This window comes from Eurytemora carolleeae, unplaced genomic scaffold (assembly GCF_000591075.1).
Source record: "Eurytemora carolleeae unplaced genomic scaffold, Eaff_2.0 scaffold1616, whole genome shotgun sequence".
Classification (NCBI taxonomy): domain Eukaryota; kingdom Metazoa; phylum Arthropoda; class Copepoda; order Calanoida; family Temoridae; genus Eurytemora; species Eurytemora carolleeae.
Window position 1 is genome coordinate 1 of NW_019397506.1, and position 60405 is coordinate 60405.

General features: G+C 30.2%; 3 protein-coding genes and 1 long non-coding RNA gene across 10 annotated transcripts; 2 read left to right on the forward strand and 2 right to left on the reverse strand.

The window, feature by feature from the left end:
- The first annotated feature begins 524 nt into the window (after positions 1 to 524).
- Positions 525 to 2358, forward strand: LOC111714642 (uncharacterized). Of its 2 annotated transcripts, XR_002768023.1 has the most exons (3): positions 525 to 595; positions 1126 to 1213; positions 2172 to 2358. It is a non-coding gene; the product is annotated as an uncharacterized LOC111714642 (long non-coding RNA). The 2 variants fall into 2 exon arrangements; XR_002768022.1 differs by lacking the exon at positions 2172 to 2358 and having other exon boundaries at positions 1126 to 1271.
- Positions 2359 to 19743: 17385 nt separating this feature from the next.
- LOC111714639 (myc box-dependent-interacting protein 1) lies at positions 19744 to 34675 on the forward strand. Of its 6 annotated transcripts, XM_023489787.1 has the most exons (15): positions 19744 to 19824; positions 21501 to 21555; positions 22661 to 22749; positions 23650 to 23751; positions 26057 to 26149; positions 26441 to 26494; positions 27018 to 27140; positions 28512 to 28553; positions 28745 to 28839; positions 29160 to 29176; positions 29508 to 29804; positions 31053 to 31093; positions 32745 to 32846; positions 33508 to 33612; positions 33714 to 34675. In XM_023489787.1, exons 1-14 carry the CDS (start codon positions 19747 to 19749, stop codon positions 33589 to 33591), a joined length of 1272 nt encoding a protein of 423 aa, XP_023345555.1. In that variant the 5' UTR covers positions 19744 to 19746; the 3' UTR covers positions 33592 to 33612; positions 33714 to 34675. The 6 variants fall into 6 exon arrangements, with proteins under 6 accessions (XP_023345555.1, XP_023345554.1, XP_023345556.1 ...); XM_023489786.1 differs by having other exon boundaries at positions 33508 to 34675; XM_023489788.1 differs by having other exon boundaries at positions 33511 to 34675.
- A 497-nt stretch (positions 34676 to 35172) lies between these two features.
- On the reverse strand, positions 35173 to 41944 carry LOC111714641 (uncharacterized). The gene is made up of 12 exons (XM_023489792.1): positions 41904 to 41944; positions 41627 to 41663; positions 40683 to 40786; positions 40333 to 40410; positions 39924 to 39998; positions 39418 to 39553; positions 38823 to 38927; positions 37789 to 37824; positions 37434 to 37490; positions 37313 to 37371; positions 35933 to 36019; positions 35173 to 35327 (listed from the first exon to the last, which is right to left on the reverse strand). The coding sequence occupies exons 1-12, from the start codon at positions 41937 to 41939 to the stop codon at positions 35316 to 35318; spliced, it is 822 nt and encodes a 273-aa protein (XP_023345560.1). The 5' UTR covers positions 41940 to 41944; the 3' UTR covers positions 35173 to 35315.
- A 2561-nt stretch (positions 41945 to 44505) lies between these two features.
- LOC111714638 (uncharacterized) lies at positions 44506 to 58594 on the reverse strand (the record flags this gene model as incomplete). The annotated part of the gene is made up of 13 exons (XM_023489785.1): positions 44506 to 46527; positions 46742 to 46800; positions 47042 to 47113; positions 47756 to 47865; positions 48246 to 48391; positions 53744 to 53844; positions 54435 to 54480; positions 55429 to 55568; positions 56254 to 56323; positions 56844 to 56977; positions 57553 to 57624; positions 57826 to 57863; positions 58480 to 58594. Coding segments are annotated over 12 exons (1065 nt in total), but the record flags the coding sequence as incomplete, so codon positions are not given.
- Positions 58595 to 60405: the final 1811 nt, after the last annotated feature.

Below are 60405 nucleotides of genomic sequence, written 5' to 3' on the forward strand. Positions count from 1 at the left end.
AAGGGGGCATGATTCCCCTTGGTAGCTATGATCTCAGCGATCCAAAAAATCCTTGAATTGCTGATAGTAAAAGATCAACAAAACTCGCCCACTGTTACAGTACTGCAGACTAGTTGTTTGTTACATTGTTAATGTACTGCAGATTAGTTGTTTGTTTACTATGTATTTGTAATGCAACCTAGTTTTTTGTTTACAATTTTTATGTACTGCAGACTAGCTTTTTTTTACTATATTCAATGTACTAAAGACTAGTTTGTTTAGTATATTTTTGTACTGCAGACTAGTTGTTTGTTTACTATATTAATGTACTTTAGACTAGTTGTTTGATTACTATATTAATGTACTGCAGACTATTGTTGTTTGTTTACAATATTTGATGTGCTAAAGACTAGTATTTAGTATATTTATGTAAAGCAGTCTTGCAGACTAGTTGTTTGTTTACAATATTTAACGTTCTAAAGACTAGTATTTGTTTACTATATTTATGTACTGCAGACTTGTTGTTTGTTTACTATATTAATGTACTGCAGACTAGTTGTGCCTTCTGGTTGCCTGCTCAAGTACTCAACTTTAAGTTTGTACCTCCTGCTTACAGGTAAAAATTAATTATAAGAATATTTGCCCAGCCTGCTTCTTATAACTACTCAATTTTTAATCTTGATTTCCCAGTTTTTTTTTTTTCAAATTGGAATTTAAAAATCAGCAAATTGGAAAACTTAAACTTATAAAAAAATCTGTAAGTTAAATCCAGCTTAAACAATGTTAATTTTCCAAAAGTTAAAAGTCAAACTAACCTTTTATGTTATTCATTAATCTAATATCTAAAATTATAAGAAAATAAATTCAAGCATATTTGAAAAGGTTAGAAATCGTAACTGAATTCCCATGTTTATTGGGACACCCTGTAGTAAAATAAACAATGTACATATGGTTTAAAAGTTAATATTTATCAATAAGTTAATAAACATAAAATATTTCTAGGAATTAAAAAAAAATAACATATTTTTATATTTTCAGAATAGCATATAACGGAGCATGTGGATTTATTATATTATATTTTTATATTTTCAGAATAGCGTATAACGGAGCATGTGGATTTATTATATTATATTTTTATATTTTCAGAATAGTGTATAACGGAGCATGTGGATTTATCTGGGCAAATATACTCTGTTTGTTGAAAAGACAGGGAGAAGGGAAATCAGATTAAAATGTAAATAATAATCGATAAATGTAGTTTTTCATAACTAATACATTTTTGAAAAAAGAAAGTTAATCATTTAACTTTTTTAATGTTCTGTACCTTGTTGCTTGTCATTACATTTCTACAATGAATATGTCACTTCACACTAGACAGAAGGAGACTCTATTATATGTACGACTTTGTGACCTTGTAGTTCCACTAGTTTTAATATTTTACAATATACACATGAATATGAGAGGAGCAAATTTATTTAAATCAAATTTTGAAGAAAAAAAATTTATTTTGAAAAATAAAAGTTTAGATATAAAAAAAAACATATTTCAAAAAAAAAAAATATTTTTTTGCCTATGTTACTGAAGGGTTTCCTAGATAGATATATACTAGGATTCTAAAAAAAATTTGTTCAACTCAAGCTAGCTCTTCAATAAAAGGAATTATAATTAAAAAGATATAAGATTAAATGTTACTTAAAATATAATCTAGTTCACCTGATTGTATATGCGTGTACATATATACATATTGATGAGATAGATTGATATTTTCAAGATGTTTAGTATTTATGTGAAGTAAGGACATTTTTACATCGATACATGACTAAGTTGACTATTGTAAATAATAGCGTAAAAGAGGCTTTGATAAATTAATGGTGTATTAATTTTTATATGAAATGATCCGCACATCATGCGTGCAAAAAAAACGTGTCATAGAGTGCAGAGCGGCAGAACGTGACGCTTATAACGTCCTGACAGTAACCATATTTTCTATATATGTGAATATAGACTTCAAATATGCGTATATCTTAAAATATTAATGTTAGTGGGCCAGATGTTTGATCTTTTCCGTAACTATTGTATTAAATTGGTTTAAATCATTCAGTGTGCCGACAACATTTAGTCCTAGATCAATTATTACTATTTGTAGATAACATTAAGAGACCTCTAGCGGTAGACTTACAAAATTAATTTAGATCTTTATCTACAGCTGCAGAGAGCAGAGCAGTGCAGCCTGCCCAGTTTATTGTATGCTAATGCTAAACTATATAATGTAAACAGTTCTCAATTTAAATACAATTCACACATGTTTCTAAGTGAATACATTAAATCATTGAAGGATGTGAGATAAAACAAATAAAAAATATAGTTTTAAAGATTTAATTTGCATTGAAAAATTATGCATTTCTTTAAATGTTATATGTTGCACCTCGTACCCCACCCTATGTTTCATTAGATTAAAAATAAGTGCTTTATCTAATAAATTACAAGGCTTTTTAGGCGCTTCGCGCCCATCTTTTTTTTCAAATTTTAATTCTTTCAGTGTTTTCTCTTAGATAATTGTTCATCAAAAATTGTTTAAAAAAAACAATAAACGTGAGAATTAAAAATTTACTAGATACAAATATTTTTTTTATAGTCACCAATATGGGTGGTTGCAGAAATATATGTATGTATTCATCCATATTTATTTAAAGAAATCCATATTTAAAAAAAACCTTTTAGAAAAAATCTAAAGACAATTTTTAATTGGTACTGTCTAAATGAATTAAATCTAAAGTCAATTGTTTAATTGGTATTGTCTAAATAAATTAAATCTAAAGTAAATTGTTTAATTGGTACTGTCTAAATAAATTAATCTAAAGTCAATTTTCAATTGGTACTGTCTAAATGAATTAAATCTAAAGTGAATTGTTTAATTGGTACTGTCTAAATAAATTAATCTAAAGTCAATTTTCAATTGGTATTGTCTAAATAAATTAAATCTAAAGTCAATTGTTTTATTGGTACTGTCTAAATAAATTAATCTAAAGTCAATTTTCAATTGGCATTGTCTAAATGAATTAAATCTAAAGTAAATTGTTTAATTGGTACTGTCTAAATAAATTAATCTAAAGTCAATTTTCAATTGGTATTGTCTAAATGAATTAAATCTAAAGTCAATTGTTTAATTGGTACTGTCTTAATAAATTAAATCTAAAGTCAATTGTTTAATTGGTACTGTCTAATAAATTAATCTAAAGCCAATTGTTTAATTGGTATTGTCTAAATAAATTAATCTAAAGTCAATTGTTTAATTGGTATTGTCTATATAAATTAAATCTAAGTTAATTGTTCAATTGGTACTGTCTAAATAAATTAAATCTAAAGTAAATTTTCGATTGGTATTGTCTAAATAAATTAAATATAAAGTAAATTTTTAATTGGTATTGTCTAAATAAAAATAAATACAAAGAAAATTTTCAATTGGGTTGTCTAAATAAATTAAATATGAAGTAAATTTTCCCCAAGTAACAATTTTGCGGAAAATCCACGGAAATTCCCAGGAATCTTTCCTGGGAATCGGCTGAAATTCACAGGAATCTTTCACAGGAAAATCCGGTGAAAATGTTGACAGCTTTTCCCAGGAATTTCTCGTAACCCTGTCCGAAGAACCAGGTCTGAGGAATTTCTTGTAACCCATTCTGAGGAATTTCTTGTAACTCATTCTTAGGAAATTCTCGTAACTCTATCCAAGGAATTTCATGTAACCAATTCTAGGGAATTTCTTGTTACCAATTTTTCAGAAAAACCAGAGAAAATTTGTAGCGAAAAGGTCTTCAGAACCAATTCCTGGAAATTTCACTAGAACTATTGCCAAGATTTTCTCAAGAGTTCCTCAGGAATATCTTGAAATATTCACTAACAAAAGTAGTGAATAACTTAACAACTATATTGCCCCTCCAACAACCATCTTCTTAAGTCAGAATGTTATAGTCGTTTTTGATCTTACTGAAGTTGTCATGTATTTTGTTTATTCAGACAAGTGAATTGTCAAGAAAAAATAAAAAAAATGTTTTAAAATTTACAAATATTTTTTTAAAAGATGGTTCTTAAGTAAATTATCATTTTTTATCAATAAGGATGCAAAGAAAAAAAGATTTAGTTTGAGCAGTGCATAAAAGAAGAGAACCTCAGAGTTACCTATTGGTGAAAAACGGAACTTGAAAATTCTTAGGAATTTCTTGAGAAAAATTACTGAGATATTCTCAGAAATTTCTCGAAACTTATTCTTTTCCCTAATTCCCGAAAAATCCGTAAACTTGGTGACCAGTTTTAAGAATTTCTCAGGAATTTCCGGAGAAGCATTCTGGAGAATTTCTCAGGAATTTCTTGGTGTGAAATTCCAGAGAAATTCCCAGGAATTTCTCGAAACTAATTCTTTTATTAAATTCCCCTTAAAATCCCTAAATATGGTGACCAAGTCCTAAGAATTTCTCAGGAATTTCCGGAGAAGTAGTCAGGAGAATTTCTCAGGAATTTCTTGGGGTGAAATTCCGGAGAAATTCCAAGGAATTTCTTGAAACTAATCCTCTTAATAAATTCCCCGAAAAATCCGTAAACATGGTGACAAAGTCCTAAGAATTTCTCAGGAATTTCCAGAGAATATTTCTGGAGAAATTCTGTGGAATTTTGTGGGGGAAAATTCCGGAGAATTTCTCAGGAATTTCTCGAAACTGAGTCTCAAAACTGTGATCCCACAAAAATCTCTCATCTTGGGGACCAATTCTAGGGAATTTCTCGATAATTTCCGAGGAATCAGTTACTGTCTAAATAAATTAAATTTGAAGTAAATTTTCAATCGGTGCTGTCTAAATAAATTAATCAAAAGTAAATTTTCAATTGATACTGTCTAAATAAATTAAATCTAAGTTAATTGTTCAATTGATACTGTCTAAATAAATTAAATCTAAAGTCAATTGTTTAATTGGTACTGTCAAAATAAATTAAATCTAAGTTAATGTTCAATTGATACTGTCTAAATGAATTAAGTTTGAAGTGAATTTTCAATTGGTGTTGTCTAAATAAATTAATCAGAAGTAGATTTTCAATTGGTGCTGTCTAAATAAATTAATCAAAAGTAAATTTTTTAATTGGTATTGTCTAAATAAATTAAATCTAAAGTCAATTGTTTAATTGGTACTGTCTAAATTAATTAAATCTAAAGTCAATTGTTTAATTGGTATTGTCTAAACAAATTAAATCTAAAGTCAATTTTCAATTGGTACTGTTTAAATAAATTAAATCTAAAGTCAATTGTTTAATTGGTATTGTGTAAACAAATTAAATCTAAAGTCAATTTTCAATTGGTCTGTTTAAATAAATTAAATATAAAGTCAATTGTTTAATTGGTATTGTCTAAAGAAATTAAATCTAAAGTAAATTGTTTAATTGGTATTGTCTAAATAAATTATATCTAAAGTCAATTGTTTAATTGGTATTGTCTAAAGAAATTAAATCTAAAGTAAATTGTTTAATTGGTATTGTCTAAATAAATTATATCTAAAGTCAATTGTTTAATTGGTATTGTCTAAATAAATTAAATCTAAAGTCTATTGTTCAATAGGTACTGTCTAAATAAATTAAATCTAAGTTAATTGTTCAATTGGTACTGTCTAAATGAATTAAATCTAAAGTCAATTGTTTAATTGGTATTGCCTATATAAATTAAATCTAAAGTAAATTGTTTAATTGGTACTGTCTAAATTAATTAAATCTAAAGTCAATTTTCAATTGGTATTGTCTAAATAAATTATGCTTAAATGTAAATAAAGCAAAGTTTATGGTCTTTGATCTCTGAATGACCAAAAGATTAAAAACTTTCCAACTTTTTTATTTAAGTGAAATTGAACTAAAAAAAGTACCAAACATTCGAATTAATAAAACAGGTTTTTACCTTTTTTGGCTCTACATATATTTGGAAAAAATGATGTCGTTATGAATTGATGGAGCCAAAGTCGTAAATAATCTGGAATATATTTCATAAAGATTTTGTTTTGATCGACTAAAATATATCTTTTTTATAAATTCTAAAGATTGTTAGTATTAACAAACTTAACTCTTCAAAGGGGGGGGGGGCAGATTTGCCACCCACCCTGTAGTTTACCTATAAATTGGGCTTTTATAAATTCTTTAATTCTTGAAATTGAAACTTATTGACCTGTAAAAATTGAAAGGAAAAGTGAAGATTTTTTTTGCAAATATATTTCTGTTTAATTGCACTGAATGTTTAGATTTTTAACGTACTTTTGAATCTAACTGAATGGTATTTTCATCCAAGCATTTAATGATCTAACCATAAAAATCTTAAATTTTTGAATTTTAATAATTAGCTGGATTGATGAAAAAAATGTGAAAAAATATGGGCTGTATAAAAAGTTGCACGAACTAGCAATTAAATATTTTTTTCGTAAAGTAGGGGGGGGGCAAGAAGGCCCTTTTCCCCTTTCCTGATACAACCCTCCACCTTAGCTTTTTTTCGAGTTTAAAATGTCATTTTTTAGAGTATTTTCATCCCGATCTGTTTTCTGAACTCAGTTCCCCGGCGCGGTCAGCAAGTTTTTCTAACTCTGGTAGAGCGGAGAGGAGGTGGAGGGGTGTACTCGGGCCAGAACTTGGATTGTTGTGATTTAAAGTTTAGTCTGGACCCAGCTACCTGCGTGTGAACAGCGTGAATATTGTTATCCAGGATCAACATGACAGATAACAGAGGGGCTAACTTGTCCAGGCTCGTTCTTAAACAGGCGGGCAGGGCTAAAGAAAAGGTAGTTATGTACACTGTACAGGCCTGACATTGTCTGGTTGTACAACTGTACATGTGTAGCCTTGATGTTGCTATATATGGAACTAAAGTGGGTAACACCTGTTGCGTAATTTTAACCTCAGGATAAAAACAATTTTACATTGTGACCTTTTCAAACAAAACATCAAAACCTATTTATTTGTATTTTTCATCACAATTTACTAAAAATACATATAAAGTGTTTAAATAACCCCCCTCCCCCTCCAACCCATATACGGGTTTTCTTAATTTATAACATGTATATACACAATCAAATTACGGTAAATTTCAGCCATTACAAATTCTTTTTAAAGAATCAGGCAACAGAGGATGTTTAATTCTCAAAATGTTTTTGATTTCTGACATTTTATAGATAAAGCATTTCACATCCTCCTTTTTTTTACATTACAATTTTAAAATAGTCCACTTTTTTATCTTAATTCAGCCTTTTTCTCCTTCTTTCATGCTCTTTCCATCCTCTTATCAAATTTGTCTTGACAAGATCTCAAAAACTCAAATAACTTGGTACGATCTGCATTAGTTCACATTTTCATTTTTTTTTTACTTCGCCATTGATATTTGGAGGGAGCTACGTCAAAAATTTTATTTTTGCTATTCGTTTAGAACCTTTGCTCGGTCAAAATAATATCCAAATATCTTATACTTATCCGCTGCTCTGTTTTCTAAAAACTGAACCATTCTGTACAGTATTCATAAGTTTCAAAACCGGTTTTCTTCACTACGTGCAATATTGGTAAAATGAACACATATATTAAAGGGACTGTAAGCGCAATTTCAAGTGGTCTTCAATTCAAATATGGCAATGCCCGATTCACAACGATACCATTGACACCGTTACCTGATCAATAATGTGGAAGATGTTGTTGTTTTTCCTTTATGTTTTCATGCAGTAGAAATACGCAAGGCACTTTTGTAGAGAAACCACAAATGAAAATCATTAATTTTCAAAATTATGAACATTGAGATATAATATGTTTATCAGACAAAACTTTTAAGAGTATCGTTGTGAATCGGGCATTCAAGAGTATCGGGCATTGTCATCTTTGGATGAAGTTTTACTTAAAATTACGCTTACAGTCCCTTTATAATGATTAAAATTGCAATTTTACACATTTAAATTAAACCCTCCAAAAATATTTCTGTATGATGCATTTATTCTCAAAATATATATTTTTAAAATTCTCAATTAAGGTTGCGAAAACTGTATTGCATATTATGTATTGTAATAACTAATAATCTATGTTAATTTTTTATCATTAACAAAAATATGCATATTACTAGAAAGTAAGGCTTCTTTGAAAAAATATATCATAAATAAATAATAATGTTAAAATTGTTAAAAAATATTTTTGAAAAACTGTTGTTAAGAGGGAGGTCTACTGTTTAAGAAAACAATTAGAAAAACGGGCACACCCATATTTTCCACTCATATTTCATTAGTTAAATATTGATTTTTCTGGATTCCGTCAATAATTCCAGTTTCAATGATTCATGCTTCAAACCAGTGATTAAATATATTTAAATCATGCCATTTCTGAATTTAAGTTCTTGATTCGTTTTCTTAGAAAATAAAATTCTTAAACTTTACGTATGGTAAAATCTGAAGAGAATTTGTTTGAACTGTTGTTGGGGTGAAGATGAAAAGTGAAGATGTTTCAAGGTCGCAAAGTCGTGTTAGTAATTTCTAATATTGAGTTTGGATTGGCTAGTTAAATCTGTTTAAGGCGTGTTTTTTATTTGTTTGAACTCTGCATATGACATTGAAATAGCCCATTCCCCTACCCCCCTTCCCTTCCCATCCCCTCCCCTTCCCTTCCCCCCCTTCTCTTCCCCCTCCCCTTCACTTCCCCTTCCCCTCCCAGCTGCACCACTAAACCACTAGCTTAACCTATATATTATATAAACCACTTTTATTCAAATAGGAAGAAAGCAGAGATATTAAGTTTGAACAATAGTAATGTAATCATTAGGGGGGAAAATGACGCAAAACTCGAATAAGTTTGCGTATTTTACGCACTAAGGGACCACAAAAGATTAAAGTTTATTCGTAGTTCAACTTTTTGTCGTATTTTGAGTGTACAGCCACCTACCCCCCCCCCTCTGTAAAACTTAAAACGCTTTTAATTGTTTAAAAAGAACTTAAAAATTAAACTATTTGAACTATTTATTCTGTCCTTCACTGTAAGAACTTGTTTATTTGCAAAGAGTTCTATGCAAAAATATATCTGCCGGATAAATCATTATAATGGCCTCGCCAAATCTGGCAAAATGAGCAGTGTTATAAGAAGATTGTTGCTTTCAACTGATATATATATATATATATATATATATATATATATATATATATATATATATATATATATAAATATGGTTTTTAAATTGCTTCTACACTTTTGCAGGGTGGCTTTTATTGCATACAAAATGGTAAAAAACTAGCTTATTGGTGTCAGTACCTCACCTTGTTAAAAAAGTTAAATAAATTTTAAAATAAAATCGTTTCTGATAAAATTAAATAAATTGCTTGTGGTTAAATTTAATGAATAGTTATGGTTGCATATTTTAATTGTATTTTGTAATCTTATTCAGTTTATTCAACCATCTTCTTCCGTATTTTCATTGTTTAAAAATTGATATAAATCTACTAAATAAACTTGTCCAAATCAAATAGATCAAGAAGCGCCAAATGATTCATTTCTTTTAAAAATCTAATTTCAAGGTTTAAAAGTGCAGACGTCAGGGAATAAGGTGTTCACCTACCTAAATAAATATTACTAATTCTAAATACCTGACCCACTTCATGGGAAGGGAATTTTCCAATAAAATATATTTAAAGTCAGTGAACAAGTCGCTCGAAAAACTCTAAAGGGACTGAAAGCGTAATTTCAGGTGACTCTCCTTGCAAAAATTTCAAATGCCCGATTTACAACGATACCCTTGACACCTTAAACTGATTAGAAATGTTCAATGTGGAAGATACCGTCGTTTTTCTTATTCAAGTAATGTTTGTTTCTGTAATTTTCTTATTTATTTCTTATAAACAAGAAATGCGAAAGTCGTTTTTGCGAAGATACGCAAATTAAAATTTATACGGTTTAAAGGCACATACACATTGAAATATAATTCATACGTGATCAGACGTTGTAAATCGGGCATTGACATCTTTGCAAGCAAGGTCACTTGGCATATCGCTTAAACAGTCCTTTTAATGGGACAGACCGGCTATGTATTGCAGTTAAGCTGAGTATGCAGTGTTTTGGACAAATTCTTGGATTCATTTGAGACATATAAAACGTTTTCACGATGTATAATTACTGATTTTGAGTGCATAGTTGATGTTCAAAATCATGAATTTATGTGGGTACGCTTTCAGAATCGTTTTTTTAAATTATTAAATAACTACGATGAAAATAAAGTAAAAATCATACAGTAAACTAATTAGATGTTTAGGAACATATTTCTAAAAAGAAATTTGTCAATAAATCAATGTTAATCAATTATTTCGTTTCATAATTATATTGAATTTCTTATTTTCTATAAATTTGTTCGCAGGTTTGTACAAATTCTTTAAATGTCATCTTTTCAATAAAAATTCCAGAAAATCTGCAGAAAATATTTTCGAATAATGAGAGAGTATAGAAACTAACAATTGAATAATATTACTTATTTGCGATATTTGTCGTAAAAAAAAATTCTGAAAATGTATCGAAGTTCAGGAGATACAGATCTTTAAGACGTTTTATATGTCTCAAATGAATCCTAAAGAATTTGTCCACACTGCATACTCAGTTCAACTACCTTACATAGCCGGTCTGTCCCTTTAATGTATGACCCATACAACTGACGAATAGGAAGACTACTGTTAACCCCAGGTATAATTTTAAGCCATCCAATGAACATGCAAGAAAGATATTGAGCAGCGAACACTTACCCTTTTAACATGTTAAGCTACTGGTAAAACATGTTAAGCAACTGGTAAAACATGTTAAGCTACTGGTAAAACATGTTAAGCTACTGGTAAAACATGTTAAGCTACTGGTAAAACATGTTAAGCTACTGGTAAAACATGTTAAGCTACTGGTAAAACATGTTAAGCTACTGGTAAAACATGTTAAGCTACTGGTAAAAGTAAAACATGTTAAGCTACTGGTAAAACATGTTAAGCTACTGGTAAAACATGCTAAGCTACTGGTAAACATGCTAAGCTACAGGTAAACATGTTAAGCTACTGGTAAAACATGTTAAGCTACTGGTAAAACTTGCTAAGCTACTGGTAAAACATGCTAAGCTACTGGTAAACATGCTAAGCTACTGGTAAACATGTTAAGCTACTGGTAAAACATGTTAAGCTACTGGTAAAACTATTTGCTTTATTATAACATCAATTACACATGAAATTGATAATATATCGTCTTTCTATCCCACAGTTTTATTGGGTCGGGTTGTAGGAAATTAAAAAATGTTTTGGTATTAGAAAAATATATATGCATTGACAATTCTTTCCTTTAATAAGAAAAATATAACAGTGCTAAAGCTAAAGGGAAGTGGGAAGAAGAGACCTAAGAATTTTAAGTTAGGAATGTGTGGAGTGAATATATAAAATTCCACCTATCTATCTATCCACAAATCGATTTAACTATCTTTAAATCTTTTTAGCTATTAACTTTATCCTATTCCTATATGTATATTTCATAGTTCAGATGATATATACCCAATATATTAATAATTATTAATATGTATGATTAAAATCTGTCTCGTCATACTCCTGATGAAAAATTATGTAAAATGTACATGTTTAAAATACTTAATGAAACAGATTTTAGATGGTTTTCTGAAATATTTTCAACCTTCTCACTTAAAGAATTTGCAAATTTCATAAAAGTTGAAATTGACTCAATTATGTTTAGCAATCAAGCGATGGTTCTAAAACTTCATTTTACGCAAAGCCTTAAAAATTAATAAAAAAAGCATCACTGGGTTTATTTGTCAAAAATAATTGAGCCTTTTAAAATGATATAATCTTAGAACTATAGATAGATAGAAAGATTAACAAAACCGACCCATAATGTTGTTTAAACTTTTTTACGTTTTATTATCATAATAAGATTCTAATGTTGTAAACAACGCTGTAAATGATAAACCTCTCTCTGAGTCTCTAATGGGGAACTGAGATATAATTTCAAATGACTCTCTTTTTATAGTTTTATAGAGTGGCATGTCTGATTTCAAACAGTACCCTTCAAAGCTTTGTCTGATCAAGGAGGTTTAATTTTTTCTTTGAATATTGATTTTTTAATTTATCGTTTTTTTCAAAACAGTTCTGCTCTAGAAATAAGATTTACTTTTAAAAACCCATAGCTTTAAATATGTTTGGTACAAAAATTAATTTTTTAAAATTTTGAATTCAATCTTATGTCAAGATTTTCCCCTCATAACTTTATTGAGTAATATAAATTTTCTTTTAATGAATTGTTCATACAAAGGAATTGAGTCTTCGCCACAAACTCTTATTTTGTAATCCCTATATCTTGGGAATCCAATGTCGTAAACCTTTGATGTTTTAAACTTACATTATTTGATCTAACAGAATTCATAGTTTAAAATATATAAGGTTTACGACATTGGAATCCGAAAATATAGGATTTAGAAAAGTAGAGTTTGTGGCAAAGACTCAATTCATTTGTTATAATTTCTGTGTTTTTTTTTCCTTAATCCACCTTTATATTCAGACAATAACTTTTTCAGCAGCACGTGAAACTAAAATTAAATACACTTAATAATGAAATTTTTAATGTTTTTTTATTATAACTTCTCTTTTTGAAGAACTATTGTGAATTCAAAAATAATTTGAATTTATAATATGTTACCAAATAAATTTGTTTTTCTTGTAATGGTGCCTTAAATTAGATCCAGAGGAGCAACAAGTTCAGCAAATCTGGCAGTATCATTATTATTATTAGTGTCAGTATTCCTTAATTACACAGTAAATCGTGGCTAGTTTGCAGTGGCAGTATCATTATTATTATTAGTAGTATTCCTTAATTACACAGTAAATCGTGGCTAGTTTGCAGTGGCAGTATCATTATTATTATTAGTATCAGTATTCCTTACTTACACAGTAAATCGTGGCTAGTTTGCAGTGGCAGTATCATTATTATTATTAGTGTCAGTATTCCTTAATTACGCAGTAAATCGTGGCTAGTTTGCAGTGGCAGTGTCATTATTATTATTAGTGTCAGTATTCCTTAATTACACAGTAAATCGTGGCTAGTTTGCAGTGGCAGTATTATTATTATTATTAGTATCAGTATTCCTTACTTACTCAGTAAATCGTGGCTAGTTTGCAGTGGCAGTATCATTATTATTATTAGTATCAGTATTCCATACTTACACAGTAAATCATGGCTAGTTGGCAGTATCATTATTATTATTAGTATCAGTATTCCATACTTACACAGTAAATCATGGCTAGTTTGCAGTGGCAGTATCATTATTATTATTAGTATAAGTATTCCTTAATTACACAGTAAATTCGAAGTTTTTGTTCAAGATGTTTTCACCCTGTAAAACATGGTGGTAAATTGTTGGGTGTTGTTCTTCAACTTATCAAGCCATAGTTTATTCACTAGGGCTTGTAAAGAGGCATGTTTATATTAGGAAGTACCACACCCCCTCACACAACGAGAATATACGCCCCCTAAGATTAGAGAAGTACACGCCCCCTGAAAGTACTGTAATCAAGGAATGCCAATGATTTCTTTGCAAAAATGGAAAAAAATATGCTTTTACAGAAAAAACTTGTGAATTTAGATAACGTATTTTGTTCTCTAAGGGAACTGAGTTCTTGCCACAAACTCAAATTGCTCTAATAATCTATGTCTGTAAACAATCTAGATCCGAGATAACGTAATGATAACTCTACTCAAAGTCTAATTAGAATCTAAATGACTCTATCTCTCGCCAAAATACCGGCTCTCTATCCTTAGCCAAAACTCAAGGCTATATATACGTCTGTATTGAAAGACCAATCTCATTGAACTCCTTTATTTTATATACAGATGAAATTAAACTGACCGTACTGGCCAGTAAGGGTCAACATGAAATATGATAAGATAGATAAACGAACATAGATAAATCAGAAATTACTAGCATTGTTACATATTTCATTACATGTCTTTGCAACTTGACGGTGTAACCCTTTGATATTTAGAACTATTTAATCTAACAGAGTTCATATTTCGAATTTTAAAAGTCATTGACTACGGGTTGCAAAAATATAAGGATTAGAAAATTAGAGTTTCTGGCTTCCATATTCTAAAAGTATATTTAATACTATTACACAGTGGAAAAATATCTATATGAAAGTGCCTAAATTAAGGAAAAATGAATAATGCTCTTTAAACCACATGCATTGGAGAGGCGCTAAAAACCTGTTCCCTAGCCCCCCCCCCATTCGGTGAACATCCCCCCCATTTTTTGAATTTTAGTAATGCGTGGGTGGGTATTTGAGACTAGAGGGGGGGGGATTTGAGACTAGAGGGGGGGGCATAGCTTGTTTGGTCAGATTCAAGATTAAGATTCAGATTTAGGCTTTGAACAAAATAGGGCTTTGAATCAAACTTATAAATATTCTGAAGATATTTTTATTTCGGTGTTTTCTAAACAAAATATGTTTTCTTCACATTTTTAATGTATTTAAAAACTTTTCTCAAAAATCTTTCTTATTTTCTTGTTTTTCGGATTATTTTTTTTATGTTATTTTCTGCTTTGAAATTTCATGTATGGTGTTTCATCTTATCTATAAATGTCTTCTATACTGACGTTAACATCTTTAACCATGCTCTGTTTTTCCCTCCCCCCCCCCTCTNATAGTCCTTTTGTTAAATATGTTTCAGATTCAAACTAAAAATTAAAAAAATAAATTATAATAATATTTTTGTTTAGATTATGCAAAATCTTGGGAAAGCCGACAAAACAACGGACGAAATTTTTGAAGATCATTTGCTAAATTCATGAATATTAGTTGTTTTCTAATGATTTACAAACTTAATCTTATTTTCACACAAACAATTATTTTATTTTCAAATAAATGAAAAAGGTTTTGGAGGAATCTATACCTTCAGGGTTAATTGGAAACTTTTTATAATTCCAGACAGAAGGTCGGAAATGTCAAGACTCATGGTTTTTAATTCAATAGAATGCAACAAGCTTGAAATACAAACTACCTAAGAATGAGTACCCTGAAAATCAAGGCTTTATTTGCTAAACAAAATGAATGAACTTGACTTATTTAAAAAAAGAACATTTAAAAAAAAATAATTACTGTAAAAAAATTAAAATTGTAAAATTGGAAATTAGCAAAATTTTAAATTGGATTCTTCCACGCTCCTTAAAAATTTTTTTTTTTTTACATTTATAAACGGACTATTCAAATTAAAGGAAGGAAGAAATTGGATTGGATCGTATTCTGGGATTAAGATTGAGCCTAAGTTTAGAAATGCTTTTTTCCATTTTTCTTTCAAATAAATTTATTAAAGGGGGATTGATTACACTTTTTAGGAGTTTGTTTGGGGGAGTCGAGAGGGGCGATACGTTGACATTNGGGGGGCCAGTGCATACACCATTACCCTTAAGGTTCTAACTACATTTTTAGCCCTGAACTATTTAAGATCAGCTTGATATGATAAATTAAGTTTGATTTGATGAATTATATTTCTCAAAATCTGGGATAACATGATAAGACAGGGATTTTAAATTTCTTTATCAATATTAGATCAAGGAGAGATATTCTAAATCTAATTTCAATAATTTTTATTGTTATGTACATTGTACAAGTATTCAAGGGACTGTATAGACATCATTTCAAGAGCCCTTCCATTCACAGCAGTACCCTTTAAACCTTCATCTGAGTAACAATGAGGAAGATCGTCGGTTTTTTACCTATAAACAAGTGTAAACTTCGCAAAATTAAGTTTTTGTCTCTGCTGAGAGCATAACATCCGCAAGGTACTGTTTTAGAGAAAACCTCAATTAGAAATTGGACATTTAAGATAGAAAAACTAGGATATTTTCATCATTTTTGCTCCGAACAAGGATTAAAGGATATCGTTGAAAATTTGGCATGCCCCCCTTCCTCCATTCATCCCAGTTCTCCCCTATTGCTCTTCTTTTCTTTACCCCCTCACCTTCTTCTTTATCCTATTTCTTGCAATCCCTCTCATCTGTAATCTTCTTTCTCTCTCTATATTCTTAGAATCCATGATATTTCATCAGTCCCACCCTTTTCTAGCATAAACCCGTCTCATCCTAATACAAAACTCTTCCTTTTGGTCAAATGCCTCTTTCTCTGTTAAAATTCCTTTTCTTAAATATTTATTTTATTTTCATAATAAATATGAAAATTCATATGACACGTTCCAATCCCTTTCATTCTGTCCAATACATTCCAATGAATCTCCCCTACTCCCTTTCAATCCAAACTTTACTTTCACACTAACCAGGGAACCTAAATCAAGAAATAGCTTGGCAGCAAGGAGCATCTTCTTGGAAAATATAAATAAATAAAGGAAATTTAAGGAAAATGGTTTCAGATATCATTGTTTTCATCATTCACTTCTAAGTAGATTAAACTTCCAGTTGGTTTCCCTTGTTTACTTTGATCCCCTCTCGCCAGGGGTCTATATTTTCACGAAAAATCATTTCCCCCCGGCCCCCCTTTTTAAAAAAGGCTTTTTTATCGTTTTATTCTCTGAAAAAAATTATTTTTAGAGGAAATATTATTAATTTGTTGGTAAAAAGTATCAAAAAGAATGAAAAAAGTTGCTTTTTGATATCCAATTTTCCTTTCTTACCCCCCACCCCCCACATCAATCTTCAAAATTCCAAAAAAAATTGCATCCCTGCCGCTCCCTCCTCTCCCCTCTCCCTTCCACCACGTAGGGTTGATGTCGTGAAATTTAATGAATATTAAACAATCTGTCCCGAGTTCTGCCTCTTGATTTCTCCCACACACCTATAGCACATCCAAATCTAGGGAGGGGGGAGATGGTCTAAAGTGGTTTGAAGGAGGGGGGAGCATGGAGGAATGGCATAAAGAACTTTAAGTTTAATTTTTATATTTTCAAACCGCAAAATGAAAACTTGTAAAAGGGTATTGAAAAAAAAAGAAATATGTACTAATGTACTACCTTACATTTATTAACTGAATGAATAGATATAACTGAGTAAAAAATGAATGGATAAGGATGAGTAAACAAATTAATAGATATAACTGAGTAAACAGATGAATAGATATTACTGAGTACACAAATGAATAGATATAACTAAGTAAACAGATGAATATATTTAACTGAGTAAACATATGAATAGATATAACTGAGTAAACAGATGAATATATAAATAACTGAGTAAACAGATGAATAGATAATAACTAAGTAATCATATGAATAGATTTAACTGAGTAAACAGATGAATAGTTTTAACTGAGTAAACAGATGAATAGATTTAACAGCGTGATCAGATGAATAGATATATCTGAGTAAACAGAAGAATAGATTTAACTGAGTAATCAAATGAATAGTTTTAACTGAGTAAACAGATGAATTGATATAACTGAGTAAACAGATGAATAGATATATAACTGAGTAATCAGGTAAATAGATAAAAATTAGTAAACAGATGAATAAATATAACTGAGTAAACATATGAATAGATTTAACTGAGTAAACAGATGAATAAATATAACTGAGTAAACAGATGAATAGTTTTAACTGAGTAAACAGATGAATAGATATAACTGCGTGATCAGATGAATAGATATAACTGAGTAAACAGATGAATAGATATAATTGAGTAAATACGATGAACGGGTATAAATGAGTAAACAGATGAATAGATATAACTGAGTAATCAGATGAATAGATGATTTAACTGCATGCAATATATGCATAAACTTGACGCAGAAGAAACCAACTCCAAACAATTATTCAGTGAATAGTTTCTTCTTTATCCTGCACCTTAGTGAAATGATTTATCGATTGATAGTATGATCTATTGGTGTGAAATGATTGATAGATGGATAGATGGATGGATAGATGGATGGATAGATAAATAGAATGGAAGATAAATTTCTCAAAAATAGACTAATTCTGACCTTATAGGTCGATTGTCAAGATAAATCTATGACCCAATTTCTGTCACCTATAGGGCGCTGAAAATCCAAAAAATGTTTCAACATACTAATCCCCCCCCCCCCCTCCTCCTTCATTCAATGCCATATAAGGAAGCATGACGCACCTTGCAAAGTATGCCTAGCTGCCTAAAAACCAGTCTCAAATTCAAGCCTTTACTGCCTAACTAAATATCAGGGAGCCCTTGTTTAAACCAAACCTTGAATTAAAACCCAATCTCATAAAAATACTTATGATCAATTTAAAAAAAATACACATTTATTTTTGATTTATTTAATGCAAAATATATTATTTTGATAAAATATCAAGATTAATCTTTTATACAGAATACTGTAGAGTAGATGTAACTTGAAGTAACCCTCCTACAAGGACTACCTTGTTCGATTCAAACCTGTGTCTGATAAAAGATGAATGTTATATCCTTATTTTTCCAGCTTTTATTGATTATTTTCAATTGATGTTCAATCATACAAGTGATTTCTACAACAAACGGAGATATTCTTAAAACTTTATAGTTTTCAAGAAAGAATAATTAATAATTTTTCATCTTCCTTAGTTACTCAAATGAATGAAAAGGGCACAGTTGTGAATCCGACATATTTACTAACAGAATAACTAACGTCTATGCAGAATGCAATCCCTTCAATTCTCTGAAAACCATTTTCCCCTTCATCAATATATTTGTGTAGAATAATCCTGTTTTGAAATATGTATTCAGCTTGTATGAACCGAGTGAAGTCCGTTCCAGATTCTATTATTATTATTGTTTGAGTCATTCAACACTCAGGACAGATGTTCATTTATTCATTCATTCATCCTATATAACACCCCTTCACTCATCCAGATATAAATGAATTGAGTCTTTGTCACAAACTCTAATTTTCTAATCCTTATATCTCTGCAACCCAGCGATTTAAACTTTAGATATTACAAACTCTGAAATTTTTTAGATCAAGTAACCAAGTTTGAAATATTTTAGGTGTCCGCCATCAGGTTGTAAAGTCCAAGTAGAGAATAGGTATAGATAGGGTTGAAATGCATGTTCATAGCCCAAAAAAAATTAAACCGATAACTTTAATAGTTTGGGTGCTAGGGAGGGTTGAAAAAAATGCCAAAAAATGTAAAAAATATGTTTTTTAAAGAGAAATATCAAAGTGTGACACATGTTTCTACATTAATTTTTTAAGTTCTTTTCAAAAATATAGTTTTTCGATCTGTGTAGCTTTTATAGTCACAAAAAAGTTATGTGCTATTTTAGATTTTTTTTTTACACAGACCGGACTTCTTACCGCCCTGTAACCTACCCTGTGCATTAAAGAAATGCCTTTTTTTTAATCCATAAAATTTCTGATCATTCAAAGTCAAAAAATTTCTCGGCGTTAGTGCCAAAATAAAGAGTTCTTGGACACAAAAAAAACTAGTTCAGGGTTAAGACCTTAAATTTTACGTTACTTTTGAATAATTTCCAGATTTACATTGAGGTTGTAAAATAGACCAGAAATTTTAATGAAAAAATTATAATATAATATTATAATATTATAATATTATAACATTATAATATTATTATAACAACTCTATTATAATATGAACAATCCTAAGTAAATTTAAAGAACACCAATCATGCTGTAAGAAAGATATTTATTAAACTAGTACACCGTCTATGTATAGTCCTTTTGTTAAATATGTTTCAGATTCAAACTAAAAATTAAAAAAATAAATTATAATAATATTTTTGTTTAGATTATGCAAAATCTTGGGAAAGCCGACAAAACAACGGACGAAATTTTTGAAGATCATTTGCTAAATTTTAACACCCAGCAGGTAAATATTTTAACACCCAGCAGATTTTTAACACCCAGCAGGTAAATATTTTAACACCCAGCAGGTAAATATTTTAACACCCAGCAGGTAAATATTTTAACACCCAGCTGGTAAATATTTTAACACCCAGCAGGTAAATATCTTAACACCAAGCAGGTAAATATTTTAACACCCAGCAGGTAAATATTTTAATACCCAGCAGGTAAGTATTTTAACACCCAGCAGGTAAATATTTTAACACCCAGCAGGTAAATATTTTAACACCTAGCAGGTAAACCTTTGATGTGGAAGATATATCAGTTTTTTTCTCGAATAGAGATAAATTTCCTATATTTTCTCTGCTGCATACACTCAAGATTGAAGTTTTAAATTTTCGACGCCATTTCAAGTGACCCTTCATATAAAGAGTTACAATTTTACAGTAAAGCCATAAAACCTTAATCAAGTAGACAAGCCATGAGGAAAATATCTCCGTTTTTCGCGCTCATGGAAAAAGATCAATTTTGTCGATTTCCTTCCTTTTCTCGGCTGCCTAACCAAATATTGAAAATTTTCTATTTTCCGATAAAAAAAAAGACTATCTTCAAAATTTTCGTGCAGATTAATGTGTTTAGGGTTTATTTATCGGAATTGAACGTTTTTAAACAAGGTGCCAATTATGATAGCGCGCCCACAGTTCCATTTTAGATATTTATTTCTATACCTTGTGAAAGCATGTGGCAAGGTGTATAACCTGATATAGAGTGTGTAGGCTGGAATTCCATTTACTCAGCAGTTTTTAAACTTTTTAAAAGATATATGAACTCAAATTCAGTTGTTATGTACTGATTCAGTTGTTATGTACTGATTCAGTTGTTATGTACTGATTCAGTTGTTATGTACTGANGAACCAATCATAGGGGGTGTACTGTACGACAATATGTATGGTTTATGAATGTGGCGGTCGACATGGTTTCAAGTGACACAGTTTTAAGAATTCCATGACTTTTTCACAACTCCCTGAAACATTTTGAACTTGAACAGAAATTATAAATATATTATAGTTGTTTCTGTAAATTTAACATTTTGAATTGTAGTTTCTCTTTAAAAGTAATTTGCGGGTCTATACAGCAAATACAAAGAAATAAATCAACAGAATTCAACACTTTTACAAAATGGAAACCGAGGAATATCTTCTTAAATGTTGTTCAAATAAAGCTGGAAAACTTTTAAATGTTTAACCGACTAAAGCAAGCTGTACAGTACAATTACAAACTGTGTAGTATGTAAGGCAAACCGGGACGGCACGCCTAATGAATGATCCCCTTCTAGGGAAATTTATATGATTGAACTCTTGAACAGCCATTTGTAAATACATTTACATTCCCATTAGATGTATTCATATTATGTATTCATGCTACACTATGCCGACCGTTCTGTTTGTTTCTAAAAGATTGGAATTTTGAGTATGTTATTTCACAAATGATTTACCACCATAGGCATGCTGTAAATTTTTTAAACGGAATAGTCTCAAAAATATAACTTTCTGATTCATTTATAACTTAAAAATTGTAAATATTTATTAAATGCTAATAAAAAATTATTTTTATTTCTAGCAACAATAAATACACTTTTTACTGATAATTTATAAAGTTTGAGATATTTTAATATTTTTTTACGTAAGTTCTTTGTTGCAGGTTAACGCCACACGGTTACACAAGGATATTAACAACTATCTGCGATGTATAAGAGGTAAATATAAAAATAAGGCTTCGTACATAAATCACTAAAACAAAATCAGCAAATCTTCTTGTTTGATAGATAAAGGAACTGAGTTTTTGCCACAAACTCAAATATTCTTATCCCAATATCTTTGCAAGCCTGAAACCTTTGATTTTTAAGCATAAATTATTTGATAGTTTGAAAAATAAAAGATCTACGAAATAGAGTTCAGACGTTGTGGCAACATTACATGTCTCTGAAAATATTGTTTGTTTTTTATAAATCATCCTTTTATTCTGACCGACAACAACTAAATTCTGGGTCTATAGTGGGGTCATACAGACGTATATTGTTCGATCAGTGAACAGTGTTTATTGAATTCAAATAATAACAATTTAACCAAGCCAATAAATAAAATGTAATTCCTCTAAGAGGTTTACTTTGCCGAAATTTTGAAAACTGCAAGAAGGAGTTCAATGCATTTATATGTGAGGTTTTTCTTTCTCAATTGAATAACAAATTTAAAGTTGGGGGGGGGGGGGGGTGTTTTTTGTTTTGTAAATTTGCAAATTCATGATAATTTTTGTCAAATAAAATTGTTTATTATTGTTTAATAAACAGAGTACTCTGAAGAAGGAATTGAAGAGTCTGAAATAACACTTCAGTCCCTCCCCCTCATCTTCTTTTATAGTCATCCTACCCCCTTTCTATCCCCTCCCCTCCCTTTCTAGCCCTTTAAACGATAACACTATTAAGGGGGGGGGGTGGTATTTTTAATCATTATCTTATCTAACAAAGCTTCCAAAAAGATTGCGCTATGAATTAAGCTCTTAAATTTTACTTTAGTAACAACCATTTTTTAAAGATTTTAATAAATATTTTAATCGAATTTTTGTTTGGTCCAAATATTTTGATTTTGGCCGATGCAAGATTATGTGAGTTACAACAAAAAAATTGCGCTTGATATGTTTTGCCGTTTTGACGTTAATTGGATGCAACACAAGGAAAAAAACAGATAAGCCAAAGAATATAATTTTTTCTTTATTACTCCAGCCTTCCTTTATGAAGCTAAGCACCACTGTAATGGCATTTCTAATAGCCTTTTTTTGGTTTATTTAATTGTTTTTGTTTTCAGCTATGCAGACAGCCAACAAAAACCTGATGGATACTTTAAGCGAGATTTATGAGAAGGAATGGGTTGGGCAAGATATGCTTTATGTACAGGTAAAACACGAATTTGGCGAGAGATCGCTAAACTACCTTACACCTGTTCAAATATGTTCAAAGCTAGGGAAAGATTCAAAAATGTTGGGTCAGTGATTTAGGATTAAAAACGGTGGTAGTTTATAGTTTAGCGATCTTGTAAATTCATTAAATTTGATCCCGGGTCATGTACTTGGATGGTGTATGGGAAAGCCTTATGAACTGGTCCAATATAGAATTCCTGGTCCAACGGTGGCTTTAGTTTTCCATGATTTTTAACATGTGTTCAAAGCATTCTCTGGTTTGGAATTTTTTAACGACTGAATCTCCCTACACGATATAGATAAGATGACTTGTTATCCGTCCCACTGCTATCGTTGATTACAGTTTATTTACAAGTAAGCCTCTCTCCATCCATGTTTACAATGTGTACAAGTTTGTTGTGAATTAAACAGTTAGACTAGGAGGAACATGTGTCACACTCATCTATCTTAACTTTAAGGGAAAAATCTAAGGGAGGGGTTTGAAAACCCTCAAATCTTTACAAGACCAAAATAGTCCAATCTGGATAGGGTTAATAAACTGATGTGGTACCACCATGTACTTTAACTAATTAAAACAAGGTGTGTGGGAATGAGTTAAGATACTAAAGTTTCACGTGCACATTTCAAGATAGAATAAAATGAATTTTAAAGAAACTGCATTTATATATATATGATCCCTTTTAAATACATTTAAAAAATGTTCACTTTTAAAAATGTGTTTAACTTGTATTTATTTAGGTATGTAAAGTACACAGTTACACACGCTTACAATCGGAATTTTGAACATATTTCAAAATAAACTAAATGAGTTTTTAAATAAATTTTTGATCCCTTTTGATACATATTTAATATTTTTTTATATTTGTATTTAATTTAGGCTCAAAATAATGAGATGTTGTGGGCGGATCTAGCACACAAGCTAGCAGACCAGGTGGTCACGCCCCTTAATACATACCAGGCACAGTTTCCAGAGATGAGGGTAAGCAACGGATTATATTTTCTAATTTAACAGTAGACGTAATTTCAAGCGATATGTTCGATTCAGAACTGTACCCTAGCTTTGGCTAATTAGGAATGAATAAGATATTTTTGCTTTTTTCTCTTTGAAATTGATTGTTTTGTTTTTGGTTTCTCAGCAAAAGTTACTTGCGGATTTATGTTGCAGAAACATGGGAGGAAAATGTGAGAAAAATAACATTCTCACATTATTGAAAGTATAAAGACGTACAGGGTACTGTTGTTAATCGGACGTGTCTCACTCTATATTAATGGCTACTTTATATTGCAATGCTGTTCCCTTTGATATTGATTTCAATAAAATGAATAATATAGAAATATTGTCAGAATTTGTGTAAGTAATTATTAAAAATATGGTGGCATGTTTTGGTAAAAGTCGAGAAGGGAAAAAACTGAGTCCGAATTTAATGAATTTGAGCCGCGTCTCAAATCCACCCAAAACCGGTTTCAATTGAGCACCGGTTTAAATCTTGAAACATTAAAAAATGGAACCAATCATATTTAAGCCGCGTCTTAAATTTAAGCCGCGACTCAAATTCTTTAAATTCTGCCTCAGGATCTGTATAATCTTTAAAAATCTAATCACAAGTATCTTTTCTAGTTTACTATTTAAAATCAATGGATTAGCTTTGCGGTTTGCATGCTATGTCTCAGACTCCTCAGACAATTCTTTTAATAATTAATTTTGATACATTTATTTATATTTTTATTCAATGCAATACTGTTTCTAGTTATTTAATATTAGCACAATTAATTACATCTATATGTCAAACTATTTTTTTATTCAACAATATGTGCAACATCTCAGCTTAAAGCAGAGTACTTATAGGATATTTAAATAAGGGGGGGGGGTTGCGGGCTTAAGTTTTTAATATCTTTCAACTCCCCTGCATCAGGTTTTAAACAATTGAACTTAAATGTTGAATCAGCTATAACGTAACTGTAGTTTTTAGTTCGAAAGAAATTGATCTTTAAGTGTCATATTTATCTTGAAATATACACTGTTCGGAACTTATTTGCTCAATCTAAGATATAGAATATCAGATATCAATCGTGTGTCTGCAACCAGTTACATAGGGTGGGTTACAGTATGTACACTGTTAACTGTACATTGTAAACTGTACACTGTTAACTGTACCAAATTTAGCAATAATTATTTGAACGACTTTCTGAGACAAACTCTATAATAAATATTATCTTTAAACTACAGGGTTACTCACAAAGACTCTAGGTAAGAAAGTCCCAGGAAAAAAAGTTTCCGGGAAAAAAAACCTGGAATTAAAAACTTTGGAAAAAAGTCCGAATTTTCTCATGTCCTTGGAAAAAATGTCACTGGAAATAAAGTCCTGTGTTTTTAATTCCTGGGACTTTTTTTCCTAAATTTTCCCATTTTTTCCTTAAATTTTGATTTATACAAACCTTTATAAATAGCATGAATTCACATATAAACATGGAAACAAAGAGAAGCTGATAACTCTTACAGCTTCCAAAACTTGTAATTTAAAAAAAGCTTGTCATAAATCAAAACTTTGAAAAACTAGTCTTAATTGCATTGATATGAACGCCAACCATTTTATATAAATGTTTTTAAAATGGGTTATATATTTATTATGTAATATTTTAGCAGCAACTTGACACAGAAAAGAGAATATTTTAAGGATAGAATAAACATTTCTTTTTTACTACAAAAGCTTTCTCAAAATACACATATGCAGCATGCTGCGAGCTTTCCATTCACATTTCTTGATTCTTAATAGATGTTTACATTGAGAGTTAATTATCTTAAAAGGAATTCAAATTTTTAAACTTAAATCTTCTCAACCTTTTAGACAATTGTTTTTTTTTTGCTAGATTATATTATCTAAGTTTGAGATATGAAAATTTTAAATCCATAGGTCGTAAAGACGAATTATGAAATTAGAGTTTTTTAAGGTCCTATCTCTGAAGAAGATGATAAAAACCTTCATTTGGCAACTCCGATATAGAAACAATTAAATTTTTGTCAAATATACTTCTCTATAATTTCATCTATTTTTATAAATAGAAAAGATTTTTCTTGTGACAAAAATAAAATGTTTCAAATTTCTCTCCAGGCTTTTTAACATTCTACTGCCTAATTGTTTCTCTAAACTTCAGATAAACAATTTTTGAATGCTAAAAAATTTAATTAAATAGCAATTTGTACGTTTTTAAAACGTTTTGGCAATATCAAAAGCTGAAAAGTTTAAGCAACTCATGAAATGTTTTTTAATATTTATTTTGTTTAGAAAAAGATTGATAAACGTGGAAGAAAACTGATAGATTTTGATGCTGAGAGACATACAGTTCAGCAGATGCAAAATAATCCAAATAGAAATGAGGTGAACAACATATCTTTGCTCCCCCCCTTCTCTCCTTATNCGATCCAAAAAATCCGTTTTTGTTTTTAAGTCCATTTTAAAGAAGGTTCATCGCATCTTTTATTTTCATTCTCCCTTTTTTCAACCCCTTTTTTCAACCCCTTTTTCCTGTAAAGTTTACCATTTCCATTTTATCACTTTCAGCTTTTTTCAATTTTCCTAATTTTGTCCTTTCCCTGATTTTTCGCTCCCTTTTCTCTCCCCTTCTTTTAATCACATTCTTAATTCCTAAATCTTGTTTCTAATGTTTAGGCAAAATTTATTAGAGCTAAAGAGCAGATGGAAAATGCAAAACGAACATACGAGGTAGAATATTCTTTAAGAAACAATTTTAAAAATAAAATGATCTTTTTTTGCATTTTTGAAGGTTCAATCAAATACCATTCGGTGTTTTGTTATCAGAGATTTTGTGCACACCCCCAAACTCAAACCTAGCATAAGACAAATTATTCGGATACTAATTCGACTTTGTAAACCCTCTTGTGTTGATTTTTTACCCAGTGCATCAACAACTTGCGTCTAACTAAGTAAATTGAGATTGAAGTTTTTATTGGTTTTCAATTAAAACTACTTTTATTGAAGAGCTTTTGAGAAAAACAAAATAGTTTTGAAATTTTAATCGCTTTCAAATTAATTTTGTTTTCATACTATAGTGCTTAAAATCAAAAAGGGGCTCCTAGGTCACAAAGTGGTTCAAGTAATGTCAAGTAATATGTCTAGGTTTAAGTGAACTATTTACAGATACGAAAAGTATTATGCAAGACCAATCTGAAAATTAATTTTACTTGTTAGATGATAAAGACCTGTTTTAAACGATTTTTTTGTAAAGGTTTTGAACTCTGAGTTACATGATGAATTGCCTGCCTTGTACGACTCCAGGATCCTGTTCCTTGTCACCAACATGCAGACACTCTTTGCTGCAGAGGAGGTCTTCCACTCAGAAACATCAAAGGTGAATAAATTTTGGATTTTTTTTATCCCTTAAGAAAAAACAATTCATTTAATCTGACGGATTAAGTTAATCCCATTGGATATGTTAAACGCCAAAGTTAGAAGCCACAAAAGAAATGTTCTGATCAGCCTTTGGAGTTCGCTTAAATACAATCAGCTGTTTTTTACTATTAAGGTCCTAAGATAGCTTCAAATTAGAAGTCTAAATTGTTATCACCGATTTTGTGGGATGTAGATTAGCGTCATACTTAAGTTCCGACTTTAGACATATTTTGAAATATTTTAAAGACAAATTTAATTAAAAATATTTGATTAAATATTCAAAAAAAACTATTAAATTGTACTCGCATTGAACTTTTTAAGGTTCTAAATATGTTTTTATTTTATAAATATTCATTACATGAAATGGATTTATTAATGTTATTCGCTGCTCGAAATATTAAGCAAATTGATTCTCATGCAAACTAACACCATAATAAATGAGTCTTGTAGATCAAATTTCATTAAACACAGATTGTAAATAGGCTAAACAAAATTTTATGAAGTATAGTTTATAAGAACAAACAGGGTTCAGCAATCTTAAAATAGACAATTATTAGAATAACAGACTAAAGCAGACTGAACACCAGACTTAAAACAAACTGAAACCAGACTATACTTGGAATAAAATCTGTCTATAAACAAGCTAAAACCAGACTATACTTGGACTAAAATCTGTTTAGAAACAAACTTAAACCAGACTATACTTGGACCAAAATCTGTCCAGAAACAAACTAAAACCGGACTATACTTGGACTAAAATCTGTTTAGATACAAACTTAAACCAGACTATACTTGGACTAAAATCTGTCTAAAAACAAACTTAAACCAGACTATACTTGGACTAAAATTTGTCTAGAAACTAACTTAAACCAGACTTTACTTGGACTAAAATCTGTCTAGAAACAATCTTAACCCAGACTAAACTTGGAGTAAAATCTGTTTAGAAACTAACTAAAACCAGACTAGACTTGGACTAAAATCTGTCTAGAACAAACTAAAACCAGACTAGACTTGGACTAAAATCTGTCTAGAAACAAACTTAAACCAGACTTAACTTGGACTAAAATCTGTTTGGAAACCAATTAAAACCAGAATAAAAATTAGATTAAAAGCTGTTTAGAAACTAACTAAAACCAGACTATACTTTGACTAAAATCTGTTTAGAAACGAACAAAAAAAACACGCTAGAACTATGTAGACGTATAAGCTGTCTAGGGACATATTTAAAACTGACTTAATAGGGACATATTTAAAACTGACTTAAACAACTAAAACATTTGTCGACTAGATATATATTTTTAAATGTTAAATCTAAAAATATTGTTTAAAGGTGTACAGTGAACTTGAGGCTGTTGTGGACAAGTTGGCCAAGGTAAACTTTCAAATATTTTAAAAATTATATATTTAAAAAATTTTAAAATCTAATTTTCTTATTCGACATTTGATGGATTAAAGATGTCAGATATTAAATAGATTTTATGGGCAACAAGCCAGGAAAAGTTCAGATTTTGAATTTTCACAGCAAAAAAATTTGAAATTTTTTGATTAAAAATTAAAATTCAGGAGGTGCAGAAGGGAACACTCCCAAGACGAGCATATAATCGTCCTCTGCCTATAGCAAATCACAGTGCTCCAGTCATTCAAAACTCGTCTTCCATGTAAGTTTTTTTTTATTTTATTTTTTATTTTTTATTTTTATTTTTTTTTTTATTTGCAACTTAAATCCTTAAAATGTTTACATTTCTAAAAAATGTAACATGTCCAGATTTTTTCAAAAAGTTAATTCAATTTAATTTTCCTAAATTTTCTTAATGAGAAAAATGAACCTGATCGATTTTTGTGCATAGCTAAAAATTACATGTTTTTAAATGGGCCAAATTTTTATATTATCAATTTTTTAAATTGTGTCCCAAAAATATAATATGTATTTATTTTCATAAATGCCAATTAAAATAAATAATATGTTTCTTTGTTTCAGGAACTCTCCTCCGAAAGGTAACGATTTTTCCATATTTTAAAAATCTGTTTTTTTTTTGTGAAACGTTTGCCAGCCAGTCTTCCTGCACCTTCTGTACTTTCTGCATCAACCCCTTTTTGTGTGTTTTTTTTTCGCGTTTTTTATAAAGGACAAAAAATGATGTAGAAAGGAATCTCCTTGCGTAATAGGTAATTTTTAAAATCGCCAAATGTTCATTTTTTTGATGCATTAAAAAATGTTTTATTGCATTAAAAAAATGTAGAACTAGGAGAGTGTGAGTCGGGTTGTGTTGGCATTCATTTCACGTTTTTAGAAATAAAAGCTCAGTTAAAAACCATGCTTTTTCAGTAAACACGAAGATTTTGAGTCCTGAAAGTATTAAAAAAGTGCAAAACTTTTCTACTGGAATTATTAATCATGTCAAGAATTATTATAATTCATCGCTCTGGCCTAGCCTAACCCCTCAAGCAGAGAAGAAGAGTTTACCCGCTCATTCTTCTTCCGGAGATTCCACGCCCATCCCTGCCACACCCATTTTATCTCCACCAGTATCAGAACTGCCTCCGGCAGACCCTCCCTCCTCCGAAAAATCTAAACCAGTCTCACCCATTGGAATTCCTTCCGCCCCTGTGTTAAAAGATACAAGTATACCATTTTTTCAAATAAAATGTCATTTCTTTTTTGTTTAGATTTGATCCTTTGCTTTATTCTCCTTCCCCGCTTTTTACATTTCTAATTAACAATTACGTTATTTAAACCCAGTTTCCATCATGTTTAAAAACACACTTTTCAAACTCTCTCGACTCAAAATTTTGCCTCTTTATTTTTTGTTTGTGTTTATTTGCAGATGGCGTTGCAAAGATACATTATGTTAAAGTTTGATTAATTATATTTTTACTTCGTTGGATTTCTTTTCAGCGCCATCTTGTTTTCCTTTTAAATACTAACTTTTGGTGGATTTGCAGCGACTAATGGTGGCTCCCACAAGTACAGAGGCAACAGTCCCACCAAGGATTATGAAATGGTCGGGATGGATCGTGACGACAATTATCATTCCAGCTCGCACGTCGAGTACAACGGAAACGGAAACGGAAACCGGATAAGTCGTGGGCAGTACGATATACCTAGCGGTAAGGAGAATCAGCATCCTGATGAGGGAAGGATCGGGGGGTTAGGGGGCAGCACTAGCATAGGTAACACAATTCCAACGTAAAACAATTCAAAATGGGGGATTTTCTTCAAACATTTGGCGTATTTCGGTTTAAAGTTTTGAACCTTATAAGGTTTTTTTAAGGTTTTCCCAACTTTTTTTAGTTACCTGATCAAAAAGCTGTTCTGGTGCCATGTTTTATAGTTCTGTCCGGAGCAAAACAACATTTCTTTATTTATATTTAACACGAGTGTTTTTAATATTTCCCTCCCATGATTTTTATCCTTTTTGTAACAAAATGATTCGAAACGTGATTTGCTCCGGACATTATAGTTTCTTTAGTTTTAAACCTAAACTACTAATAGTAATAGTGTTACACTAACTTTTACAAAATTTGAAAAGAGGGCCCACAAAAGTGAAAAATACTTACTTAAAGTTCAAAAACAATAAAAGAGAATTGTGAACAGACCTGGTTTATTTTAAAACTCTTTAATAAGATTCTTTAGATTTTTAAATTTAAAATCTTCAGTTAAAGTACATTTGCCTGTTGCCCACCTATAATGCCTTTCCCATATGTTTTTTTTTATGGAAAATGGCCGAAAAAGAGGAGGCCCGCAGTAGTGGATGAAAAATGATTTTGCACATTTTTGTTTGTTTGTCACTGATCAACATTAGGCTTGATTTTGATTTAAAGTTTNCTATCCCATGTTTTTTTTTCAAAAATTATTCCGGCATTGTTTTAGGTGCTACAACAGATAATCTCCCCCCAGGAGTTCTATATAAGGTAACACTAATGTTAAAAAGGAAATGGGTAAATTATTTTGATTTTTTTTATCAAAACCATGATTTAGGCTTAATAATGAAACTTTATGGAAACTTATATAAATGTTGGCTTATAATAAGCATTTTTCAAATATCAGGGCATGCTAGCTTTTTAAATTATTTTTATGCTTTAATTTAGTTAACTTAGAATAGCGGTCTAACACATTAAAAGCTTTGTGCGTATTTTTATCTTTAAAGTGAGTGACCGGCTATGTAAGGTAGTTGAACTGAGTATGCAGTGTTGTGGAAAACTTCTTTTATTTGAGACCTATTAAACCTTTTAAAGATCTGTAAATCCTGGGTTTGAGCGGAAATTCGACGTTCAAAACTCCTGCTTTGGGGGTGGATACGTTTTTAGAATTAGTTTTTTTAAATTACTAAATAACGACAACGAAAAATAAAGTTAAAATTATACAATAATCTAATTAGATGGTTATGAACATATTTCTCAAAAGAAATTTGTCAATAAATCAATGCTAAAATCGATTATTTCGTTTTCATTATTATATTGAATTTCTTATCTTCTTTGAATTTATTCGGAGATTTCTTCAAATTCTTCAAATGTCGTCTTTTCAATAATAATTCTAGAAAATCTGCAAAAATCTTTGGGAATAAGGAGAAAATAGAAACTAATAATTGAACAAGATTACTTATTTTCGATGATAAGATTAATTTTTATTTTCTCAACATGTTCCTATACATGACGTCTGTAGTTTATTGTAGAACTTTTTACACATATTATGTCGTCGTTAATTAATAATTTAAAAACTAATTCTGAAAACGTATCCACCCCCAAAGTAGGAGTTTTTAACGTCGAATTTGCGCTCAAACTCAGGATTTACAGATCTTTAAAAAGTTTAATATGTCTCAATGAATCCGAAAGAAGTTTTCCATACACTGCATACTCAGTTCTTACCTTACACAGCCGGTCACTCCTTTTAAAAAATCGTAATTTATTATTTGAAAATAGGATTTTTTGTTATTTAGTTCGAAAAGTACCCCCCCCCCCCCTCCTCCCTGACTTTTTGGCATGACCCTGTTTTAAGTTTTTAAACTTATGTCACTTTCGTGCCAAAATATTCCTCCCTACTACTAAGTAATGCTTAATTGAACATTTTCTGGCTCTGAATCAAATTTATATTTACATTTTCCTTCTGATAGTATGTTTGAACCCTTTTGAACACACGATAAAAATAGGTTAAAAAAAATCTGCATTTTTATATTAAGTACAAAGAACTAGCCATTAGCATGCTAAAAGGGATTGTCGTCCAGTGGGGGGGNTTTAACTCTAAATTACGTTTACAGTCCCTTTAACTCTAAATTACGTTTACAGTCCCTTTAACTCTAAATTACGTTTACAGTCCCTTTAACTCTAAATTACGTTTACAGTCCCTTTAACTCTAAATTACGTTTACAGTCCCTTTAACTCTAAATTACGTTTACAGTCCCTTTAACTCTAAATTACGTTTACAGTCCCTTTAACTCTAAATTACGTTTACAGTCCCTTTAACTCTAAATTACGTTTACAGTCCCTTTAACTCTAAATTACGTTTACAGTCCCTTTAACTCTAAATTACGTTTACAGTCCCTTTAACTCTAAATTACCCCCCTAGGTGAAGGCTGCCTACAAATACCAGGCGGAGGATGTTGATGAATTAAATTTTGAGGTCGGAGAGATCATCCAGGTTGTCGAATACGAGGATCCAGAGGAACAGGTATTAATATAGAGGTCAAACATCAAAAATAATGTCAAGGTCATTAAAGCTATAAATACCGAGAGCTTAACAAACTCCGTTTTTAAAACTATTAGAACAATATCACTATATTAATAATATTAATAAAATGATTTTTTGCTCGCAAGTGTAAAATGCAAAAAGGGATAAGGTTAAACCATAGGCTAATAAAACACTGAGGATAAAGAAAGCATGATTCGATATCAAATTTTTGGGCTTGGTCTTATGATTAAAGAGATTTTTACATGCCTAATTTTGTACCTTTTATGCTTTTGTCGGGGCAAAAGTGGAGATATTTTTTAATAATTTACGTTTAAAATAATTTTTTTAAACAAAATTTAAAAAGAGCAGTAAATTTTTTTTCTGAATTATGATAATTTTCAATTTCCGTTTATTGTAAAGCTCAAAAATGGTTTTTAAAAAAGGGGCATTCAACGGGTTGGAAACCTTCTTAGGATCTTGTGTAATAAAGGCCAATGACAATTTTTATGAAGAATCATCGACTATATTGATCGTAACTAAGGTTTAGACCATGTGCTAAATTAAAGCTGGTTCATGTGGTTCTAGCTTTTATACATTTTATCTATTTTTTATTAACAAATTATGTACGTTTTACACCTTGTTTACAATTTTGATTGTACTGCAGGAGGAGGGCTGGTTGATGGGTGTTAAGGAGTCTACTGGACAAAAAGGTCTTTTCCCAGCAAACTTCTCTAGACCAATCTAAACCAGAGGACCTAATACACAACTTTGGAGGACTCCTCTAGGCCAATCTAAACCAGAGGACCTAATACACAACTTTGGAGGACTCCTCTAGACCAATCTAAACCAGAGGACCTAATACACAACCTTTGGAGGACTCCATTTAATAATAACAAGGGGCCTAAAATACGACCCTGCGGAACATTCAAACCAATCCCTTTTGGAGACTCTTGGCCGCCACAAACACATTTAAGAGGTCCTCCATTCTCCACCATGTGGTACTCTAAGAACCTCAACTCTACTGCCTTTGCCTCCTGGCCTTGGTCCTCGGCTTAACCCAGCCTTTAGTCCTTTTTTAGCCCTTTAAACCGCGCAATCTCAACAAATTTCTCAGCTTAAAAGCAAATATTTAGAGATAAAACATTTATATAAAAGAGCATATTGTACATAATCTAAAGAAAATATTTATTAAAATCTGATTAAATATTGTGGCGATAGGATAGATTTTTACTATCTATACCTTCATTATAATCTTCAAAATTAAGTATATATGAGGAGACAAAACATAACATCATAATGTTTTCATTTTTTATAGGCTCCCCTGTTTATATGCACACATTTTATAGCTAACAATTTAACATACAAGGTCACATTAAACGTCTCGCTAAATCTGTGTGGTTAATTTGTATTGTACGTTAACTGCGATGACAATTGTGATTTCAGTGCCAAACGTTTGGTCTTTTGGCCACAAAGATATTATTCATCCGCTTAATACTGTACTGTACTGCACTGTGCGTATATTAAGGTTAAATCAAAATTTATCAACTGTGTAAAGATTTTTGATAACTGTACATTTACAATGAGAAATTGTCAATTAAATTATTAATTCTTAAATATTCTGACCGCTGAAAAATTCTTTTTGCTGTACAATGTCATATTTATAGTCTGTGCAGTACAGTTATTACTTCTGCGCAGATGTCCACAAGTACGTTTCTGCGCAGCGCCTTGAGTGTCGGTGCTAAGTTAACAAACCATTTTAACATCTTAAAAATAATTTTTAATTAAATATTTGTTTTGACAGTTGGATAAATAAATGTTTTAGCAAGATAGTATTCTTTGTCTGTAGAGTTCACAGAGGTGTAGGTCTAATTTTACAAGAAAATTTTTTTAAAAAATCACAATATTTGGTCCCAACATTTTCAAAATGGTTTATTATTTTTTTTATTCAATCATATTTATCATATTTATGATTTTATGTTTCAATAAATTTATTTCTGAATGATATTTTATTGTTTTCTGTACGGTAAGTTTGACAGCATATTAAAAGCAAAAAATATTTATAAAATCTCAGGTTTAAAAGATTATAATTAACTTGTTCCAAAAAGCATCGTAAACAAAAATATAAGTCTAATTGCGTTATTAATTGGCCAAATATAAGTCTAATTGCGTTATTAATTGGCCAAATATAAGTCTAATTGCGTTATTAATTGGCCAAATAGCGACAAGATTTCGATATTTTAATTGCTATTATCCGGCCATTTTATATTCTAAAATTAATGATAACATATTTGTTGGTTTCTTCGTACTACAGATGTAATTATCGACAAAAAAATGCAAATTATTTATTTCGTTAAATTTTAAAATAGTTTTCTTTTTAACATACTTCAAAATCATAAAGTTAAGTTCTTTCTTCACTTAAAATGATTATCACATTTTCAGTAAACAAGAAATCTGTCTTGAACTCAGAAATCAGGCCATTATCTAAATAAACAGTTTAGTCACTTTTTTAGTAATCTGTGTATTATTACAAATTCTTAATATCTCAATTAATTGAACCATTTTTTAAATTTGAGCTAGAACGTACTAAGTACAGTGGGACTTTTAAGTTGTGGAATAAAACATGTAAATGCTGGCAATCCTATGCACTGTTATTTAAAGGGTGTACGCTATACATGTACATGTACATGTACATGTACATGTACATGTACATGTTAAGGGCTACAGAAAACCATGCATAGAACGGTAAAATCCAACCCCAAGGCGTTGCTACACTATTCCATTTTTTTTCTTAAATTGATAAGACTATTTAAAAGTTTGCAGACTGAATCTATGTGCGAATGCTTGAAGTTGGAACAAACCAATGATTTTCTCGAGAAGTTGTTAAAGCAAACTTTTAAAATGATATACTGTGAAAATATTGGAAATTCACAGTATGAGTGTGGTCACGTGGTGTCCTATAAAACTTTAAAAGGCTGGGAAACGAATTACATGACTAGTCCCACTGATGATGTAACAATAAGTCCTGAACCCCATAAAAACGAGGACAACTATTTTACTTCATATTTTTTGTTGTTAAAATACTCGACCTTGAAGATTAGAAGGCCTAGAAGGAGTAGAAGGCCTGGAAGTCCGTAGAACAGGCAGTAGTTCATCATCTTCAGGTTCTTCACCTCCTACATGGATACGAGTGAAACAATTTCATCAAAAAAACTCATTCAGAACAGAGATCTCAATTTTTTAATTTTATCAGAATTTTCTTTGAACCACTGGATTCCGTTCATTTTGATATAATATAAATTAAAAGCTTTTAATCTATAGAAAGACTGAAAAAATCGAAAACCATGAAGACGACTTTTCGAGCCATAAATTAGAGTCTAACAGCCGTCTTACTATTCCCAAGTTTTAATGTCAATGATTTACAGATAAACTTTTTTGACAGATGTTGAAAGCGATAGCATAAATTGAATAAACGAGTGATGGGGTATAATTGTTTTTACGACCTTTTATTGTTTGGCATAAAAATAATTTTGTACAAAAATTGTATTCTGTAAAAATGTGCTATACTGAACAATGCAAAATTTATAAAAAATTAGGGAGAAAAGCTAAAAATACGATAGTTTTATAGTTTGTTTTTGATTCGTTTAAATTTAAATAGCATTTAAGCAAAACGAACATTTAAATAATTTAAAATTTTAGTAATTGCCATCATTTATTACAGGAAGTGTAGAGCATAGACTTGACCCTTCATTTGTAGTGCAGCATATATGCACAGCCATACTGAAGTATACACTTTAATTTGCCTGTATAAGCTACAGGGTTACTCACAAAGGATGAGACTGAAAAGACGAAGATATGAAGATTTAAAGCTTAAAATGTGGTTTCTGCCATAGAGAATAGAATATATAGAGAGGAATTTACTGGAAAAAAGTGTAAAATGGCCATTTTGTTGTACTGTTTCCATACTGCAGGTGTACTTCACATATTTATGCTATATAACCTGTTGGGCCCTGGAATATCATTTTATAGAAAATCTGAAACTATTGTTAAAAGAAAACCAAATTATGAAATAGGCTGGTCTTATAATTGACCAATGATCATTTCAAATAGACTCTATGCCTTCCACTTTACAAACGATGATTTTCCGTTATAACTATAAATCAAATGATGTTTTTATTCACCTAATTCATTATAAAGTTTATTTAACAGTTTAAAAAATTCGAAATTGAAATGAATAGTCTAGGGAACATACTGTATTAATGTACTCTACTGCATATAATTTGTGAACATTTACATGATTTGTACACTTTGAACTCCCTTTCAGGCTGAAAGGGACTGAAAAAATTCATACCGAGAGATTCTTTTAATTCCTCTCTATATATTATATTCTCTATGGGTTTCTGCATTCAATTAAGTATTTTGGTGGTTTACTGAATGACCAAGAAATGAAATAATTAATCTAATTTAACCTGCTGTATTGCTGCTGTATCATTAACCCTAGGATAGGGGACTGTAGGAACATCAACTCCTTGAAAAATTCTTATTTGATAAAAAAAAAACAAAAAATTTTAAATTAAACAAAAAATTTACCTAAAAATAAGCAAAGAGGTTCCCATCCATCCACTGCCTTGTGTACAAGTAGCCTATCTGTTAGACTTTGATATTAGAAATAGGTAAAACTTAATTCAAATAAGTCAGTCAAAAACAATATTTTTTTTCTTAAAAAAAATGTGCAGTCAAAAAATCATGGACTCAATAATTATGAATACGTACTTGTTAATTATTAATGCAGCCGAGGCTTAACTATCTGATTATTTTGTTTATTTTGGTCATATTCGTGGATTCTTTAGATATTTGATTAGTATAATAATTAATCTTTGAATTACTTATTTGTGAAATTTACTATTTTATTTTTATTTATTAATTAGATATTACAACTCATTACCAGAGGGAATTGTTGCTTTAACACTGTCTTCCCATTCTAGAAAAAAAACTTTTCATTAAATTTGTTAGATATTTATTCAATACAGAGTTACCCATTATAAATAGTATTTTTGTCAAAAAAAAATAAACATGTGGATATATTGTATAATGTGCACATTGCACAAAGCACAGCTGCAACCAAGAATGCAAAAAAAAAGTACACTCGTCTCTGAAGTTCTTTCATTTCAGGTAACCCTTTAAAAATGAATTAGATAAGCGAAACAAAAAACATAAGGAAGTAAATGTCGTCTTGAAAATGGCGTAGTTAGTAAGAAAACAAAAAAAAAGAGAAAAATAGTCTTAAACATTCTTAAATAAAACATCTTAAACATTCTTAAATAAAACATCATAAACATTCTTAAATAAAACATCTTAAACATTCTTAAATAAAACATCTTAAACATTCTTTAAATAAAACATCATAAACATTCTTAAATAAAACATCTTAAACATTCTTAAATAAAACATCTTAAACATTCTTAAATAAAACATCTGAAAAATTCTTATAAAACATCTTAAACATTCTTAAACAAAACATTTTAAACATTCTTAAATAAAACATCTTTAAGAATGTTTTGGTGATACAAAAAGCATTAAAATAAAATTGAAGACAAATTTAAGCCTAACATACATAACAAACATGAAATGAAAATTTGTAAATTGATACTAATTTTGTCATATTAAAAGAATGAAAAAAAATCACGTTAATTTCATTTTTAAATCATATGAAAATACAAATTTCTCTAGAATTGCTTTTGCTATTCCCATGTTGTTGCAAACCATAAAGTGTTTTACAAAAAGACAAAAGTTAAGACAGTATATCCAAAATTAGTCTCTTATGGTTTTATAAAAAAAGTGTACTGCAATTTTATAACTTGAAAAAATTTACCTCCATAGACATAATTTCAAAATACAGCTGTATGGTAAACAAATACGACATCTTGGAGGGGTAATAGTTTTTCTTTGACCTTAACCTTAAAAGAAAGAATAATTTACCTAGAAAATATTTCTCCGCTGTTTCTTCTCCACCTTCAATAGCCTCTCCCATACCCCTCTTCATCCCGTAGCCCTTGTGGGTCATCATCAACTCTATCCAATCCTCTGCAAATATGAAAGGTATAATTGTTCATCATCAACTCTATCCAATCCTCTGCAAATATGAAAGGTATAATTGTTCATCATCAACTCTATCCAATCCTCTGCAAATATTAAAGGTATAATTGTTCATCATCAACTCTATCCAATCCTCTGCAAATATTAAAGATATAATTGTTCATCATCAACTCTATCCAATCCTCTGCAAATATTAAAGGTATAATTGTTCATCATCAACTTTATCCAATCCTCTGCAAATATTAAAGATATAATTGTTCATCATCAACTCTATCCAATCCTCTGCAAAAAATGGAAAATCCAGTTTTTTAATAAAAACCAGCCGTTCCCCGTTAATGGCGCCCAGCCAAAACTACCTCTATGCCTTCATAGAATCGAACAAACTCCCTTAAACTCTACTTAGCATCATAACTCTCTCCTTTTCCTTTCCTAGAACCAAACAAACTTCAATGATTCCGTTATGATAAAAAATGCTGACCTGATCCCTTCCTTGGATCAAACATCTTGAGCATGATCCTGAAAGTCCATGATTTCCTGGCTAGCTCATTAAACAACCAGATGGATTCAACAACAGATTTATACCAGGTTCTTGGCTCTCTACTCGACAACACAACCTGATAATAATAACACATTAATAGAACTGTAAATTGTCCCATGCCTTTATAGTCAGCATGTTATGTGTATATACTGTGAAAATTGCTTTGTTGCCAATTGTAAATTGGCGGTACAGTCTAAACTAGGACCGCAAAGGTTGCCCCACCTCGGATATTCAAATGTACAACGGTTATGTGTATACTGTAAAAATTGTTTTAGTTGCCAGGAGGTCGGTCCCGTTCTATGAATAAATAATAAACTGTTTAACATGACAACCAAAAATTATATTTTATTGTGGTGATGATGATGATGATGTTCATGCTTACTTTTTTACTTTATTCAGTCATGCAGTTAAGCATTGCGTAGTTGTATGTTGAATGCATGGTATACCTTAGCGTTTGGATAGGCGTCGGCAATCTCCTTCCAGAACAAGGAGTAGGGGTAATCAACACCAGCTACATAACCCTAAATACTAGAGGGTCGGGCGCTGCGGCCACATGTCCAATAATATGTGTTATATATTAGATCCATGTACAAAATTGATAGGAGGGGAGGGGGAGGGGGAGGTACAAAAATCGTTCTCTAGGAAATTACCTTAATATTGAATTGTTGTGTACAGCATGTACTAAGCTCGTGGCCAAATCATAAAAAAATTAAGAACTTGTCGTTCATTAAAAACAAGTACAAAATTTACCAAGCAATAAATTAGAAATTGACGAATTTTAGCAGTTTTTACAAGCATATCCTCTTTTTAAAAACTTAATATTGTTAAGATTTTATCGTTCAATTAAAATAATACCTTTTTCTTAAAGTACTGCCTCCAGTCAGCTGGAGTATTTTTCTTCTTAATACCATTCATCCAAATATCCAAATCTTCCTACGTACGAAACAAAAACTATTATTTGTTCAGTTAAAATGTTTTTAGACTTTGTTTACACATTTAAAATAAATACTGCACTGTCAAAATTTTCTTTTCACGAAGAAGAAATCAACATTACTTAGTGTAAAAAATAGATTGATTTTTCAACTATTTAGCAAAAAAATTTACTGTTTAAAAATAATACCAGACAAGAAAATGTTTGACTAGTGATTGCAGTGTGCTAAAAAAACTTTTTATTTGCTTGTTTTTATGATAAAACTGTTTTTAACCTGATCCCCTTCGAAAACCTCCTTCATGTTGTAGCACTTGCCCTTGTAGAGCTTCATCAATGCAGTCTTCAACGACAACGTGCCTGTTCTAGGTAAACCGGCCCCTGGAATTAAGTTTATTAGATACAGTAGTCGTCCTTTATATCAGTACAATGAAGACGACTTTTTTTTAATTTTTTTTCAACTAAAAAGTTTATAAGTTAAAAAGGAGGAGCTGTTAATTGAATTTTCTCCTTGTGTTCATATTTGTCGATACTGTATAAAAATAAAAATTTAAATCGAGAGACGTCTCATTATATTGCAATATATTAAAATGATAATTTTGGTTTCTATCTAACTCTTTAAATGGGGGGTTACTTAAAAATACCCAATATTCCAATATTTTTAAATGGCATCATTTAAAACCTTTTCTAAGATTTGTGTTTTCACGAAAATATGCTAATAATGATTGATATATCCCGCTCCATAGCTGTAGAACTTGAGCAGTAAACATTTAATTGTATTCCTTACACCTTAATCCTTTGTCAACTTATAAATATTGTTATTTGAAGATTTAGTTATATCGAAGGTTGTTTTAGATTGTGCTATGCGCCCATCTTATGTTGAATTTGTGAACATGTTTTCTTTCTATACATTGTCAAACAAAAACAAAACTAAACGTTTGCGGGTTTTATAAAGAAATTCGTGGATTTTAAAAATTTTCAAAAACCGAATTTTATTAGCGGAAAATGTTTGAAAACTAGATCATCCATAAACCTTCCCTGGGGTCACGCGAGGTCCCACAAAAAATTGGGCCCGATCAGTTCAGCCGACATCCGTTTTCACGTTTATTGGATACAAACAAACAAACACCCACACAGACAAGCTAAATTTATATATAGATGGGATTGGAAATTTACAAATTGGGGCTATATACTCCTCTTTCTTCCTATGGAACATATTACCTATAACTAAAATTTCCTCAGGATTGGTATTCGTTATCTACAACAAAATAAAACGTTAACATGGTATTATGTTATAAAATAAAATTGATTTTAAAAATGTTGGAATTTTGTAAAGAAAAATAAAAACAGCAATATGGTATTTTGTTTCATAATAAACATTTTTTAAAAGTCCGCGTAAATTTATGCTCTAAAAATAAATATTTTTTTTTCATATTAAATTTGATCGAACAGTTGTTTGTTGACAAATTTTAAGAAATTTATTAAAATTTCAACAAACCTCCTCTTCAACGCTTTTCATTACATACTTTGCCATTTTTTCTCTCTAAAAAAAAGGAAAATATTTGTTTTGAAATTTTTAATTTCAATAGCAATTAACCCTATCTCAGCTGGGGTACTTGAAAACCAGGATATGCTGGGTCCCCCCCCTCTAAATCCCATATTTGATGTCCAAATATGACAAATGATACATCATTGGAAAGTTCTTGTGCTCTACTTTTAGAATCTGCAAAAAAAATTGGAAATTTGCAAAAATTGAATTTTTTATCGCAAAATCCAGTTATATAGCAAATATGTTTGCAAAAAAAATTGTCAAAAAGATGAAAAATCATACATTTTTAAAAAGCCCTTGACCATGCCATTTCAAATATGCAAAAATATTTGCAAAATTTTAAATAACCTGATTTTTAATCAAGAAAAACTAAAAATGTGCAAATTTCCTTTGACAGGTTGTTTGCAAAATATTTGCAATTTTTTCGCAAAACGTGTGCAATTCCTTTCCTTATTTCAAAGGCTTTCCGAAAAAGCTAAATTTTATCAAAATCTGACAAGTGAAAGTGGGTCAAAACAAAGATTTAGTTTGTTACACGAAAAAGCAATCATTCAGGCAGTGTGCCTGAGGACTCAGGCAGTTAGTATTAAAGCCCGGTTTTAGGCCTAAAGGGAGGGCTTTGGGTATGTAAATCCGGAAACAACTTTATCTGTATCAATACTTTACTATCAATATCAATCCGGAAACAACTTTATGTGTATCAATACTTTACTATCAATATAAATCCGGAAACTACTTTATCTGTATCAATACTTTACTGTCAATATCAATCCGGAAACAACTTTATCTGTATCAATACTTTACTATCAATATCAATCCGGAAACAACTTTATCACAATACAGGTTTGACGTAGTTATTCACACACGTAGCTAGGTTAGGTTAATTGCAATACAAGTTTTGTGTAGCTATTTACAAGCCCATTTAGATTCACAGACAATGTACAACGTATATATCTAGGTTTGTACAAATATAGGGTTTGCTACACTATTTGCTACAATTATACAAAATAGATTTTCTAATACATATAAAAAACAAAAACGCCAAAAAAATCAAATTTCCAAATATTAAATTACAGCAAACAGAAAAAAACGCGATTTTTTATCATAAGTTATTTTTTTCATTTTTTCATTTTTATTTAATATCCTTGTTTTAATACATAATAACTAGAATTAAAAGATTTGTTTTTTATCCAATCGGATCCACTTTAAAACATTCAAGTTTTCTTGACTGTTAATTGGAAAAATCTGTTATGTTTTAAAATTCTATCCTCCACGAGGTTTTTCATGTCTTTTATTACACGTTAAACAATTTCTAGAAATAAGATTTAAGCTGTAAGCGAGTAAAGTAGTGAAAAAAACCAAAATCTTCAGTGAGAATTGACATTTTGCATGCAGTATAAAACTATATAAATTACAATGAGACCCTTGAACTGTAGAATAGACATCATACCATCTAAGTTTAGACTTTAAATAGTTAGTCCAATAAAAATATAAGACAGTATTACTACTCATACGATTGCTTATATATCGTCTTTCTATTCCATATTTTTCAGTCTCACTCTAATTGTTGATGAACATAATTCTTATATTTAATTTCAATGGCACGCCCATGTACACTGCTTGCCTGGTGTATAGTTTTGCACTGAGTTGTTTAAGGAAAACCGATTGCCTTTGCGTAACAGTATACGCGGTTAATGTTTCTATCTATCTATCAAAGTTGCGCGATTTAATATCGCAAACCGGTTTTTGTAAATATCACATCACGGCGTAAAGATCTAGGGTAATAGGGTTCATAGGGTAGCCATGACAATGTTTGAGATTAAGAAGACTGATGGAAGAGGGAATTCATTTTTCCTCACAAGCTTGGTTTTCTGCCACTCTAAACAATCAAGGTTCAAAGTTAAAAGTTAAAAATGCAAGTAAAACCCTCCATTCAGAATGCTACCCTGTAAACCTTTTATCTGATCAATTGAAAGAGTTCAATTCGGTTGATTTCCTAAATGGTTCCTTTAGCAGAAATACGTATTATTGACGATAACCTAAATTAAGTTATTTTACATTTCTCATAGAAAGTGCAGTTTTTCTAGAGCAATACCTGGGGGTTCCTAGCATATCTTTCTTCGAGGATTTTTAAAACTATAATTAGGCAAAAATATCAAAGTTATAACATGATCCATTCATACTTAAAAATAAATAAAGATTGTTCTTATATTTTACTTTATTCTACTTTTAAAAACAAGTAGTCGGTTTGTTTAATTTATCCAATAAATATAAAAACGGTTAATATTTTTTTGGTTAGGATTCAGGGCAGAAAAAAATACATTGACTGAATAAATTTTGGAAATCCAAAACATAACAAACAAATCTTAAATTTTTTGTTTAATGAGAAACGAAACCTTAAAAATTAACAAAAGGTACATATATCGTTCTTCAAGCCTAGTTACGTTTGTATATAGTACGAATCCACTTTCCAATATTTTTAAAATAATTTCAAAAATGTATAATTTATTTCAGCAATCAGCAAACTTAACAAATTTCTAAATATCTTCATATCATGGTTTAATATTTAGTTCACAATAACATTTAAAGGGATTATAAGCATAATTTCAACTGACCATCAATACAAAGATGACATGATGTACAATTTACAACGGTACCCTTTAAAGCTTTATCTGATCAAGTTTAAATATTTTTGTTCATTTAAACTGTTTTTTTATATTTGTGTATTTTCTGCGAATTTCTTGCTTGTCTGATTTGATAAGAAGCAATTGAGAATTTATCAGAGTTGAACACTCTTTAATCAAGGAAAACAGCGATATATTCCACATCTTAGTTCAGATTAAAGGGAGTGTTCTCCTTACAGAAGCAACAGATGAAAGTATAATTAGTAGCGATCACTCCCTTTAAGAAAAACAGCATTATATTCCACATCTAAGTTCAGATTAAGGTGTCAAGGTTACTTTGAATGAAGAGTCCCTAGATCGAAGTTACGGTTAAAGTCCCTTTAAACTACATAAAATTTATAAAAAGAAAAGGGACAATCTAATATTGGCACGATTTGTGAATTTCCCTGCTTTGATATAATTTAGTTTACGCACAAAGTAAAAACATGAAGCGTAATTTAACAATGGTCATATTCAAATTTCAAAGACGACGTCAAATTTGTTTATCAATCGTTTAAATCACCGTAGAATATTGTATACTTTTAGAAAATGTCCCTTTTCCCTAAATTTATAAGAATTTTTGACGTGTTATGATGGTTTTAAAGGATAGGACTAGGAGATATGTTTTTTCTACTTTACAGTTCACACAATTTTGTTTACAAATTTAGAGATGGGTTAAAAAAATTAATATTCATATTTATTAAATTATGATTTTGATCATTTTGAAAAAAAAACAAATTTTTATATATATAAATTTCTCTAGATTAGTGCGAAAGTTTTGGGAAAAAATATGAATGTTTTTATTCAAACATTTTCGTAATTTCCGTTTGACTTGTATGTATTATACACAACACACATCATATAAACATTCTATATATGAAGCTACACACAGTTCGGCAGCTTACGGTTTTTAATGGCACATGCAGTAGCAACATGTAAAGGCAGTTTTGAAATAAATTACAGTGAAAACCAAAAAATATTAAAATAGAAAGACGACTTTTAGACTCAAGTTATGACTGTAAATAGTCCACTGAACATGAGCCACAGCAACTTTGTGATGTAAATATTTCATTAATAAGTGTGATTAAATAAATTGCTTGTAAAACTATCTGCTTTGTATCAACATCAAATACACATTATTATTGCTTTAATGTCGTCTTTCTATTCTACAGTTTTCTGGGTCTAACTGTGCGTAAGGTTTTGTTTAGACTATTGTTGAAATGGATTTAACGTAAATCCGGCACTTTTACTTTAAAATGGGAAAAAGTTCAAATTAAAACAACCTTCTAACTTTTAGTAAAACACGGTTAAGTGAATTTTAAAATTAATATTTTTTATGATTGAAATTTATTTGACTATTTTTTTAGCTTGCATTAGTTGTGAAATTGATAGAAAGCGTGTGTAAGTATGCATTATTTAGCATTAGGCTTTCGCGTGAAAATAAATTTTTCAGTTTTAAGAAATTGTAAACATACTTTTACGGAAACAAAATCATAATTAATTCCCCTTTACTCTGTATTTGTCAATTTATGCCTAAAAAAGGAAAAATATTGTTTTTTTGCCCTTAAAAATAAAACCAAATTGCTTTGTAAAAAAAATCTCGAAGAAATGTTTAATGGCATATCATCGCATATGAATCTAACACGGGGTTGAAATATGTTAACTGTAAAAATGAAATGAGATCAATATGGCTAACAAACTAGAGCGTCCTCCCTTACTGAGCCTTTTTTAATAGTAATTAATAGTTTATGGCTCTACTTATACTTAAAATTAGATTTACAATCTTTTTAAACTGAAAATAGTAAATATTTTGAAAAAGAAAAAAAACATGTTTCCTGCGATCTATCTATCGGTTAATAACGATAAATTCATTCTCTTTTGATTTGGTTCTAAACTTCCGGTCGAAACACCTGAAAAAAAAATTAATTTTAAATTTAAAAAAAGTTTTTCTTTGTCAAGTATAATGAGTAATAACTTTTATAATTTGTAGATAAAGCCAATTGTATTCTTTAAAAAAAAAAAATTTAAAATTGTAGACCTAATGTAAATTCAACAAACTTTAAAGTTTTAGAAAAAAAATCAAGAATTATTGTCCATCACTCGCTACTATTTTCTTTCTATTACCTTTTTCTTTTAGAATAAAAAGGTTAACTCTAGGTGTACTAGACCGAAGTTGTGGATTCCTATAAAATAAAGAATGTAATGTTTTTCATTTTGATATTTTTCTTGCAAATCCTTCAGTGGTTCTATGAATGTCGTCTTTGCTGTTTCTTTTACTGGTAAATCTCTATAGTACTCAGGGCCCGAATTTACTAAAATGCGAGTAGTAGTTGAATTAACCGCGTAGAGAAAGTTGAATCATGGCAACTTGATCAAAAGACAACCGAAGACGCCGATCCCATAGTTTTCTGGTTCTCATTGTACCTGATCTGATTCTGTTTTTGAGCTCTCCCTTGGTGTCATATCGTCTAGAACAACGGTACACTGACCTTCAACCTTCAATACAAAATATAGGTTTTTTTTTTGTCTTGGTTGTCGGTTAGTTTATTAATACTTGTTGGTTAGTTTGTTAATACTTGTTGGTTAGTTTGTTAATACTTGTTGGTTAGTTTGTTAATACTTGTTGGTTAGTTTGGATCCAAATAATGTTAATACTTAGTTTTAGTTTTAAAATTAACATTTTTATTGTTATTGCTTAATCCATTGCTGCATATCTATCAACATTTAAAAATCAATATTATTGTTGGGAATAAAAGTAAAAAATATTTTAGAAATCTGCTATTTTTTGCTCATTAAATTCAACTGTAAAGATTACATACAGTTCCGACACCGAGTCAAACAATTCTGCGAGTTTTCTTCATTATTTGAGTTTGTCACAATAATTCTTAAGTTACTTTTAAAGAAAAACCTCAGTTGAAAAAATACAATTTTCAGGAAGAAAAACATGGATATATTTTTTTAATCACACAAAGCGTTTAGGGTACCGTTGAACACCGGACACGGGACACTGTGCCATTGATATTTATAAGTGAAGGGTCGGAGGGGGTCACTTGTTGAAATTACGTTTTCATTCTCTTTCAGATGCGTAGATTGGTTTAAGCCATGTTTTCATTTAATATTTATATTGACCCTGTTTACCGTTCCCAGGAGATTCCGTTGTTTGTTGAATATTTTGTTGTTTTGTATTTCATCCAGCCAGATCGGAGCTGAGAACTTTGGCCGGTCAAACGGACCGGTCACATCAGGTCCTGGGCAAACAAAATGAGTATTTGCCACAAACTCAGATTTTCTAATCCCTTTATCTTTGCAACCCAATGTTGTAGAGCTTAGATATATTCAAACTAAGAATTCTGTTAGATCAAAAATAATCTGAATTTGAAATATAAAGTTTTACACCACAAGGTTGCATAGATATAGGGATTAGCAAATTTAAGCCTGTGCCAAAGACTCAATTACTTTGAATTTGATTTTTTAATACTGATTTACGACAGTGGATTGCAAAGATATTGAGATTGAAAATCAGAGTTTGTGACAAAAACTCAATTTCTTTTTTGTTTAATTTGTCAAATTGTTAAATGACCACGTGGTCTATAAGTTTACTATGAATATGTTGAACCAAAGGAATTACCTAGAAGATTTTCGAACTCTAGGTTGGGCATTGGAGGTGGTGTAGGTGGTCTAGGTATATTTGAAGGTTGAGGATCAACTTCTACTTCAACAGTTTCAACCTTCTCAAGACCATTCATCTGGACAGGCTCCTGCTTTATACTCTGTCTGAAACAAAAAGCAGGATTATTTTGAGCGGAATTACTGTCGACAGGACTTTGCAACATCGTACTTTTCAGTTTTACAACCAAAAGTAAGAAATGCAAACTTATAAATATTAGCTTTTTAACCAAACTGCAGATGCAAGATTTCAAACTAAAATAAACTTGAATCTAATAGTCGACAAAGAGCTGCTGACAGGCCCAACATTTGTTTAAATAATATAGACGTAATGGATAGATGACTAGGATTTAACAGACCTTTAGAATGGATAGATTATTAGAATTTAGAATGTTTGATATTTTGTTGACATTTTACTTACAAATTTGTCAAAGAAATGTCATTTGTTCACATTATTTTTTCGTTTGATAAAAAGTTATAGAGAAATAAAAATCTAACAAATTTTACAGCCTTTTCACCAACATTAATGACCTATTGTAAACCCACTCAGCTAGTTCATTCAACCCAAGCTAAATTGTATCATGAGTTGAGTAACTGGACAAACAAATAGTATTGATTGTATTTAACCCGTTACTACTGGAGCTGGTATCAACGGCCAGAGGAAATTTCCAGGGTAGCAAGGTTCAAATCCTGGGAATCCTTATCAGGGGAACACGGATAACGGTGCTTTCGTCGGAAGAGAAAGCAATCTGAACGTCCATTTTGTCCCCGAGAAAAGGGTTAGTCTTGATGAAGGAGGAGAAGAGAGCGGTCGATCACAGCTCCAGTAGCTCCGAGAGGAGAATTAGATCCATCTATGATTCCAGGATTGACTTCGGTTGATCCTCAGTTTGTATTTTAATAATAATGTAAAATAAATGTCTGTGCAAAGTTAGTGCTTTAATCGATTCCATCTGGCTTGTTATATTGAGTTTCTCTTTGTAAAGTTGCCTTTATTCAGTTCTTTATACATGAGTTTCTATTAAGTTTATACTATGATTCTCCTAATAAAGAGGGGCGTTAAGTTGCTTTACGTCCCTTAGGACAATTAAGTAAAATAACCAACTACTCTGCTAAATTTGTTTGTAAACATTTGCGTATTTTCATCTCTAAAAACGCTAAAATTGTGTTCAACTTATACTTTTTCGAAAAATTAACTATTGTTACCGCCTTTTGACCAACATTACCGACCTATGATTCCCCCAACAGTCCCTTGGGACAATTAAGTAAAATAACGACCCGCTCTGCGAAGTTTTCGTGAAAAAATCCGCGCATTTGCGCATCTCAAAAGACGATAAAATTGTGTACAACTACTTTTCGGAAAATTAAAAATTTAATCTCCTGTTCAACGAAATAACCAACCTTAAATTCCCTCCTTTTTTATTTCCAGGGAGGATAATTACTTATCCTCCCTATTTACAGGGAGGATAATTACTTATCCTCCCTCTTTACAGGGAGGATAAGTAATTATCCTCCCTGTGATCCATACAGATTTATCAAATAAATAGTTCTCTAATTTAATTTTATTTTTACATTTATCGCTCTCTCAATCAATTTGTATCCACTACGCTACGCTCGTGAGGTTTAGAACCCCAAAAAGGTCTTGGAGGCCCTCGGCTAAGTGGTTTTCCCCTCAATTTAATTATCCTCCCTTAATCTCCCGGTTAAGTAGTAATTAATAGTTAAAACTTAACCACAGGTTCCCTCGACCAATTTTGCCTACAAAACATTCCTCGCTGCACTGCTTTGTAGTCAAAATTGGTCTTGGGAACCCTTGGTAAAGTAATATTTCCTGTAAAGTAGTTGTAAATAAATAGTAAAAAAGTTATTAAATTGAGAAATATTTTTCAACTTTACAACTTCACAAAATCCGTTTAATATTTGAAAGAGAAAATCGTGCTTTTTATAAATGTCAATATTGAAGGTTCTTTGTTTATTAAAGTAAGCAGTTTTCACAAAATATTATAATATTTCATGTATTAACGGCAGCGGCATACCATGTTTTTATCAAGAAACTTTATAAGAAAAGATGTATCAAAATTTCCTTGATTTTTCTAAACCTTGATTTTATGAATAGTTAGTTAAAGCTTTATCTATATAATAAAATATATAAGTTTATATATATGTTTTCTATAGCCGGCCAAACGGCTGGACCGATTGGGCTGATTTTTTTTGTGGTTATCCAAATATTTTTTTTCAATTTTTTTGTTCACGGGCAATGCCGGGCTCTTCAGCTAGTAGCCTATAAAAATTGATTAAAACGAATTAAAAATATGCTTCAAATGCCTATTTTGCTACAATACTTTTTTCACACACCTTTAAAAACCACCTTATCCATATTAGTATACAGCTAGCTACAATTATTATATCTGTGAACTGTGATGTTCGTTGTCTAAAAAACTAACAATCCACCACCAATTAATTCAAAACGTAACAAACACTTTCTTCTTTTAAAAATAAGGGGGAAATATTTCCACAACCTTATTTTATGAAGGTTTTAAATACTCACTTTTTCAAAATTACTTACTTACTACTTATATCATACTAGAAATTCAAGGCGCTTCGCGCCCTTCTTTCTAGCCTTAGAGGACGCTTCGCACCCATCTTCTAAATTAGTTGTGAACATGTTCTCTTTGTGTACATCGTAAAACAAAACAAAAATAATTCGCGGATTTTCACAAAAAAGTTCGCGGATTTTCAAAATTTTTAAAAATTTAATGACGATCGAATTTTGATAGAGACAAATATTTGCAATTTTGATTTTTCATAAACCTTCCCTGGGGTCCCTAGATGTCCCACAAAAAATTTGGGCCCGATCGGTTCAGCCGTTTTGACGTTTATTGGATACAAACATACAAACAAACAGACAGACAGACAAGCCAAATTTATATATAGATATCAAAAACGGAATTTATAAAAATAATTTATTTATCATAAAATTTATCTTATCATATAGCTTGACTTAGTATATAAAGCTTGATTTAGTATAAAGCTAGACCTATCATAGAACTTCATTTATTATAAAACTGTGCAAATTACTGAATTTATAAATTGGCAATTCAAGGTCTTTAGTTCACTGTTCAATGCAGTAAAAGGAAAGTTTGGTTTCATGTCAGGAAACTCAGTATATTCATTAAAGTTGAGTTTAATCTTTAAACGCCTAAGATTGGATTTTAAATTTAGATTTTATTAGTCATTTAGACTAATTTTTATGTTTTTTTGCTTTAGCATTAACATTATTTACTATCCTAAACCAAAAAAAACATAGAAATTAGTCTAAATGACTTCTAAAATTTAAATTTATTTATTTTTAAAAATAGACTTCTCTTGCTTTTGTTCGTTAAATTTTCAGATTTGTAGCTTATCTCTTCTGGGCAAGTGGGCTTTTAAAAAACTCTAGAAATACTGAAGGGTTTGGTTTAAGGGTGCACCTGAAAAATTCCTAGATGTTCTACACATTCTTAAAGACGCAATAGGGTAAAACTTGCTCAAATTTTAGCATTTAAAAATAATTTAATGGGCCAGATATTACACTGTTTTCCGCGTCATTTTTGCCTTTTTTTAAACCATTATCCGCTAAATTTGTTTAACTCTGTCAATTTTTAAGGATTTTTGAGGGAGGGGGGGGGGGGGGAGGAGATTTTGGGGAATACTGAGTGTGTCAGACTGTAGTTTGTAGGATGACTGTAGGTAGAAAATGAACCAAAACTTCTCTTGAATATTAAGTAAGAAAGGAAGGTTCATAGTATTACTAGGGTTAACCACAAAGAATAAGACTTCATAGACGACTGTACAGAGTTTATACTTTTTTCTTAAACATAAACTTGTTTCTTTCTTTGCAAAGGCAGAAGACAATTAATTCAACCTTGGAATCGTCATATTATATAAGTTTCAGGTCGTCTTTACAGTCTCGTAGTTTAAAGGTAACTCTGTTTATTTCTGCTTGTGATATATTGTTCAAACCCAGACCCAGAAATACTTCTGGTCAATTCNAGGGAGAAAATAAGACTAACGATAAACAAGTTTCTGTCCCATTGCAGCGTGCTCATATAAAGATTCAAACGGTATCTTTGCGAATCTGGCACCTTTGAGATCTGTCAAGTCCCTCGTGAAGGCCCAGGATATTTAGATTATTACAAAAAGTGCATTGCAAAAATGTTTTGACTTTATTACATTTTGTACACATACATATTTGTATGTACCACATTAATTAAAAAATGTTCGCGGGTACAGAATGACCCCCCCCCCACAGTTTTTTTTTATGGTTTAACCATAAAAAAATATTTATTACAAAATGTCTCAATGTGGGCCTCAGAATTAATCATGAGTTAAAATAAATCTCTTCATAATAGGATATATATATGTTACATAAATATTATATTTATAATTTATAAAAATTAAGAACTCAGAAGAGAAAAGCGGGAGTAAATTAGAGGTCCTGCTAAAAAGCCCAGTTAGTCTTATCTTTAGATCCCATTTTCATTCATAAAACGTAAATTTTACGATTTCATTCTTTTTGGTTTTATATCTTGGTAAATTAGATCTTTTTACGCTATTTTTGACGGATATCAAATTAGAGATAAAAATATTACTGGAAATATTCCGATGCAGACAGGATGCAATTCGTTAGTGTTAGTTTTATATGCGTAAGAAAATTATGATAACATCGTGAATAAATTGATTTCACTGGAAACTAAGTTAGTTTTGATCTAAATAAAATATTAATCTACATTTTCTAGGACTTGCATCTTTAAATAAAAAAAAAATACTATGAAATTTTTTTCATGAAACTGATTGGGGTATTAATTCTGATCTAAATAAAAAAATATTCAATCCATATTTTCTAGGATATTATGAATGGTCGATCTTTACTGATCATTAATTCTGTAAACTTTTCATCGAATAAAAAACGCGAAGAAAGTAATTTTCCTGTGACTGATTTATTAATACTTTTGATCTGGCTAAAAAAGTAAAATTTATCTAGGCTCCTTATCTTTCTAGGTGTACAGTGCAGAGGTGGCTTAAAGGGGGGGGGAGGTCAACGCCCGCTTCTTGAAAAACGTAGGGTTCAACAATTGAGAGGGGGCACACCTTATAATCCCTTCTTTTAAAACCAGTGAATTTTTTGTTAATTCTTCCAGGGCAAAGTTTAAATCAAAATCTAAAACAATGATTCAAGTTGGTTTTCTCATAATATCAAACTTTCTTTAGAAATTACTTAACTAAAAAAATGAACTAACGGAAGAACATGATTTTAATGTAATTTTTAAATTTTGTAGTTTGATATTTACGGGAAAGTTTTAAGTTCCTGATGGTGTAATTCCAAACTACCAAGGCTAGTGGAAAAAAGTGTAAGAGAGAAGAGAAATGACCCCCTTACCCCCCTCCCCCCTTCCAGACTTTCATCTTATAAACATTTACCTTTCTTTAAAGCAAAGAATTATAATTGTACTGATTAGAACGATGAAGACGACAGTTACTCCAGAAACTAGGCCGGCAATCATCTCGCCGTCAACTGTTCGCTAATAACCCCGCCAAAATAAATCTCTAAATAAGGGTTACCAACAAACAATGAGACTTCAGAGACGACTACAGAATTAATGCTGTTATTTTCCTTTTATTTCTTTGCCAAATCATTAAATAACCCAATTAAAGAAGACTAAATTTTAAGTTGGAATCGTCTTTACAGTCTTATCCTTTGTGATTAACACTGTATAAAAACGTTCTTAAAATGTTAAATAAGCTTAAATGTGAATAAAGGTTTTATTTTTTTTTGCGTGTTAATATAAATTATTAAAGGGAATCGTTTTTTCCTATTGAATATTTAAAAAATTGAGTTTAGTAAATTTTTAAAAAGATTACCCTTTTAAAATGATAAGTAACCTTCTATAAACAATCTTTTTTTAAACTAACAATTTTGGCTTGAAATTTTGTGTGATTTCTACAGCTTGGACGAACGAAAAAATTATTGCTTTTATTTAGTTCCAGAAAAAACGATAATTCTCTGTCAACGGTTTACAGATAATTTTTTAATTGAACCCTTTAATAACACTGGATATCCCTTTAAAACTAAAATAGTGAAATTGATGTGAATTATATTGTTCAAGGTTCCCTGTTCGCTCGAGGTAGAAGGTATTTGAGATGAGGTTCCACTACTCCTAAACAGACAAGTAGTTAGTTTAGAAAGAAAATACTCTGGGTCTATTAAGGGGGAAAGTGTCTGTAAATATTTGTATACTGAAAGTACAGGGTTACCCAGAAAAGATGAGACTTCAGAGACGACTGTACGGAATTTAAACGGTCTGTTTCCTTATATTCACGATTCCCTGCAATCGTAAATTTGTTTTTTCTTTGCCAAATCATTAAATAAGCAATTAGATGACAATATCTAAGGCAGAATACATAATTTAACCTTGGGATCGTCATTTTAAGAGTTTTCTGTCGTCTTTATCAGTCTCATGCTTTGTGGGTAAACTTGCATTTTAACTGTGATTAAAAGGCAACCAAACTTTTTTTTGTGTTTAAAACGATGTTTTAAAAGGAGATTCCGTAGGGATTGACAAAAATGCCTTAACAAAAATTAGTTGTAAAATAAATTATATGTATTGTTAAAAACAAGAGTAAATTAAACTTAAAAATTAAAAACAATTACAATTTGGTTATTTTTTAGTCTGACCCATTTTAAACTAAAGCGCTAACCAGAAAGCTCTGAAATATGAAGACGAATTTTTTAACTCAAGTTAGTACTTAAACTAGTTCAATGAACATTAGACGTACATAGACCCTTTTAAGTTACAAGTAAACAAATTTTTTTGTAACAACATCAAAATGATTTAGTATTGCTATAATGTCGTCTTTCTATTAGATTGTTTTCTGGTTATTACTGTATATGCCTTTTTATGTGAAGAAGAAACAAAGTTTCCTTAGTTAGATGATAGTATAGTATTAAGAAAACTTTTTTGAAAATTATCAGAAAATTCCATTTACGATTGAAAATAACTTTCTTAAAAACTAACGATTAACTATCCATTATGTGACTTTTACTAAAACCATTAACAATCGGATTTAAATTTTTTTTTACTGAAAATTATATAAATAGTTCTTACTTTTTAATTGGCGTTGTTGTGGTGGTAGTTGTTGTTGTTGTTGTTGTAGTTGTAGTTGGTAAACATTCTGGTGTTATTGGATGTCCAAGCAGACGGTTACAGCTGATAAACAGATGGGATCCATCTCTTGTAGAGACCACCTGAAAATGGAGAAATAATAAACACTTTTAGATTCTTTCATCTCCATTGTTTTTTTTCTGAAATAAATGATTAAATTCCATTTAAAGTCTAAAAAAAACTTTTTGCTCAATTTTCAATATTTATTCCTTCTTATAATAGATGTTAGATGCAAATTGTTAAACACCTTCTATTTTATAGATGTTGCTGAAATTGCCTTTAAATTACAAAATATAAACATTCTTCATTTTTTTCTTCAAGTACTTTCATCTCATGTCAGCTGATCTTTGTTCAATGTTCATTGTTCATCCAAATATATATTTATATATATTCTATATGCACTGAACTTTAAATTTCTTTATTTTCTTTTATTATTTTATTCTGTTAAATATAGAAGAAAATAGTGATGATGGGGGAATTTATGGGAAGCCATAAAAAATCATTAAAATTTTTGCTGAAGACATTACAATTATGTCAAAACAAAAATGCTGACATAAAAAATATCATTCATTCCGTCATGAACCAACTTTATGGCTCCAATTGCAAAAGAGCAAAAAACGGATGAGATTGTTAAACAAATCATAATGAGTAATACCGTAATACATAGCAATAACTAAACACAAAGGATGGCAAAACCAAGATTTGTAAATAATAATGTTACTCTAAATAACTATTGTAAATATTTTAATCTTGAAAACAATTTATTACCTTTAAAGCATTTACACTGAATTCATTGTTTATCACTTCAACTTCCTTAGTTCTATCAACAACTACAGATCTAAAGAAAACATAAAAAGTAAAATTTTTAAAATTAAACATCTGAAAATATTTAAAAGTGTTTAAAACAAAGACCTGCACTTGGTTCAGTTAAAACCGATACAAATTTAATTTTCATTATCCCTGACATAAACCAGAAAAATATTTCTAACTTTAAAGCCCAAAATAATTTAATTTAAAACATACAAGGTCTACGAGATCAGTGTCCGAATTTAATGAATTTGAGCCGCGTCTTAAATCCGCCAAAAACCGGTTTCAATTGAGCCGCGGCTTAAATTTAAGCCGCCGCTCAAATTCTTTAAATTCGGCCTCAGGTTACAAAGATTTCAGATGGAAAATAATAGTTTAGATTATTTATGACGACGAAAAACTCAATCTGCAGAACATAAAATCGGATAGTTAATTATAAAATTGGTCACTTTTTGGTGCGCTGAACATATAGATAAATTCTAAATTATTTTTTTTCGATAAAACACAATTATTTTTTAAAAAAAGGGTAGATGTTTAAAAAATGTAAATACCTGGGGTACACTCTCAAAAAAATAGAGTCTTTGATTTCCAATTTCCGAGTTCTTGAAACGTTTAGTCCTTCAGCTGGGATATGGCCGAACGTTGATTTGAGTAGACGAAATTGTTTCACATTATCAACCTTTATCTAGATATAATATGGTTAATTTGAATAAAATAATTGTTTAATAATATCAACCTTATCTAAACATAATATGGTTGATTTGAATAAAATAATTGTTTAATATTATCAACCGTATCTAGATTTAATATGGTTGATTTGAATAAAATAATTGTTTAACATTATCAACCTTATTTAGATATAATATGGTTGATTTGAATAAAACATTTGTTTAAAATTATCAACCTTATCTAGATATCATATGGTTGATTTGAATAAAAATAAATGTTTAACATTATCAACCTTTATTCACATATAGTTTGACATATCAACCAGTATCTAGTTATAATATGGTTGATTTAAGCAACATAACTGTTAATCATTATCAACCCTAGCTCTAGCTAAATCTATTTTGGTGGATATTAGAAAAAACAAATTTTAAACATTATCAACAAATGATATTACAAGTTGAAAGTGTACAAAACAACTGCAGGTAATATCAGGAGAATCCATATATTGTCGATTCGTTCTTGAATTTCAATGTTTTGGAGAAATGCTAGTTATTGATTGATTGGAGAAGTATGGTATCAAAGACGACCCACCTGTATTGCTTCATCCACGTGTAAAGAGCCGAGCGTGGCAACCTCAACATTCTCAAACACCAAGATCAGTTTCTGCAATTTATTATGTATATGCATTGTGTGATAGAAAATATAGATTTTAATGTTCCATTACTTCTTATATTGACTGAACTATGGCTTCATTTTATCCTTTTTTGTTTTTTACATTCCATTAAACAACAGAACAGTTTGTATAATATTCAAATGGTAATATTATATTGAAATTTTTATACTAAATTACAAAAAATCTCTAACCTGCCTATCTACGTACGCAGGATCAAATTTTATGAAATCTGCAAGTTCAGTAACATTTTAAACTAAATTTTTAAAGTTTTCATTGATCGAATTTTTAGACTTAAAGACTGTTAGAAGCAAGGTTGTAATGCAAGGAAAGTTAATCGCAGTTGCTTTTACTCTGAGTAAATATTGAACCATTTCTCTCTGGGCGGAATTTGCAAACAAGAATAGATGCATCAGTGTTCATTTAGTATCTGAGGAGGGAGGTTAAAAGAATTAAATTTTGATAACTTTGATAATTCACCTAATAGTTTCCTATAACTAGAATATTTCATTGATTTTTTATGTGAAAGATGGATCCCCTGCCAGGCTTCGACATCCGTCTTGTGTTTACATTACATTACAGAGACAGTAAGTACACTGGAGTACAAAAGATGCGTTCACCTCTTAAATAACTTTCCTTGCATTATAACCTTGGTTAGATGAAATATAGAAAAACCCAAAGGAACGTCTTTTTATTCCAGTTTGTGATATATGCTTTATGTTTTATAACAAAATGTTGATGATTTTGAAATGTTTATAGCTATTATTAAATACAAAATGTTTGGGCACTTGTGTACTGTATATAGATTATATGAGACATACAAGACGTGTAACATGGTGTTACTGTTCCTATAGTAATGTGTCCAGATGATTTGAATGTAAATGGAACTGTTGAAGGATTAAGATTAACCAGATCTAATCCTATGAGCAGATCTGAGCAGGACTCCACAACAACACTGCGGATCTGAAAATAAATGATATTAAAATATATATTTCTAATTTCATTAAGATGAAATATTCTCAGATATTAATGTGAATTAAAGTTAACTGAATGTACCTAGACATAATTTTAAAGGGAGTGTCTGGCTAGATATGGTAGTTCAGCTGAGAATGCATTATTGTGGAGACATTTTTAAAGGTTTAATTTGTGAGACGTTTTATGGTGCATATTTGTTCAGAAAGAGTGCAAATTCCATCTTTACAAATTGTAAATTTTGGAGGGATGATCTTGAGAATCCATTTTTTGAAATTATTCCATGACCACTATTAATGTAACAAACATTCTACAATTTTACTTATATCTTATTTTATATATAAATGTTAATCCTCGGATTTTTATAATAAGAACTCTATTTATTATTTTTTTCTTTAGATACAAAAGCATTAGTTTCATTCCCATCTTCCTATCTTCATTTCTAGAATCATTGGATGAACTGAAGTCCATTGATAATGGTGTGTTTGGTATTTACCTCTTAGGAATTTTCATTATAAAGTTTTAAGTATGTGATAATATACACCAAATAATATATATAATATATTATATTTAATAAACATGGAGCGGCGGGGGGTTAAGAATTTAATTAAATAAAATAAAAATAAAAATAAAATAATCCAATTTAACCACAAGTTGTTTTTTAACATTACTTTGCACTCTGTAGTTGGGTTCTCAAAGAAATCTTTACTAATTGCACATTCTAGACATCCTATTTTCTGTTCTTTTCAAGGTTTAAAGTTCTAGACATCTTATTATCTGTTCTTTTCAAGGTTTAAAGTTCTAGACATCTTATTATCTGTTCCTTTCAAGGTTTAAAATTCTAGACATCTTATTATCTGTTCTTTTCAAGGTTTAAAGCATATACATCTTATTATCTGTTCTTTTCAATGTTTATGTTCTAGACATCTTATTATCTGTTCCTTTCAAGGTTTAAGATTCTAGACATCTTATTATCTGTTCTTTTCAAGGTTTAAAGCATATACATCTTATTATCTGTTCTTTTCAATGTTTATGTTCTTGACATCTTATTGTCTGTTCTTTTCAAGGTTTAAAGTTCTAGACATCTTATTTTCTGTTCTTTTCAAGGTTTAGAGTTCTTGACATCTTATTATTTTCAAGGTTTAAAGTTCTAGAGTCTTATTATCTGTTCTTTTCAAGGTTTAAAGTTCTAGACATCTTATTATCTGTTCTTTTCAAGGTTTAAAGTTCTAGACATGACGAGAAAACAACATTGGAAGTTTTGAGACCTTGTTTAAATGAAATGAAGAATCTTGACTCAGCTTAATTCTTGCAAGCTAGATAATTTAGAATTAGCAACTCACTGCATTTCAGTCTTTTCCCACCTTTCGAGACTTTCTAAACTGATTAAAACTTTCATTTACAGTCGACAACAGTCATTCATGTTTGGCTAAAAAAATATTTAATTTTTTGAGAAAATTTTTTGTAAGTTTCACTATATTCGTATGTTGTTGGGTGTTGTTTCTTTTGGGGAATGTACAATATACCAACAAATGAGACTTACGGGTCTTTTTGTATTTTGATTGCTCGATCTGCACAAATGCCGCAATTTTGTTAACTAAAGAACCTGTAAAATCATTCGTTGGGATGTTTAGAAAGATGAAAATTTCCCTGTATGATAATTGAAGGACTGCAGTATGGTTTTGGTGAATTATATTGGTTAATAGATTGTGTATTGTGTATTGCATCAACCTACGGAACTTTACTATATATTCCTTTAATAGATGGTGTATTGTGTATTGCATCAAAACCTACGGAACTGT

Coding starts and splice junctions, on each gene's coding strand:
- LOC111714639 (XM_023489786.1), top strand. CDS start 19,747: ATGCAAAATCTTGGGAAAGCCGACAAAACAACGGACGAAATTTTTGAA. Junction 27,141..28,511: donor TCCACTCAGAAACATCAAAG/GTGAATAAATTT, acceptor TATTGTTTAAAG/GTGTACAGTGAACTTGAGGC. Junction 28,554..28,744: donor TTGTGGACAAGTTGGCCAAG/GTAAACTTTCAA, acceptor ATTAAAATTCAG/GAGGTGCAGAAGGGAACACT.
- LOC111714641 (XM_023489792.1), bottom strand. CDS start 41,939: ATGGCAAAGTATGTAATGAAAAGCGTTGAAGAGGAG. Junction 40,411..40,682: donor AGGTTTTCGAAGGGGATCAG/GTTAAAAACAGT, acceptor TTTCGTACGTAG/GAAGATTTGGATATTTGGAT. Junction 37,825..38,822: donor AGCGGAGAAATATTTTCTAG/GTAAATTATTCT, acceptor TTTTTTTTCTAG/AATGGGAAGACAGTGTTAAA.